Below are 72,089 nucleotides of genomic sequence, written 5' to 3' on the forward strand. Positions count from 1 at the left end.
ACCAGTGACTACCTCTGTGATCTTGAAAAAGTTAATCAATCTCATATGTGATAATAACATCCACTTTATGGGGCCTTTCCGAGGGTTAAATGAGCTAAGATACTTAACACAGCAACCGCTGCTTGATTCATTTTTAAAAATGATTATTTCAAAATCAGAATTATGATTAAATATGAAATAAAATAATGTATGTAAGCATTCAGTAGAATTCCTGGAACTCAATAAACACTAAAAAATTTTTAAGGATCTAGCCAAAGAAATAATCAACCCAGACATTGAATACATTAATGGAAAACAAGGGTTACATCAGCTGAAACAAGCCTGTAATTAGGACAGGAAATAGCAGAGTTTAAGCTCCTTCACCAAGAGAACTGAATTTGACTTTTGCGGCACAACCAAAATTTCAAACTGAGTTAGATCAGCTTTGGAAAGAAAATCAACCAGTCACCATGCCATGAGGACCCTTCAAATGCTCTGAACAGTGCTTTTAGCTAACATTTGTTAAATGCTTAATGTACATCAGGTTGTGGTTCTAAGCTCTTGGCGTGTATTAACTCAGCTAAGGCTCACAAGGGCCCTTTGAGGCTGGTACTGTTATTAGCCCATTTTACGGATGAGGACGCCCAGAAGCACAAAGTTCAGTTACTTGTCTGAGACCACGCTTAGCGGCAGAGCTAGAACGGACAGGAGCCTGCGTTTAACCAGGACCTTTACTTCCTCTCCTGTATCTTCTCTATGATAGATTCCAGCCAAAGAAAGCCCTCTTTCTAAAGATAAAAGATGCAAATACCATAAGCTGGCATTCTAAGAAACTAAAGAGTGGAAAAGGAGAAGAGAACTTAGCCTGGGAAGCCATTGTGTAAAAGTTGGTTGGAAACACCTTGATAAGCAGCAGACGTGTCAGTGTGGCCAATAGGAATGCTCCATACTGAATGGTGGCCCCAAAAAATGTCCAATAGGAGTGCTGCATACTAAATGGGCCAAATCAAACCAATCCAATGATCTCTTGTAGAACTTTATTTGGAAATCCTCAGTGCCTAAAAAGAAGGCTGCTTATTTGAGCTCAAATCTCTGTTGCTAACGATGCTGGGTTACTGTTTTTTTACAGGTAATAGTTCTCTAATGTATTGAACAAATATTTACGGGAGCACTGCTATATGCCAGGCGTGGGCCAGGCACTGGGGAGAGAATAGTGAGCCGGACTGTTCTGGTTGCTACCCTCATGGAGTTTGTAGTCTAGTGGGAGAAACAGAATTTGAAAACTTTTTCAACTATGTAATTAAATTTTTGACAAGTGCATTTGAAAGAGAAGTCCAGGTTACTATAAAAGTGTAAATATGTAGATATGATATTGGAAATATTTAACAACCAATATAGCCTACCAACAATTATGACTGATGTAGGGCTTAAATGACTCATACGCCTGTTCAAGGTAGGTTCCTTTTGGGTAGGACTAATCTGGGCAGCAGGGGACGCAGAGAGGTCTCTTGAGGAAGTGAGTTGATTTTTTTAAATTAAACCTTATATTTTGAGATAACTGAGAGTCACATATGGTTGTAAGAAATAAGACAGGAAAAGCCTGTGTTCACTTCACCTTGTTTCCCCCAGTGGTCCCATCTTGCAAAGCTATAGTACAGATCACCACCAGGTAGTTTAAATATTTTTTAATATAAATTTTAACCTGAGTTTTGAATAAGTTCTCCATGCTCATGAGACGGAAGTTAAAATTTACAAAAGGGGAGACGGGGAGTGGGGGAAAAGTGAGCCTTCTTTCTTCTGTGTCTTTCAGACACCCGCTTCTCTCTGGAGTCAGATATTGTTACAATGTCTTACATGTCCTTTCTCAAGTATTTGATAAATTAAAAACATTATAATCTTGCATGTTATAATACACGTAACAAATACAAATACATACACATGTATGCACTTTTCCGCCGTACAGGTGACAGCATACTATATCCACAGTTATGAGCCCTGCTTGTTTTGTTTAATATCGTGGAGAGCTCTTTCACTAAGAAGTGAACCTTCAAGGTGAGTGTGAGGAATCTGAAACGTGCTGTAAAGGCATTGCTGGCAAAGGGTACTCCCTGAGTCAAGGAAACAGGAAGGACACGGATGCTTTCAGAAAGAGGAAGGACACCACTGTGGGTGAAGGGAAGAGAAGGGGGAAGATGTTGGCCAGATGGAACTCTGGTTCTCAGACCTCTATCTGAAGGACTTTTTTTTTTTTTTTTTTTTGGTACACGGGCCTCTCACTGTTGTGGCCTCCCCCGTTGCGGAGCACAGGCTCCGGACGCGCAGGCTCAGCGCCCATGGCTCACGGGCGCAGCCGCTCCGCGGCGTGTGGGATCTTCCCGGACCGGGGCACGAACCCGTGTCCCCTGCATCGGCAGGCGGACTCTCAACCACTGCGCCACCAGGGAAGACCTATCTGAAGGACTTTGAAGTAACGTGTACATTCTCCATGTGGTCCATCTTCTGAGGCCCAAAGTCACCCTATGGCTGATGAAGACACTTCCCATCTCCTATGACAAACTTCCATCACTGTAGGTCATCTCCTCACTGCATGGACCTGCCTGACTTGCTGGTTTCCCTCAAATCCTACATTCTTTCTCCAGTCCCTCTTCGGAACTTTCCCCAGCCCCTGTAGGTCTTTTCAGACAGCCAAGGACAAGGCAAAAAAGGAGTGGTGGCAGACAGCAAGTCTTGACTTTTTTTTGCTCCAATTTGCAAGAGACAGCAAGATGGAAAAACGTGCCTCTGATTATGACCCCTCTGTGCTTCCTAAAAGCTTCTTTCAGAACTTTTAAGCCTCCTCAAGTTTCAAGTCCTCTCTTTTTCTTTCCCCTGTTCTTTTTCCCTCTATTTAAACTAATCTAAAAAAGCCATAAAAAGCCTCTGACACTATAAACTCCCCTGTAAACCTTGGTTTTATAGGTTTAGTTGCCCCATTTTACAATGCTGCGTGCCTGGGTCCTGAAACACTTCAGTTTTGCAGGACAAGTTCAAATTCATGGCAAGAGTCTGGGCCACCCCGTGATGGGGTTTTGAACTCTGGGAGCCCACGAGGCACCTGGTTCTGGCCCTGGCTGTACAGTTTCTTTGCAGGCAGCTCCAAGTTGCCCAAGTGACCCAAAAGGAGGCTTGTTCCTAAGTGAGAAAGTTGCCACATCCTTAGAGAACGCCAAGTCCTCTGAAGTCCCCTGAAGCCCAGACTTGGTTCTTGTTGGAGAGAACGCTTATAAAAGCACCTTCAATAAAGAGAATATTTACTATAGCCATGCAAACAATCACTGTTTATCGAGTGCTAGGAACTGTGCAAATGTCTTCTATGCGGGTAATCCTCACTACAGCTCTGTGAGTTGGGACCACTATTCCCACATGTATTACAAGAGAAGACACCTAGGCTCAGAGATGGCCGTTACTTGCCTGAGCACACACAGCAGGTCTGGAACTACAGTGAGAAGAGGGAGGCACTTATCTTAGACACAAAATTTATGGGACACCAAAAACCCCAGTAATCAAATAAGAGTTTAATGTGATCTGTAACAAAATGAAGCTGACCAACTATGTCCTGCAGGCTGCCCACCTGATTTTGTAAATAAAGTTTTAGTGGAACCAGGGCCAGGATTAGGGTGAGTCAAGTGAGGCTGAGTTGTACACAAGCAGGGTTGGATCCCGTCTTTATTTAAACTTTTGAAATTTTCTCCATCGTGGATACTCGGCATTCAGTTTGATTTTTGAAATGCTGCATTAAAATATTATTTATCTTGATGATGGTGTTTTCCGGCACCCCCTTAAATTTCCTTTCCAAGGCGAGTGCCTCGCTCGCCTTACCCTAGTCCCGGCCCTGTGACACAGTGAGGAACACTGACCCCATGGTGGCAGTCTGTTCGTCCAGCTGACTTCCAAGGTGATTAGGTGTCGCGGCCAGGAGGCCCAGTTTCTCCCAGGTGTTCTCACTGCTGCTTTGTGCAGTGGCAGCGAGTTGGGGCGAGTCTTCCCTGCAGACTTCACCTGCTCAGGCCGGAGAGGGGCAGGCTCCGGGGTCAGAGCGCCTCAGGAACAGCCGGTGGCCCCAGCGCAATTACCTTGATGCTCCCTTGTGGCACTCTGTGCTCAGCAATGCCTTCAGTCTTGAAGGGGAAAGCTGGAAGGCCTTCAAGGCAAACTTTCTCATCTCATACACGGGCGAGGGCCACATTTTAGTTCTGTTTGCTTTTTTCCCCTCTGTTATTAGTTATGTTCCATGTAGGAGCCAGGAGCCCTGGATTTCAGTTCTAGAATGGCTGTTGATTTCTCCTGGCTTCATCTGTCAGCTTCCTTCCTCCAGCCATGTGGGTCCTTCTGTGGCTCCTCACACATCGTGCCCCTGGATCTTTGCACAAGCCGTTCCCTTGACCCCGAATGCCTCCACCCTGCCCCCCATCACCTGGCTCCCTCTCCTTCACATTTCTCTTCATGCGTCTCCCCCTCAGGAAGGCCTTCCTGCAAGGCCCCTCACTGTACCCCAGACGGGACCCCCCTAGCCCCTGTAGCCTCTCCTTTGCTGCCCTGTGCACTCTGATATAAATAGACTTCATTATTTATAATGGTTGGTTTAATTTCTGCATTTCCTACCAGGCAGCCAGTTCCAAGTGGCAGGTCCAGGGTCAGACTTGTCCACCGCCTTATTACCAGTGCCCGTCATGGACCTGGAGCCCAGCAGGAACTCAATATATGTTTGTTAACTGAACAAGTGACTCTATGGCCTATGATACTGCTCTCAATCTCCCTGACCTACAGGATCCGACAAGTAGAGTGAGCGCCGTTTCATTTCAAAGGGCCTCTGACATTCTACTGTGAGTCTGTGATACCATCTGGGGCCTAGTTAGGGAGGACACAGTACCTTGGAGTTTGTCCAAGGCCTGGGGCTCCCATGGCTCCTGTGAGATGAGATGCATTCTTACTGACCACTGAGCCAGGGAAATGGAGACCGGTCTGGTCTTTTCATCTCAGCTAAGAGATCGGAATCTCCGACAATACCAGAGATTATCCACCCTCCTTGATTAGTCTGTCTGAGACTTGGGGGCCAAGGGAGCAGCTTGAATATTATGCAAATCCATGGAGGTTTCTCTAGGAGTCACTTTCCAACTCAGAGCCTCATTCTGCTTTGGGAGAGAGGATGATGTCATTATTAGGAATTAAAGGCGTCAAACGATAATCACTGACATCCATTAAGGGTTGGAAATAAACTGGGTTTACTTCACATTTAACAACATTTCAATATGGAGTCGCCCAGCCTGGGAAACTTCTGTGTAGGCTGAAGGCTCACAAAGATTATTAGCAGAGTTAGTTTGTGAGGAGTGGCGCGTGGTACTCTGACGACACCGGGTGAGAGGTTTTGATGATGGGCCTGGGTCCCCCACTGCTGTCTTCCTGCCCTGTCTGAATTTCAGTGGATAAGAACAAACATACACTTACTCCCAAACACTCTGGTTCTTGGTGTATGAGGAGGGCAGGTGACGACTGGGGGCCCAAGTCTCCCTCAGGTCTTCTTAGAGACTTTGGTTCAGACTTTCACCTTCTTCCGGCCTTCCACGTGGCGTCATTTGTGAAGGGCTTTGGAAGGTCGATGGGAGAAATTCTATAATAATTCTCTGTAAGTTCAACAAAGATGCTGATTCTTATTTTTCCTTTAGAGATAAGGTATCATTCTAACCATACTACAGGACTTGTTCTCAGGCCAGAATGCTGACCTGGGGATGCCATTTTAATACCATTTGGGAGTCCCCCTTGCCTCCTCTACATGAGAAAGCCAACACGGCCCTCATGGCCCCCCGGTGGCTCAGTGGGTGCTGGAAGTAGGCAGCCTTGGGTTGAGTTCTGGTTGTGCTGCTTGCCGTGGGTTACTTAGGTGTCAGAGTCGGTTTCTTCAACTATCCGCCGAGCGTGATGATGACAATTACACCTACAGCGCGATGTCTGCTGTGAGAGTTAGGGGAGATGCTCGATGTCAGGGCCTGGCCCCCAGTTCACGCTGATTCACACATATCGGCCATTATAATTGCTATTTTCCCCCGTCTGGTTCTGGTTCTCATTCTCTGCTACTATGTCCTTCCCTTCCCTTCCTGCCCCAGACACCCATACCCCACCCCATGTGCCTTTCTCCCCCGTGACTCCATTCCAAGTCCAAGAGCTGAAGTTTCCTCGGACGGTGCCTCTCTCCATCCCGTAAACCATTTCTTACTTCTCAAAGCCCAGTTCTGAGATTGCTGTGAGGAATAAGCAACATGACACTTGTTCAAGCACCTGGCATGTATTAGGAGCTTAATAAATGGTTTGCTCAAACCGTTGACTGTGAATTAAATGCCTTAAAAGAAATCTGTAGCTATGAAAGGTTGCATTTCCTATGTCTTCCCACAGCAAAATCTCTATTTTGGAAATTCTGCAATTAAAGATTTGTTTCTTTGGCAGAAGCAAATACGGGATTAAAAGCAAATGCTGGTTTATGCTGGGTCACTAATGTTGCAAAGTGCGTTAAGCTGTATTTCGTCATTTGCACCCTTGTGTGAGTTCGTTTCTCCATTCCTACTTACAAGGAGCCGAGGCTCAACTTTTAAACTGTAGGATGTAGGGTAGGGGGAGATAGAGCAAGAGAGAATTGAAAAGTTGGTGAGGTAAGAGGGAGAGAAATCAGGAGACCATAAAAATGTGCTGCAAGAGGATGTAGGAAAGCCCCAAGGACAAACTTTTCCCATTTCACAGAATGGCTAAAACTTAACTCATTCCCCATCTCATACAGGCCCCCAAGACCAAGGGAGAAAATATGACCTACTTACTGTGATGAGCTCAGCCTGTCACACAGTGACTGTCATGTATATAATTGGCACTCAACTCAATATTTGTTGAATTCGACATTTGGCCTATTCTGCCACTAGCTTATGTTGGAGTTTTCCACTTTAAACTTCAGGTCTTCTACTGTATGCTACCACTGTACCAGGCCTACCAAATCAGCTCTCCCTACCTATTGCATCTCAGGTCTAGAATCTCTTGGCTTGAAAGTGAACCATGCTTCTCAACATATGTTTTCTGCAATGTCTTCAAAAACTTCTGCTTGCTCTTGTAACTATCTTTCTGGTTCTACAAATAATTTCATGAGTCTGGGCTCCTTCGTTATTTGATATTTGATTCGACTTATTCCACGAGTTTATTGTTTACGGGGACTTTGCATCTCATTTTTCTCCTTTCAAGAGCAAGAATAGAGGGAGTGATGGGAGGCCCTGTTTAAACAATTGCTGTGAGAATTTTTTTTTTCCACTGCTCAGATCTCAGGAGGGTCCATGTTCCCACTCACCAACCCCTTCCCTTTTTTGGGGGGTACTTTGTGTGAGTTCTTTTCCTGCAAAGCCCCGACCAGGCGAGGGATTGGCAGGATGAGGTAGAATTTGGGCCAGGCTGTGGGTGGAGAACCGAGTTGCTACCACTTTGGGATTTGTTCATTCATTCACTTCATTCAGTAAACATTTATGAAGCATCCACTCCTGGCCAGGACCTGGACAGGGTTCTGGGTACAATGAGTGGGGGACTGGGCACAATCCCTGTCCTCCCAGAGCTCACTGTCTGTGGGGAAAGTCAGACAGTTAAACGAGCGACGACAGTGCATCATGACGAATGGGACGACTCAGGATCGTAGAGATCACCTGATATACTGAGTGCCCACTGGGTGCCAGGAATCGTACGCAGTACTTTTGTATGCATGTATGTACGCATTTTATTGGAGCGTAGTTGATTTACAGTGCACAGTATGTTTTCCAGTCTCTCTGACTTAAGTGTTCTCATCTGTCAAATGGGGATACCCATAGGGCTTATTTCATAAAACTGTTCTGAGGAGTGAAAGAGTTTTCACTGTAAAGCACTTAGAACAGTGCTTGGCACATTAACCCGCTAGCTCACCTAATTTGTTCATGGCACACCTCCATTTGACAGACGAAGAAACTGAGGCTCAGAGCACTGAAATGGTTGGCCTTGAGTCCTGAAAGCGTCTGAGAACACAGGAGCCATCTGGGAGATTGCAAAGACCCGCCTTTACATGATACAAGCCTGAGAGAATTCGTTGGGCTCACAAATTGGATCTTAGATCCTAAGATCTAATTTCCTCAGATCAGACTTGTGGAAAACTACTACAGAACACACTCTTCAGGAACTGTGGAAAAAGTCGAATCTAGTCCAAGGGGGAAAAAGTAACTATACACAAGCTAATTTCAACTCCAGCTATGGGTCCCCCCACGCCCTCCTCCCACCTTCTCCTTGAGCTCTCTTAACTCTGAAAAACCAGAAAAGCCATTTACTAAGAATAGATTTTCTTCTATGATTTCTGGATACAAGGTAGGTAGGAAATAGGGGAGAAATAAGTGATTCAGAGTCCCCAAACGCAATCATTTTTGGCCTGTGGTTTGGAGAGGATTTAACAGCTGTGAGTGAGACCTTAGACTCGAGCCAAACCTGAATCCTGCTTGCAGTTTGGCGAGACCACAAGTGCAATTTATCTGAAAACACGGGAAGAATCCTCTTCCTACTGCCAACTGGGACCCCAGCAATGGAAATGTTGAGAACTGGCCTGATCTTAGACTGCACTTCCAATCGTGCTTACCTTGCCATGAAAAGCGAACAAACAGGAAAATAAAAAGTCCGAGGCCTTCAATTCTCTGATGACCCTTTCAGCTCTCAAACCAAACAAAATAACGAAACGAAACAAACTCAATTCTCTTACAATATAAACGCTCTGATTCCAAATAATGAAATAGGGGGCGAAAATAAATAACCAGCTTCGGCAAGGGGCTGTTATTAGGCAAAATATTACATCCATATGGCAGAATATTGAGCTACCACTGAACTGATCGCTAAAAAATGCTTCTGGTATAATGTTAAGTTTTAAATAAAAAATGACAGAAACTTGGGTGGGGTAAACCGCATAAAGAAAATAAATACAGATGGGGGAAAATGACCAGAAGGAATTATTCTAGAGCATTTGCCTCTGGGTGGGATGATTTCTTTATTTATCACCCATTTGATGAACTTTACTGCCCGGCTCTTCTCCTGGCAAAAATATTCTGGGAGTAAATCACTACAATCAGAGAATCATTCCAGTTCTTAGCAGTATATCAGTAATGACAGCTGACCTCTGGGAGTGGCCCAGGTAAGACAGAACTTCCTGTGATGGTTCCCCTTTTATCTCTACCGCAGAATGACATAACTCATGCAAATTAGCAAAATTGAGTTATGTTATCATAGTAGTAGTTCCCAAAGTACATTTTACAGCACATGAATTCTGGGAGATGTCCCCCCAGAAGAGCAATCCATTTGGGAATTTGTCAGTCCCTGGACTGCCTGCAGTTTCCCACTCTTGAAGGCTCACCAGGCACCGTGGTGATTAAAGGCTCTGAGAAATCCTACGTTAAAGCTTATTTACTTTGTTGAGACCAAATTTTCACAGATTCTTTGATCACACATTCTTTTATCGCCTATAGTTCCTATGATCCTTTCGTGGGACTGGAGTTCCAGGGAATGACAATAGGAAATAAACCGTGTTAGATTGCAACAATGACCACGGTCTTTCCCCTTTCCCAGTATCCATGCTTTTTGCAGTGTGACTGTAGCATTTCCCATCAAGCACTGGGGAGTACTTCCCTATCTTTGAATCTAGGCTGGCCTGGTGATTTGCTCTGAACAGTAAAGTATAACAGGAAGGACAAGGCAGCAATTTTGGGCCTAGGCTTCAAGAGGTCCTGCATGCCTTCATTTTCTCTTAGAATGGTACCACCACCATGACAGTGAGCCTGAGCTATCCTGCTGGAGGATAAGAGACCACTCGAAGGACTGGCAAGAAAGTCCCAACAGAGGTTCCCCTGGATCAGTCATCACCCAGCCAACCCGGCAGCTGACTACAAACACGTTTGTGAATCCCGCAGAGATCGGGAGAACTACCCAGGTGGACTCAGCTCAAAAGCTGACGGGAATAATCATGAAGTAAATGAACACCGGTTTTGGTAGCCGCTAAGTTTGGGAGTAGCTTGTCATGCCGCAAAAGCTGACCTATACATATTCTATAATAGGGATCACCTTGCGTTAAGAAAATTATGTTTTTCAAAAGTGAAGAATCTGCAACTTTTAGGACTTCGTTATTTGTAACAGATACTGATTCTGATACTACGCATGTGTGTGTCAACCAGTCTGGGATGGAGAATCTACTCTTAAAGACACATCCGTGGGGTTTGGGCCATATCTATGCTTTGTCCAGGAGAAAAAAAGTCCTGCTTCCTATGTATGCCTGCCCACAGGGCTCCCTTCGTAATCCGCATCTCATTCAACAGGCTTCTGTTTTACATGCAGCTTCGTGAGTTCCTGCAAGCCAGTCCTCTGTCTCCTCAGACAGCAAATTCACTTTGTTTCATCCACAGCTTCACGGAATGGAGAAAAGGAGTAAAAGAAGATAAAAGTGAGGATTTGCCAAGAGGCTGGTGCTCGGGGTGGGAAAGGAGGCCGTCCTGAGCTGTGGGAAGCCAGAGGGAACAAGGCGGAGGCGGCCAGTTGCAGAGAGATCTGGGAGGAGAGCATGTGAACAGGCAAAGAAACTCCCGAATGAACTGGTTATTGACGGAGTCAGCCTCGCACGCAGCTCTGCCATCTTGTCAAAAGGCTTTTATTTGTCCTTTTTTGTGAGAGTCCTGGGAAGCGATCATTAAAGGAACAGACCCGAGGCAGTCCGTGCTGATCTGGGCAGCATGTGCGCCTGTGCCTGCCCCTGCCTGGCCTCCCTCTGGCCCCCACCCCCCTTTTACAAGGGCCAACTGGGTTGCAAGGTTAAAGCCAGAGGGGACAAATTGGTGTTGCAGGGTTTTTTACAAAGTGCAAAGGATCAAAGTCATTAGCAAAGGGCGAGAGAGCAGGCCTGTTCGAGAGGGAAGCCAGCCACCCAGCGCCTTCCACGGAGCATGGCTTGTCTTTCCCAGGTCTGCCGTGGAAGCCTCCACACGGCACAGAGGAATGACACATTGCAGCCCTGCGGGGTTTTGGAAGGGACTCCTTCGGAACCAGGCAGGAAGTGAACCCAGTTCCAAGCCAGGAGAGTTTTGGGGGGATCTCCAGGTAGCCTGAAAGGAAGATGTGAGCCTTGAGTCAAAAGTTCATGAGGAGTCTGTCTGAGACATTTCATTGCTTCCTTCCTGTTTCAGATGGAAACTCACATGGCCAGAGCCAGATTGGCGATGTGAGCACTTCCAAAGCTTATCAACTGTGATGTGGCAGGGCGAGACTTATGGAGCGAGGGATTGTCCACAGAATTATTTTAAGTGGCCCATAGACAGGATTATAAATTACATAGACTCACTCGACAAACAGCTCCCTCCCTCCTTCCCTCTCTGATTCTACCAAGAAGAAAGTCTCTGTTTGGTGCCAGTGTGCTGTGATAAGCAGAATAATGGCCCCCAAAGATGTCCATGCCTGTGAATACGTTACCTTGCCTGGCAACAGGGACTTTGCAAGTATGATTAGGGTTAAATCCTTGAGATGGGGAGATTATTCTGGACGATCCAGGTGGGACCAATGTCATCCCATGAGTCCTTACAATCCAAGAACTTGCCTTTGCTGCAGAGAAGCAGAAAGACCGCAGCGTGACAAGGATCCAAAGGTCCTGAGAAGTTGGAGGACGTGTGCAAGGACCAGACGGAGGCTGCCTGGAGGTAACAGTGGTCCCCAGCTGACAACCGGCAAAGAAATGTAGGCTTCAGTCTTGCAACCACGTGGAACTGAAGGAGCGAGGAAACGCTTCTCACCAGAGGCTCCGGAAAGGAACGCGGCCCTGCCCAACCTGAGGCTTCTGACTGCAGATCTGTAATATAAACATTGTTTTAATGAACATGTATTCCATTTTTTACAAATAAAGTGGAAAAGAGTGTGGGTGCGACTGTAAGTGCAAAAGACCCTCCTACTCAAAACTTCGGGAAGGTTCTAACACCCAGCTAGGATTTGGTACCATTGTAGGGTGTTCGTTGTTTTTATCTCTAGGCTTCATTTCTATTTGTGGTAAGTGGTAATGGCTTTCTATTTACGGTACTGATTTCAGTTTTCCTCCTTTGGGGTGAATTTATTTAAGAAAAACAAATTGAGTTTAAAAATATTAGTAAGTAATAATGTGGATTTTGTGAATTGACTAATATTGAAATATCTAAAAATTGGGAAATACCGGTCCAGAGTTTTCTGAATAGCCCTTTGCGGGTTCAGGAAACTGACAGGTAACTCTGCATGTGATTTGCATGTATTTGCATTCATTATATTGACCCACACAAGGGCCAGTGAGAGGCAGGGCAAGATGGCCTCAGGATTCTTTCAATGGCTATGCTCAATTATTAAGTATTTCTCAGCTGGCCTTTGGTATTAGGACTGGAAGGAAAAAAAGTGTTCAGAGCAGCCAGCTAGGTAAGGCTTTGTAGTGTGGATTAACAATCAGACTTTGGAACCCGTCAGTATTGGCTTTGGATCTTGGCTCTGCCCCTTCAAGCTGTGTGACTTGTGTCAAATACCGTAACCTCTCTGAGCCTCAGTCTCCTGTAAGAAAGAAGCCTGTAAGAAGCCTGTAAAGAAGCCTGTAAGAAAGAACCAATGAGAAAACTCTCATTGAGATGAAGTGAGGATTTAACAAGGTACTATTTGGAAAGAGCCCAGTTGATAACACGTAGTAAACGGTGTCATCCGTTATCATTACTCTTAGCTGCCTGCCAGTGGCCTATTCGCTTACTGCTCGTGATCTCTGCCTCTGGCGCTGGAGGACTTCCCCGAGGGGTCTTCTGGGCATGGCTGGGGCAGACAGGCTCCAGGCACGCTAGGCCTGAGCTGGTCTCTGTCACCCTGACATGCAGAGAAAAGCAGAAGGAAGGAATCCTGCAGAGCTGTATGAAGCTGGGTGGCCAAGCCTGCCTGCAGACATTCTTTCCCCTCCACACAGGGGCTCTGGCCCTTTTCAAGGTTGGAAGTTGAAGAGAGAACATGCCCTGGCTGGGAACAGAGAGATGCAAGGCTTCTCAGCTCTGACCAGGGAGGTGGTTTGGAGGGGCAGTTTTGCCTGGGACTGACTGGCGGGGGGCAGGGAGAAGAGGGCACAGAAATAAAGGGCCTCTTTCTAGCTCTGCTACTCGGGTTGTGCTTTAAAAACAGTGTGGCTTTGGGGATCAAACAGGCTTGTTTGGAATCCTGCCTCTGCTAGCTGTGTGGCTTTGGGCAAGTTACTTCCCCTCTCTGATCATAACTTTAGTTAATGTTTATTAAACCCTGACTTGGCGGCAGGCTGTAATCTAAGCGCTTCACAAATATTGAATAATTTAATCTTCACAATAAGCTAGTGAGGTAGGTATGATTAGTATCTCCATTTTCCAGATGAAAAGGCACATGAAGTTTCTGCACCTGGACCCAAGTCACACACAGCTTATACATGGCAGAGCCAGGATTCAATCCAGGGCAGTCTGGATCTAGAGTCTGTACTTTGCTAGTCTTATGGTGATTTACTATTTTCAAGACTCTCTTATTTGTTATAGCCTGCTTAAATCTTTAAAGGCTATGTTTTCTGAACCTGAGTTTTCAGATTCCAAATATAGTCATCAGACTCTGAGGTCACACAAGTGGGCTTACTACGTGATAGACTTTGGTATCCTGTCTTAACAGCCAGAGAGCTCTTCTTTCTTCCCTCATTTTTTCCTTTCTTTCTTCTCTCCCTCCCTTCCTCTCTTCTTCTGTTCATCCAACCAGCACACACTTATTCTCTTCCTACTGCATACCAGATACCGTGCATATGTTATGTTCCTATGTTACTCCTTCTTGCCCTGTCCCATGCCCTGGTCGTTGACATGCTCTCAGTCACCCACTCGCCCCCATCCTTGTGCTCAGGAGGCCAAGCCCTTCCTAGATCAGAACTCCAAGCAGACAAAAGTGCTGGCAGAGTTTCTCCCGTCATTTGTGACCCTGCCAGCAAGCCATGGCCCCGCTGAGAGCTGCGTTCTCAGCCGAATTAGTGGCAGAAGCCGCCGCTGTTGAAAGGAGGCCTTGCTGAGACCCACACTGTTCCCGGACAGCCGCCAGACTCTTGGGGGTCTTTAGGTAAAAGGGCAGACCCCACCCAGGCAAGGCTCCTGGGCTTACATTCTGTCTCAGAAGAAATCCAGTAGACGTGGAGCCAAGGAGGAGGCTGCAGGATGGGGAGCTAAGTCTCAGACAGGGGCAGGGGGTGGTGGAGCCGTTCCCAGAGCAGGTTTTACCAATAAACCTCCAAGAGGGAGGAGGACCTGGTGTCTGGGGCCTGCTAAACAGAGGGCGGTGGCTGTAAGCCCAGGATGGCCTATAGATTGATCAGGGTCCTCAGGACACAATGGTGATGATGTCCAGGCTCTTCTTCTCAAAAGAAAAACCATCAATGAGTTTGAGGGCAATTTGGAGGGTGTGACGGTTGAATTGCAGCTCAATCACTTAACTCAATGGGGGTCTTAGGGCTTGTTACTTCATTCCTCTGCGCCTCAGCTTTTGCATCTGTAAAATGGGCATGCTGACGGCCTTCCATTCACTGCTGTCTTTGAAGAGGATTCTATGCTCCATTTTTTAGTGAATGTGCACTTAAATTTCTTTTATAAACAAAAATACATTAACGTTATTCCAACGAATTCATGAAATTTCAGCAGTAATGCTTACAACCATTATCTACAATTTATTTGATGTCTACTCAGAATGTCTTCAACATTCATAACGGGGAATGCTGCTCTCAGTCCTTATCTTCCTGGGATCTGGTTTCCCCACACCACCTAATCCTCACATATGCTGACATTTTTCAGGTCTTAATTTCTCTCTTTCTCACTTTTTTTTCCTAAATCATTTTCTTCTCCCATGATAACCCGCATGCTACCTCTTGGTGCCTGTGCTCCTGATTTTAAGCTGCTCTGCTTCCCTGGTTCTTCTCCCTCCCACTGCCTTCCTGTCTTAGCAAACGTTGTTCTTTCCACCCAGAATGCCTCCCTTTTCTAATAGCTGCCCACGTAAATTCACAATCTTGTTTGGCCTTCAAGGTCCTGATGAAATGATTCTTCTTTTGAGAAGCTTCCTTTGCTTCTGTCCCCTGTGTGGTTCTGTGATATCTCTGAGCACCTACTGGTAATAATCATGGCAATGACCACCCCCAGGAAGAGCACTGGCATATGCCTACTGCATAATGAGTGTCTTTAGGTGCTAATTATTATTATATGTATTGGCTGCACCAATTCCCTGTATCCATGCTCTTTGCCCTGTCACTTGTCCTTTTCTCTAACTCTGGACTCAGCCGTGTAGCTTGCTTTGGCCAACGGGATGGTAGCAAACTTGATGGAGTGGAGGACTGAAAAGTCACTCAGGCATTTCTTTGCATGCACTCTCTAGGACCCCTGTGATTGACACAAAAACATGCCTGGGTTAGCCTGCTGGAGGATAAGACAGGTCTTTGTCTTCTCTCTAAGAAGAAGGTCTAGTTATTACAGCCAGGGCCATCCAAGATCAGCCAACAACGAGCCAACTCTAAGATATGTGGGTAAGCCCCAACCGAGACCAGAAGAACCATATAGCATGCCCAGTCAAGACCAGCAGAAATACCCAGCTGACTCCAGGACTCATGAGTCATAATAAATGGTTAAATCTTGGGATGGTTTGTTACACAGCAATAGCTAACCGATAAAATCACCATCAATGTTGTTATTGCTGAATGCTTTGTATGTGTCAGAAAACCCCACTAAACCCTTTACAAACATCGTATGATTTGGTCCTCACCTAAACTGGGACATGATTTCCATTTTAAAGATCAGGAAACTAAGGCTCGGGGAGTTTGCCACTTTTCCAAACCATTGGGATTGGAAAGTGGCTCAGTACCTTTTCGAGGAATCTGGTCCTGGCTTCTCTACTTTTATCATCACTGGTGATCTGACCTTTTACTTTTAAAAGTTTCTTTTACTTTTTGTGCTTCAGTTTCCTAATCCATAAAATAAAGATGGTAACAGTCACTACGGTTATAGAGTTCTTATATGGAGATGGATATAATGTTTGCAAATTGCTAAGACCAGTGCTTGGCTCATAGTAAGCACTTCATAAAATATTAGATATTCCATTTCTCTTTCTCTTGCTTTCTTTTTTTTTTTTTTTTTGCTTTCGATAACCTGGCACAGGTAGACCTCAGAAAAGTGTCCAGCCATTGCAACAAAGCCTTATTGCAATAAAGCAAGTCACATGAATTTTCCCAGTGCACATAAAATTATGTTTATACTATACAGTAGTCTATTAAGTGTTCAATAGCGTTATATTTATTTAAAAAAGTACACACCTTAATTAAAAAATAGTTTCTTGCTAAAAAATGCTAACCATTATGTGAGCCTTCAATGAGTCATAATCTTTTTGCAATAATCACATCAAAGATCTCTGGTCCCAGATCACCATAACAAATGCAAAAGTAATGAAAAAGTTTGAAATTCTGGGAGAATTATCAAACTGTGACATAGAGACATGAAGTGAGCATGTATTGGAAAAGTGACACCGATAGACCTGCTCCGTGAAGGGTTGCCAAAAACCTTCAATGTGTAAAAAACACAATATCTGCAAAGCACGATAAAGTGACGCACCATAAAATGAGGTCTGCCTGTATTTCTATAGTTGTCATCTCCTATGTAGGCAAAGGCCCCTTGGAGGCTGGGTTCATGTCTAGCTATTCTAGGTGACCCACCACAGTGCCTTGCCCAGAGCAGTTGCTTAGCAAGTATATATTGAAAGTCTATTTTGACTCATTTCACTAGAAAATGAGAATGAACTTAGTGTCCTCAGCAGAGGAGGAGACCAAGAGGACATGGAGAAGGAGGGTGGGCTACAGCTATAGTGTGAAGACTTTAAGTTAGACTCAGAAAAGAACTTCCGGGAAGGTAGAGAAACAGCTTTTTTTTTTTTTTTTTTTTTTTGCCAAAGGAAATGTCCTGCTTTTCCCTAGCAACTTTATACACTCTCAACTAGGCATAATTTTAAGTCTATTTGGAGACTAGGGGGTGGTACTGAGAATAGTGACCCCACGATGCCCTTGCCCACTCCAGGGATCCTTCTGAGGCTCGAGGCGAAGGCAGACAGCTCTCCTGCCTGTTCCTTTCCACTATTTTTCTTTGCAGCTGTCTCTGCATTTCAGATTCCATGGCTCTGCCAGGGACTCTATTTTGGGATTTGTGGGAACAGGCTGGTTTCAGCAAAGAGGAAGCTGTAGAAATCTCAGTAAGCTCATTCCCCTGGGCCTCCCAGCCTGCTCTGAGGGCAGCAGGGATTCAAAGACACTGCTCCGGGGTCCAGCGTCCCAGGCGTGTGCAGACTGGAGAACAGGATGCCTTTCTCCAGCAAACTCCGGCAGCTGGGGGCAACCCTCGTCTCTGCTGAAATCGGCTCGCTTCCAGGCTAACTGCCCTGAGGGCCAAGGTGCGCCTCCTGGGGTCACCTTCCCCCCGCAAGCCTGCAGACACCGAGCTGGGCTTCCGTGAAACTGACACCGAGTTCCCACCGCATCCCCGGTCTCTTTCCACAGGGAGAGAAGTAGCAGGTGGCAGCTTGAGGGAGACCGGCTCTGACCCTCAGAGGAGTATGGGGGCCAGCGGTCATGTGTCTGTCTGTCCACACGTAGCTGGGCGTGTGGGTTTGTGGGTCTGTGTGTCCATGTGAATATGTGAAAATCTGTGTACGCAGTGGTGCGTGGCTGTGTGTTCATGTGGGTGTGCTGTGAAGGTGCATATGTGTGTTTTCATGGAGATGGGCATGAATCTATTGATTTGTAGGTGTGTGTGGATGGATGTGTCCATTTTCATCACGTTCTGGAGGCCGTTATCTTTAAACTTTCAATTCACTTGATTTACATAAGTAATATGAGTAGTATTGCATTGTATGGGCAAACCATGGATCATTTAACCTATCAGGCACTGGCCAATGTTTGGATCCTTTTTGTCCATTGCAAACAAAACTGTAATGTGGGGCTTCCCTGGTGGTGCAGTGGTTGAGAGTCTGCCTGCCGATGCAGGGGACGCGGGTTCGTGCCCCGGTCCGGGAGGATCCCACATGCCGCGGAGCAGCTGGGCCCGTGGACCATGGCCGCTGAGCCTGCGCGTCCGGAGCCTGTGCTCCGCAACGGGAGAGGCCACAACAGTGAGAGGCCCGTGTACCACAAAAACAAAAAACAAAAAAACTGTAACGTGCATCCTTTTAAGCAAAGTTGTATGCACCTTTCTTTGCGTGAAGGAAGTGAAGGAGTACATAGGTCAAAGGGTGTTCACATTTTGTTAACTTTTGCCCAGTCTGTGTTGGCACACAGTAGGTGCTCAATAAATGATCGTTGAATGAACTAACTGGCGATGGAGCATCAGTCCAGCTCTGGAACGACGGACACCCTCACACTCACAATCTACCACCTCCTTCTAGCTGTCAAAATCTCAAATGAAGCTGTGGGGCTTAAGAAAGAAAACAGAATGGAATACCCCCACCGAGGACCAGTTTCTACCGATATGGAGGAAACAGTCTCTGAGAGTGTGCTCCCTCCGCAGGCACCTGCCCCGCGGCTGGCTCCATCAGTGCAAGAAGAAGAGGAAGAGGGACTCCAGGTGTGACGTCCAGGTCCTGCTGCCACATCCATCAAAGGCTTCCTAATGTACTAATAGCCATAATGTGTGAACATTGATTTCTGGGGTGACGCCAAAGCCGAGATGATTTACGTTCAATTTCCCATTGGTGATGCACCATTGATCTCCATGGGCACTGAAATATTTATTAGAAAATATTTATTAGGAAGAGCAGGATTGGAAGGGCCCTGGCCAGGGGAAGTGAGCAAGTGACCCATGGGTGAGAGATTCAGGAATCGAAGGAGAAATTCCCAGGAAGAAGATAAGGGTGGCCCGGGGACCTCCAGGAGCCGGGAAACCACACTGGGCTCCAGGCCAGAGGTGGGGGGGGGCATCAGAGGGCACCTCCTTGGAGATGCTTCCTGGACCCCCCCACCTGAAACAGCCCGTCACTCTGTGTCGCATCACGCTGCTGGCTCCCTACTTTTTATTGAGTTTTGACTGATATACAGTAAAATCTGCCACGTTTAAGTGCACCGCTGAGATGTGAGATGGCCCCTCACGTGCCCCTACATGACACACCTTTATGTGCTTTGGCACTCGGGTCCACATTCCCACACAACACAGCTTTGGGTACACATGCACGCCCTCATAGCAGACGCATTACCTACCAAGCACACACTCGTACACAAACCTACTTCCACAGGTAATGGAGCACGACAGAATAAACACAGTTAGTCTACCCGTATATTTATCCAAACAAACATTCCCACACATTTGTGCAATTGTCCACATTCTCAGGCATACAAACTCACACACATATTTTCAACATAGACATACATAGATACACACATATCCGCATATATAAAAATATTCCCACGCATCCTCTCTTGTACAATATTTATATGTAAACATCTGTATACCCCAGTTAGACACGCAGACATACACTAGGTACCCATACCCATGCACATTCACACACATCTACACTCAGACACGCATGTACATTGATTCCATGCAGACATGCATATATGTCGTGTGCAGGATAACGTATGTGCATAGGCCCTGTGTACAGAGTCAAATATAGAATACACATTTCTGCCAACATGGACCCTGACACACAGAAACTCGCACACATGTGCACTCCATAAGACATATGTACACACATATCTAAACATGCCTTACACATGTGCATCGCCAGGCATATCTAGACATGTGAAGCCATATGTCACATGCGTATACCCATATGAAATGTACACATATTTGATCCAAACATGCACATTCTAGACCCTGAAGTCTAGAATTCTTCAATTTGGTTTGCCCCACTCAGCACCTTTCTGGACTTAATCTTCTCCCAATACATGGTCCCTGTGAAACTCTCATTTCCTGCTTGGAGTATCCTAGCAAAATGTCCCATCGTGACACACCTCATTTTTTGAAGACACTTGATACTCTTTGGAGACACACAGAGGGCCCTGGCGTATTCGCTGGAGATCCTAAGGGGTCTGAACCAGGTGGAATCTGGACGTTGCTGACATCCATTCAGCAACCTCCAATGAGACAGATACATGTTTATTTATTTGCAAGCCAAATCACAACTCCCTTCGGGACTATTTGTCCCCAGTCAGAAATTCTCTCGCCCCCTCTGCCCTCACACTGCACATTATTTATACCTGTGACTTTAAAGCCCAGCTCCTTTGCCCTATTTTAGAGTCTTTGGGAGACTTTGAGCTCCCAGAGGGCAGGAAAAATGTCTAAATTGTTTTGTTTTTCCCATGGCTGGGCTACCTAGTACCCAGTACTTGTAGGTATTCAGTAAAAGCAAATTGAAAGGACTACTGTTTTGATGCTGTAATGAATGAGCCTAGATTGGTGACAGCATGTCAATCAACATATAAACAAGCAGGCTGATCCACCAGCATCTTCCAGGAGATTGCAAATTACCATAGTTCACGGACTCTAAGATACAACGGACCATAGATGTACCATTATTTCATATCCTGCTAAGGAAAGAGAAACAACACTGTCACTCAACTTCGACACATGCTTCCTTAATCACTTAGCATTCTTATTTTATACTCATGGAAGGAGCCCTTTTAGACTGATTTCAACATGTATTTTCATCACATATCACTCTGGTGCATACTTTTTTTTTTTTCTGGTGCATACTTAAAAAGGGAAATCTAAGCAAAATAAATGGGTTAAGGATTTCCTAAAACTTCTCCAACTCTGAGTCTTTCAGACCACACTAAATCAGAATTGTTGACCTCCTGATTTTTCATAGGATTATATCCTTGATGGGCACATTCAGGGCATGGATGTTGCAGCATGTCTTAAAGTTCTTCTCTATTATTTCTAGTATTTTCTTCCAAGGTTCTGACACCCATTCTGCAAGTTTGGATGCTCGTACTTTCTTAATCTTCCCAGAAGCTGCCAAAGGAACATTCTCAGGCCACAACCGGGGCCCACACTGGATCCGAATTGCCTGTTTCCCTGCAGGTTTCCATCTATAGACAGGATGGGGACTTTCTCATCCGCTGTCTTTGGCATATCACAGCTACTCGAACTAGAAAACGTGCCACGGACAAAATAAGGGCAGAGGTGGAGTGTTTTTGAACTCTCCCACATATTCTGAGAGGTTCCCCGAGCTGGTGGGCACCTTCTCTTACCCGCAAGACTGTGGAGGCCCCAGGAATGAAGCTGGCGTCATCTCAGACTCGTCTGGGCCAGTGCTTGGCTCAGAGAAGCAGGTGGAGAGGAAAACATAGATACTCTGGAGTAGCATTCGGACACCCAGATTCTGCTTAGCTTCAGATCCTAGCTCCTCTGCTTTGCCAGCATGTGTCTGTGTGGGGACAGTTTACGCATCTCAATTTCTTTGTCTGTCGGAGGGATAGACACATGTTCACTTCACTGGCATGTCATGGAGGTCAGCCATGCATTTTTTTTTTTTTTGGTACACGGGACTCTCACTGTTGTGGCCTCTCCCGTTGCGGAGCACAGGCTCCGGACGCGCAGGCTCAGTGGCCATGGCTCACGGGCCCAGCCGATCCGTGGCAATGTGGGATCTTCCCGGACCGGGGCACGAACCCGTGTCCCCTGCATCGGTAGGCGGACTCTCAACCACTGCGCCACCAGGGAAGTCCCAGCCAAGCTTTTATTTCCTTTTTTCATTTGACAAATGTCACTCCATCACCTACAATAAGCCAGGTACAAGGGATACAGGGATGAACCAAAAGACGGAGTGTGTCCCAACATAGGATATAGCAACAAGGACGAGATCTCAGACCTTAGTGGGCGTCAGAGACCCCTGGAGAGATTAGGTAAAATGATGATGCTGGGGCCCCACCCTTCAGAGAGTCTGAAGTAATTGGCAGGCAGTAAGACCCACTCAGGGGCATTTTTTAAAGGTTCGTGTGATCCTGCGATACGTCAGGGTTTAGGACTCATGATGAGTAGCTAGTGCATGCAAAATGTTTTAAAAAATACAGTGTCATTCTTATCTTTTACTTCACCAACATTCATCCTTTTATTCCCCCCAAATTCCTTCACCCATAACAAGTTAGTGAAAAACAGATTCAGCACAAGGCCATGTTAATTAGAAGATCTGGGATTTGAAACCAGGCTTGTCTGGCTTTCTCGTCTCTTTGCCTTCCTTTCCCCCTTTGCCCAATGAAATATCGCAAGCAAATAAAAAGATGGAGAAAAACATAAGGACACCATGGATCCAACATCCAGATTTTTCAAGTTCATCACTCATTCATTCAACAAATATTTCTTAAGCACCTTCTAGGTAGCTGGCTTGGTGCTAAGCATTGTGGATAGAGTAGTCGACCAAACAGACATTGCTGGCTTCACGGAACTTCCGTTTTACCATATATATATTTTTTAATTTATTTATTTTTGGCCGTGTTGGGTCTTCGTTTCTGTGCAAGGGCTTTCTCTAGTTGCAGTGAGCAGGGGCCACTCTTCATCGCGGTGCGCGGGCCTCTCACTGTCGCGGCCTCTCTTGTTGCGGAGCACAGGCTCCAGACGCGCAGGCTCAGTAGTTGTGGCTCACGGACCCCGTTGCTCCGCGGCATGTGGGATCTTCCCAGACCAGGGCTCAAACCCGTGTCCCCTGCATTGGCAGGCAGATTCTCAACCACTGTGCCACCAGGGAAGCCCCCGTTTTACCATATCTGCTTTACATATTTTTCTTCCTAAGGACGATATCTTTACTCACAAAATACATATACGTTCCCCATGCAGCTCTTGCTTCTCGCCTTTCTCTCCCTCCCAGTCAGGACATAGACACCACCCTGATTTTTGCCGTTACTCACCCACATATTTACCTCACATTTATTCATCAACAGTGTATAGCATTGCTTTGTATGTTTTAGAGCTTTTCATACATGGTGTCATTTATATATATATATACGTATATATATCTTTCTATATATTTTATATTTATAAACCTTTCATCAACAACATTTATATTATTTTGTTCTCCACGTGTCCATTAGATGCACATAGCCTTGTTGTTTCCCTGTTGTATGATATTTGACTATACGATGCCATGGTGATGCATTTAATCCTTCTCTTCATGATGGACACCCAGGTTGTTTATACGTTTTCCCTAATATAAACAACACTGCAATGGACATCTTCATCTGTGTCCACCAGTGCATGTTCGTGAGAGTCTTGTGTGTGTATACTTAGGAGTATGATTGCTAAGTCATACAATATTCATACTGGAGCTTTGCACGGTAATTCTAAATTGCTCTCCAAGTTGAGCTGAAACGAACTCACTCTCCCAGTAGCTGAGACTGAGGCTCTCTGTTATTCAACCACGTTTGTTTTTCAACCCCTGCCAAGCAGATGAGTATGGAAAAAAATCTCTCCTTTTGGTTGTAATTGACACCTACTTGACTATTAGTGAGGATGGACATTGTCACTTATATTTATTGGCTATTTGGATTTCCTTTTGCTGTGAAATGCCTGTTCTTCTCCTTGTTCCATGTTTAAAAATCCGTTTATTTATCATTATGTCTGAGCTCTTCACCACTACACCCAGCCAGCTTGTCCAACTGGGAAAAACAAATGCATCTGATAAAGGGAGTCAAAGACATCACCCTTCTTCCTCCAAGGGCTGAAGAAAGCAGCCCTTATTGACTGGCTTCTATCACTCATCTGATTAAAGGTACCACTTGCTTCCAAATGCTTAGAGCCGGGGCTGGGAGCCATTCATAAAACTCATATTGAACGATCAGCTTGCACAAAGTTTGCCTTAATGTTTTTGCCTGGTATTGATCTGTGGGGGAACTATAAACATCGACACCAGAATCACCTTTGAAAGACGGCTCTCGCTCAGCTGAACTGGGATCAATGCAAATCGACCAGGGCAACAAGGGAGGGGATGAAACAGCCCCTTCTCCATTAGCTGGTCCCTGCTTGACCAGCAAAACTCTTCTGGGTCTTTCTTGGCCGTGCTTAGGGACTCAAAGGCAGATGCAATGGTATTTAGGGTAAGTGCTGAGGTAGAGGAGAAACTCTTCATCCTGGGACGCGGGACTCCTACATTCATAGTTATCAGCACCTGAGAAACTTGATTTTTTAATTTTTTTCTTTTATTTTAAATTTTTTTTGTGGTACGCGGGCCCCTCACTGTTGTGGCCTCTGTTGTGGCCACTGTTGTGGCCACTGTTGTGGGGAGAGGGGGGCCTGGGCATCAACATTTTGTAAAGGTCCTCAGTTGATTCTGATTCAAAGAGAAGGTTGGGAACCATTGCTTTAGGAGGCAGAGGCAATGTTTGGACAAATGAGTATGTGGGGAAATGTCAGGCTTCCCTGAATGTTCTTTGGGTGAGAAGGTTTTTGTCTTGTTTCGTTTTTAATTTCTATTGGAGTCCGGTTGATTTACAATGTTGTGTTAGTTTCTACTATACAACAAAGTGAATCAGTTACACATATACATATATCCACTCTTTTTTCGATTTTTTACCCATATAGGTCATTACAGAGTATTGAGTAGAGTTCCCTGTGCTGGACAGTAGGTCCTTGTTAGTTACCTATTTTATCTAAGTAGCGTGTATATGTCAGTCCCAATCTCCCAGTTTCGCCGTCCTCCCCTTTCCCGCCGGTAAGCATAAGTTTGTTTTCCACACCTGTGGCTCTATTTCTATTGTATTAGTCACTTAGTGCATACCAGCCCCTTCCCAACCCGCCAGCTAGTTCACTTAATCTTTACAACATCTGAGCATTGATATTCATTCCCGTTGCTTAGATGAGGCCATCAGAGACTCAGAGAAGTTGAATTACAGCTCCAAGTCACACAGCAGAGGCTCATCCCATCCAGCGCACTCCTCAACATGTCGCTAGACGTGTGTGGCCACAGAGGCTTTAAGAACATCACGGAGCAAAAATGTTTCTGGGCCACTGGCCAAGTATAGCATGAATATGTTGCTCTGGAAATATGGGGTGTCTTGAGGCCAGGAGGGAGCTTCCTGGGTGCTAATGGAGTCCACATGAGCTGAAAAAACCCACAGTAAGAGAGGCATTTATTATCTATCTCTCACACCAGTAAATTTATGACTGTTCCCAGTTCTAAGACTTCAAAGCACAGCACAAAACCAGCAGTGACCACTTCCCCTCACCCCTTCTCCTTTTTAGCTATCTATCTATCACCTATCTATCACTTTTCTATCATCTATCTATCTATCTATCTATCCATCCATCTATCCATCTATCTCCTTTTCTCTTATATCCATGAAGTTTGCTTTCTTCAAATACCTTTGTTTGGCAGAAGCAAGTTCATTGGCAGGAGAGAAAACTCCCCTCAGGCAGCGCCTGTCGCTTATTGGAGAGAGTCAGGAGCTGAAAGTTCCTCCTCCCTCATATCGTAAGTAACCTTACCCTGCCTGACCCACAAATCATTTCAGATTTTTGGAATAAAGGGTAATTTCTGTGTTCTCCCCCATGGGCATAGCTGAGGGTGTATGTATGTGCATATGTGCATTTCATTTAATTTTTGTTTGAGCCTTGTGAAAAGCACCTTCTGCTCCACCCTCTACTTCTTCTTTTTTTTTTTTTTTTGCGGTACGCGGGCCTCTCACTGTCGGGGCCTCTCCCGTTGCGGAGCACAGGCTCCGGACGCGCAGGCTCAGCGGCCATGGCTCATGGCCCCAGCCGCTCCGCGGCATGTGGGATCTTCGCGGACCGGGGCACGAACCCGCGTCCCCTGCATCGGCAGTCGGACTCTCCACCACTGCGCCACCGGGGAAGCCCTCCACCCTCTACTTCTAAGCTCTTTTTTAAAGGGATTACCGCTCACTGCCCCCGGTCTCAGGGGCTCAGAAAGGCACTCACTCTAGGCCTGAGATTTGCTGTGGTTCCAGGGTGTTGAGAGACACCCAGCTCAGTGCAGGCTCAGAGGAACGTTTTTCCATTGTTTTGTTTTGGGGACAGAAATTTTGACACCCTTAATATCCTTTGTTCTACCCGTCACCACCCCCCAGCTCTGGTCTGGGTTACTTTTCCTCAAGTTGCTCCTAATAGCCTCCTAGCTCATTCCCCTTCTCTCACTCTAGTCCCTCCTCCCTCTAATCCATCTTCCATGCCAGCCACCCCTGGAATGACCTTTCTGAGCCTCTGATCTGATCATCATCGAATACTCATCATTATTTCTGGTTCCTGCCTTGGAACCTTCCAGCGTCTCCTTGTCTTTGGTTTCCTCCTCTAAGCAGGAGAGAGGGGTTTGGATACAGCTAGCTTATCTGAGAGATGCTCACAGGAAAGCGAAGTGAAGGAGTAGAACAGTGGGCTGGAGAAGGGAGCAAAGGGAATAGAGTGTGTGTTAAAATGCCTGTTACTCCTGGCACCTGGGGCCCAGTTCCCTGGGGAGCTTAGGGGCTCTGCATAGAACATGCCTCATACTGCAGAATTTTCCCACTGGAGGAGACAACGACTAGAGCATTTATCTACCGGTAAATTGATCCCATCCTCTGTTTAGAGTTACCTCCAAGGGTGCTCACTTCTCTGCTTTCCTGGGCTGTACCCATGCATGGCAGGGCAAGCATTTTGCAGCTTTGGAAGATGCAAAGCAGAGACAAGGCGATGCCTGGTGGACGTGAGGTGCTGACATCAGACCCTGGGGATGTGGGCTAGTGCGTGACTAGCATCTGTCCCACCTCCCGTCCCTCTCAGGATAAAGCCCAAACTCCTTAGCATGACTCAGAACAACTCCTGGAGGGGACCCTGTCTACGTTTCAAGCCTCCGTTCTTTCTCTGTCCCTGTGTCCCATCTAGCACCTTCCACTCCAGCTGCATGGACCTCTTTTCACACTCCCGGATGGATCCAGATATTTCAAGCCTCCACACCTTCGCCCGTGCTGCCCCCTCTGTCTGGAATGTCCTTCCGAATCATGTCCATCTTGAGGACAGCTCCCCTTGTGTCTGGACTCAGCTTGAGTCTCATTTTCTCAGGGAAGCCCTTTCTGACCTGTGGGTAGAAGGGTCTGCCTCTCCTCCCAGGCTTCCTCTTCTAGACACCTTCTACGCTTGTATCATAGGAGTTATTCATTTTAACTATACGTGTGTGTTTATTTGTCTGTCTCCTCCACCAGAGTCAGATCCTTAGGGATGAGATTCATGCCATATGCATCGTTACTCAGTTGGTGCTCAATAAATGTTGAATAAAAGGATGGATGGAAAGGGGCCATCTTGTATAAAAGGCTCCTTGGGTGGGGGCTTGTCTTTCCCAGCTTGGACACCAATCCTTTGCCCATAGTCTCAGCACACCGCTCACCTGGGTGAGAAATAACAATGGGGTATAGTGGCAGGTGCACAGAGTTTGTGGTCAGAAGACCTGGGTTCCAGAATTTTCTGGAATGAGAACTCACCACTTGTGACCTGGAAAATGTCCTTCCCTTGGCATCTCTCTGAGCGGGTCAGCCTAGACTTCACTTGATTATTATCCCTCCATGCCTTTGCTTCTGCTCGCACAGAAGAAACAGTGGCTGCATGTTTGCTGGGTGTCTCCTTGGTCCCACGTGTGCTCTGTGCTCTGGGAAGCGGACCTGCATGGCCTGCACGGATGGGCTCTGTGCCCTGTGTGTTCTGGGTGGGCTCAGCCAATGGAGAGCACGGGCAAGAAATCAGAAGGAGGGAGACAACAAGGTTGGGGTGTTTGGTGCCTCAGCTCCCTCCCGGCAGAGTTGCTGTGGGTTGGCTGTGTCAGTTGTTTGAGGACCACAGCTCCTATCAACAGCCCCTTCCCAGATCCACACTGTCTCTGTGTTCTGATAGCCTCACCCTCCTCTCATTTCTTCTGGCCCAAGAGTGGTAACAGCTCCCCACTTTGCTAGCCTCACAGTACTGCACCGTCCCTTGGGACCTCCTATCCCGTTCCCACATCTCTGTAGATAGCTCTTTATTTACCTGTCCTTGAATTACCCAGTTTGGGGGTACCGTCTCTTTCCTACCAGGATCCCAAATGATGGTCCAGGTGGTGACTATCTGTTATGTAGAACTGACCCACAAGATGAAGATCGCTTGCTATCACAAGGACTACCCTGGCCCTTTCTAGCTGAAATATTCTAGGAAGCTAAGCTATATCATAGGGGCATGAAAAGGAATATGAAGGTGATGCAGCAGAGAGTGGTATAGTATGTCGGTTAAGAGCATGGGTGCAGAGTCAGACAAATCCACATTCAAGCCCAGCTGCGCTATGCAAAGCTGTAATTTGCACACCTGTATCATGTGGATAAGCATCGTATCTCCCTCGCAATGTCGTGGAGAGGATGAAGCGTGTGTATGAAGCATTCGGCACTGAGCTGACGCACGTCACTGCAGGATACGTGCAATGACTGCCCTGATCACAATGCCCACTTGCCACATCATGGCTGTTGATCTCTTTGTGTGGGTTTGCCCACCCTCCTCAGTTACGAACGCCATGAAAGTAGGGTTTCTGCCTTTTCTATTTCTGGATCCTTCCCACTGCCTAGTTCAAGGCTGGGCAAACAGGAGACCCTCACGATAAGTGGAAGGAAACCAGTATGTATTGACCTCCTATCCTAGAATCAGGTATTCTCAGATTGAAGACAAATAAATGGAGACTTGAATGGTTAGTGACTTTGACTGAGGTCACACGGCTTTAACTTGGAACTGATTTGAGCTGAGCGACGCCAACACCTACACGTGCTTTTTTACACGGAACCACTTGCTGATGGTTTGACCCAGAAGAGAAAATACCAACCAGATGTTAATGACAACATGTTACCAGCTGCAAAGAGGATACGGGACAAGGCAGGCGATAAAGGTGCAGGAGTTTCAGGGAGAAGAAAGAGGCCCCTGTGGTCAGGACAAAGGCACCAACGATAAGTATCTTTATCAGGTTATTCGGATGTAAGCAACAGAAACCTATTCTGCTAAAACACACAGAAATGGTGTTATTGGAAGAGTATCAAGTAGCTAACAAAATAAAAGAGCCAGCTATCAGAAGGGACAGGGAACTTGTCAAGCGTGGGATCTGAGTACCAGGAGGTAATAGACAGTCCCTCCCCCTGCGTAGTGAATGAACACCAGTAATCTTTGGTGTGTGAGTCACCCTACTTATGATTCAGATTCCAGGGAGAAAATGTCTGATTAGCTCACCTTGGGTCACATGGTCTCTTGGCCAGGGGCAGGCAGGAACTGAGTGACTGTCCCATTGAGACTACATGTAATGCAGTGGGAGGGAATGATTCCCAAAAGGGGAACTCAGAATGCTGAGGCCAGAATGGAAAACAAATAGATACCAAGTTGTCCCAAACAGGGGATACCCACTGCAGGGATGGTATCAGATGCTTTTCACAATCGATGACATTTACTGGAACTTTCCATGTGTTAGGCAGGGCTGCTGTGTACAGTGGTGCAGGCTGGATCCTGTTCAAGAGTGCTAAGTCCTAGCCCAACCTCTGCTAGCCAAATAGCTGTATCTACCCAGAGGAAGGGATATCTTTCTTTATGTGCAGAAACACACTAGGCACTTTGTATAAATCATCAGATTTCATCCTCCTAACAACCTTGAAAGGTAGATGTGGTAGATGAAAGATGCTTTGCTTCTTCTCCCATTGAGGAGCTAGTCAAATCCTTGGGAAATGGTCCACATGCTATATGCATCATTGAGAGATAAAGCCTGTGTCCCCTCCTCTTAATATTAATTTTTTTGTTTGTTTTCGGTACATGGGCCTCTCACTGCTGTGGCCTCTCCCATTGCGGAGCACAGGCTTCGGACGCGCAGGCTCAGCAGCCATGACTCACGGACCCAGCCTCTCCGCGGCATGTGGGATCTCCCCGGACCGGGGCACAAACCTGCGTCCCCTGCATTGGCAGGCGGACTCTCAACCACTGCGCCACCAGGGAAGCCCTGTCCCCTCCTCTTTAATCTGGAATGGCCTCAGTGACTCGCCAGCCAATAAAATATGGTGGAAGTAACATCCTAGGACTTCCAAGGCTGGGTCATAAGAATCCTTGTTACTTTTTTCCTGGGTTTCTTGGAGCCCCGAGCCACCATATGCGAAGTCCAGCTACCGTATCCTATTGATCAGTTGCAGAGTTCGGGTTCAAGAGAAGGAATGGAGATGTGGCCTCTTAATGGGACAAGTATCAAAGAGTTTACTGTCACCTTCAATCTACCAAAATGTTGGTTGAATACATTAAACAAATATTTATTTGTTGAGCATCAACTCTGTGCCAGACACTAATCTAGGCACTGGGAATAAAGTGATGGACAAAACAGAAGAGATTTCTGTCTCCAAGGAGCCTGCATTCCAGTGAGAGTTCGCGTTTAGCTTGAATACGTGGTTGATGACCTGGAAAAGAGAATTGAGAATGTCAGGCTTCTAACTTCCAACCTGATGCCTGCATCCCCTAAAATAATCTCACTGTGACACAAGGTTGGATTCATCCTTTCCGAGTCAATTCCCTAATCATTCATCATCTGCGTTCATCCTCAAGGCAACATTTGATGAATTCTGGAAGAATTAACAAAGAAACAGCAAGAGGCAGCTTTTGTGTCTCCTGCTTTCCACGAGACGCTGAGCACATTGTAGGGCTAAGAAACCAGACCCTGCCTGAAGCTCTCACGGTTCACTCAGGCCCCTCATCCACTCTGGGTCCAGGAACTTGACCTGTGGGACAGACAAAGAAGGAGAGTCTCAGGGAGAACGAGGAAGCTGAAGTTGCATCATCGTGACTCAGACCAGCCAGTGTCCACACTGGAACTGAGCTGCAAGCTTCAGAGCGGGTGTGAGGAAGACTGGGCCCGAGGGCTGGGTCTGAGTAGCACAGAGGAATTTCACTCATGGTGGAGCCAACCTGGGTTCTGTTCTGGGATAGCACACGTAGGTGGCAGGGTAAACCCCTGAGTCATGGAGCCGATCTGAGCTCTTTCAACCTGGGTACCTGGCAGATGAGCAAAATCCCAACTCCAGCACCATCAAAGAGGTTAGATGGCAAAGTCAACTGTTTCAACAGGGAGCAAAGGGCTGAATCACCCAGGCCATGCCTTCCTCTGGCCTGACTCAGGCGTAAAGGATTAAGAGTTCTATTTTGGGGAGCTCCTAAGTGCTCCCTTGGAGCACTTCCAGCAGAGGTGTGTGGGTTCCCATCAACTTCCTTACACACCTCTCCGACTAGAATCCATTTATTTTTCATTTCCGTTATTGGGCAACCAACCAATGACGACTTATTGAGCTCCGACTCGGATGCATTTTATATGTCACCTGGATTTCTTTTTTTCTCAGAAGGTGCTCTGGAGAATACTAATTTTCAAGCATGCTCCTCAGGCAGCCGGGGGTGGGGATTTCTTTGCAGATTTTCCATCATCAAACACAAGATACACTTGGGAAAGACTTGGTTACATTTTTCTTCTACTGTAGCGCATTTAGTCTTTAGTGTGCTGATGCACTTCGCAAATCTCCAACAGTTATTTAGATTATTAACCTTTCCCAACTCATTCTGGCCATAGGACTCCCTTTGGTAAAGCAAAGGAATTGTTTTTAGACAAAACGGCTTTGAGAAATGTTGTCCTTAAATTACCACTTTAGAACAGTTCTTTCATAGCATGAGTGTAGGAATTAACCAGCGAGCTTGTTAAAAATGCAAATTCCCACTCCAGATGTTCAAATTGAATATGTCTTGGGTGAACTATTTATGTAATAAATATCTCAGGTGATTCTGATGTGGATGATTCATGGTACCCACTTTGGGAAACACTGCTTTAAGAGCAGGTCCGAGTTGGAAAGCATGTCAGCTTAACCCCTTGTTTTATAGATTGGGAAACTGAAGCTCTGAGAAGCAACTTGTCACACAGTGAGTTTTGTCTAGAGTTAGCGATTGTCCTGAACATCCAGCTGAGAAAAAAACACAAAACCTGCCCATCACCTGATGAAACTTGCAGTGCTTCCTATGATCAGAGATATCTATAAATAATAACAATATTAAGTGCTAAGGGGTGGTTATTCACGGATGGATAAGTAGTGAGTGGATAAATAAATTAATGAAAATATGTCCCGTATTCTAGTCCCTTATACTTCTTTTGATACAATCCAAGAGCATCAGATTTATTTTGCTCAGTTCCTCTTATGATAAAGAAAGCTGATGTCCAGAGAACTTAAGTAATTTGCTCAAGGTCACACAACAAGTTAATGGTAGAGTCATAGCTATAAGTCAGTTTTTTCTGATTCCAGATACCAATCCTGATTCCAGGATTGCCGTTCCACAGCCAACCTCGGATTCTAGAGTCAGAAGTGGATTTGTTTCTCAGCTCTTCTACTGACTAACTGTTCAACATTGACCAAGTCACATGACCTCTCTGAGCCTCAGGTATAAAATGAAGATAGTAGTAACTTGCTTCCCCACTTTGCTGGAAGGATTTAATGAGATAAATTATGTATACTTTTGGCATGGTGCTCAGCATGTGGTAAGCACCTTATAAATATTAAGTACTACCAATAATAATATTCATAACCACGAGCAGTATCTAAAAGAGAAAACCAGTGCATGTTGAGGAGGAAAATGAATTCCTTTTGTTGAATAACAAGGCAACAGTCATGAGCTCATAAGGTTTGTCTTTCCTTGTGTGTCGGGTGGAGCCTATATCTCAGAGTGTCAGAATCCCAGGGTTGGAATGGGCTTTGGAATGTACCTAATCCAATATCCAACCCTCAGTATAGACTCCCTGTGAGAAAGCCCAGTGGCCCTATCTACTCCCAGTTTATTACCTCCACGGACTGTGAACTCACCAGCTCCTGAGAAAGCCCAGTCCTTTCTAGAAAAATGGCAGCAGTCTTTACTGCCATGTCTCCCAAAGTGTTGTCCAAGTACCATTACTTCCAGAAGATGCTCCTCAAGAAAAGCATTTAAGCAATGTCACAAGCCCTAACAACCTCCTTCCTTAGAGATTTTCTTCAAAAGCTCTGAGAGTCCTGCAATTGGGGAAAAAAAAGCACTTCCTGTTTGTTAAACCTAAGGCTTTCTCCAAACTCATTTGACCAAAACAAACAAATAACAACAACAGTCAAAACAAACAAACAAAAAGCCCTATTGACAATCTTGTTGATCTTTTGTTTTTTCCTGTGGTATCACTTTGGGGACTTCTTCAATGGTATACATTTTTCTCTTCTAGTAGTTCATGAATTATTATTTTTTTGCAGTCATGCCAATATGACATTCAAGATTCGCTTGAGTTCAAATAGTACTGTTGTCCCTTTAGAAAAATATTTTCCAACACACAGTGCTGGTCCGTAAGCACAGGTACGTTTGTACTGATTGTTTATAGCTGACATCTGTTCCAACTGGCCTGTGTCTGTACCATATACTGTTGGTTAAATATTTTGTGTGTTGCTTCTGCTAACAACTCCTCATTCCTTAAGACTGCCCTCTCTCGAAACCCATCACACTTCTTCTCTCGGTACCATAAATCAGCTTCCCAAAGCTTCAGCCCATCTCTTCTCTAGGGATCTCTCTACTCAGCTCAGACCCTGTCCCAGCTCTCAGCTTGCTTCCCACACTAGTCAGTGACTTCAGTGCCTCTCCTCTGTCCCCAGAAAATGTGCCTGAAAAGAGGGGGTTGGTGATAGGTCACAAGCCGCTGCACAGTGCCAGGTGTTCCAAAATTGCTATTTGACCTTGAGATTCAAGCATGTAGGAGCACACACACACACACACACACACACCTCCCAGACTCCCTCAAAGCAGATATCCAAACATCACCCCTTCCTCATTTCAGTGGGGGTCTCCCATCTCTCCAGGAGACGAATCCACTGAGAAAACTTCCAGAGCCCTCTCTTGGGGAGGGGAGGAAGGTTAAAAGTGTACATGGAGCATTCTTTCTGGCTCCGCTCAGAAGCCGTCAGGGCAAAGGGAGAGGGGTTTCTGGTTTCAATGGGAGCCTGAGCAAAGCTGCTTCTTTTAGTTGCAGCCCCTCTTAGGGAAATGAGAGTTGTTTTTTTTTTTTTTTTCTCCTCTTGCAAGCAGAGCCATAAATCATGAACGTTCCTTCGGTTCTGGGAGTGGGGGTGGGATTAAGGTTGTTTGGGTGGATTTGTTTGAATGTGTGTCTTTTGGTCTTCATCACCCTCCCCCTTCATAAACATCAGCTTGTAAGTTTTCATCCTTTAGAGGATACACCGAAGGCATCGCGTTAAATATTTAGAACAGGAAACCACCTTACACGTCTGGATGGGAAAAGTCATCTCAGGAGATGTGCTCGGGGGGGGGGGGGGGGGGGGCGGGGCTCCTGTCTCTCTCCTGACCTCACAAATGAGAAGGCACCCTTCCTTTTGATACCCAGGTGTCACCTCAAACTCTTCCTGAGAAAAGAGGGAGGCTTGGCACGCCGGCCGGGGATGGCTTGGCTGGGAAAGTGTTTCTCTTTGGAGCAAGGTTTTGTAGGCCAAGCATAATCAATAAAATACATTTTTAATAGCCTTTTTCTTGTGAGTAAGGTGGTTATGTGGCTCAGTGAAGGGAGAAAAACATGGTCGGAGGAAGAAGTCAGCCAGACCATCTGCCAGAGGACAGGCATCCATTTGTGCTGAAATTCAACCCCGCTCATGTGCCCTCCTGTGTGAAACCTTCTATGGCTCCCTACTGCCCAAGGAAGAAATGTCAAGTTGCCGCCTAGGGAATAGGAGACCTTTCAGAACTTGGCTCAAGTCTAATATTTTTCTCCTGCTTGTCCTTTCTTTCATCCACAGCTCTGATCTCATCAAAACCCTCATTTCTCCTTTTATTATCCATGTATTTTCACATCTCAGTCTTGCTGCTCTCTGTGCCCAGAATGATATTTGCTTCAGCTCTCCTTTATATCCTTGGAAGGGTCCAGCCTGACTTATTAGTTAAGAATATTTTAATAGTAAGTAGCGGTAACCAGTAAAGAAGACACATTGGCTCATGTAACTGAGAAGTCAAGAAACACATGGACTTCAAGTAAGGCTTGATTCAACAGCTTAAACAATGGCATGGAGGGCCCAGTTTCCCTCCACTCTATGTGTCAGACACCACGTGACAACCCCTTGCTAATCTTAGATCGCCCTTAAAGGGAATAGAATAGTTCTAGTAATTCTAGCTCTCATGTAGTCACCCTGTAGCATCCAGAAGAGACTCCCTTTAGGTAGCTCCTACACAAGTCCTGGGAGTCACTTTCAGTGGTCCAAATTAAATCCTGTGTCCATCCCTACACCAATGGCTGGGACCGGGAGAATCAAATCTGTTTGCCTTTGTACCTGTCCATTTCCTCTGCATGGAATACTCCTCCTTGCAAAACTCCTATTTAGCCCTCAAAACCTGGGCCAAATGTCCCATAACTCTGTTAGGCTTCCTACTCCATTTCGACCTCTCTTTAGTGAGTTAGCGAATTTTTTGCCACATTTCCAATGCACTCCGTTTATTTTTCTTTGTGCACAAAATATATTGCCTTATTGTCATATTTAGAAGGATGTGAGTTCTTCTAGGATACTGACCACGTTGGACGCATATCAATAGCCTGTATGTTGACTCATGTACCACTAGACGTGCAGAAGGTCTAGAAATATCTGTCAAATGAATGCATATGCAATGCGCGTGGACATCTGTCATCACACGTGGGTTCTGAGTCATCAATCAAGACAGAGGTCCTTGAAATCCCAGAATCAGTTTTGTCTTGCAGCTTGATCACGTCTTAAGCAAAGAGATGCCATCGCTGAGCACCACCCCACTTTTGCAAAAAAACCCCCCAAATCAAAAAACCCACGCACCTTTCAGGGATCATCTCCAGGACATACCCAGTCCTGAGAGAGTTATTCCAGGCTGGTTCTAAAATTAGGCCAGACTCTTAGCAGGGAGCAGGTGGGCATGTAAATTGGGTAACTTAAGGAGATTTTAATGCAGGAGGCTTTCTAAAGGTGCAACTGAGCGTAGGGAAACCAACAAGGGGTAGTGAAGCACTCCACTATTAGCAATAACAGGAAGTGACTCCAACCTCAAGGAAAGCCAGAGGGAGAGACCTGAATGGAGGCTGCCGTCTCACAGAAGCAGGGCCTTTGGAAAAGGGAGACGGACAAACCCCAGCACCCTGGCAGGGAGGAAACCGGGAATAAATACCTGACCTCATTCTTCTCGTGCCCGTGCTCAAACTCAACCCGACACCAGAAAGCAAGGGAGCTGCTGATGTGGTCCATATGGGTCAGCCTCCTGAAGCAAAGAACAGAGTGGAGAACGGAGGAGAAACACATGGAAGCTATCCATAGTGTGAGGTAAGGGAGGTCCAGGCAAATGGAGCAGTGAGTAGCAGGGGCCAGCTGGGTTTTCTACATTCTGCTAAAGTGGCCTCATTTCTTCTTTTTGGATCAGGGAAGATGGCAGACCGTCTACCTCGAATTTAACGAGACAGGTGATGGGTTTTCACAGCGTGTTTTGGAGAAAGATGGATCAAGGTGGGCTACCTTTCTGAACCGATCCATGGACTTCCTTGTAGGTTGGAGGGTGATAACCCAATGGCAATGGCTGAAGAACTGGAAACAGTCGGGAGGATGACTGTGAATCTGGACCACAGGGCTTCCCCAGCGGCTTTGCCTGCCCACCATGTCATCAGTGAATCGGTTAAAACCAGAATACACCTGTTTATTGTATCTCCTGGTGACCAAGGTTGGAAGAACTAGCCAGCAGTTTGGAAGACAGACCAGGATGGCAAATAGTTGAAACGATGAACTGAATTAAGTGGCATAAGTTTTGTTCCTCACAATGTCAAGTGCAAAAGCCCAAGGTCAGGGGTGGTTTTAAGGGATGAGTACAAGTTGCCCAGGTAAAGGGGACAAAGGTCCAGTTGGAGGACAATAGAGGTGTGAAGTAAGCTACAAATAGGGCTTGGAGGAATCTACAAGCGTGGTGGGGCTGCTAATGGGTGTATCAAGAGGCAGGATGTGAGAAGAGGTGATACAGAAGAGACATAAAGAACTCTGCCTGTTCAGGACTTGGAAAGGAGCATAAAATTCACCCTGTAGGTGACTGGGATTCACACAAGAGTTTTTGGTGAGCAAGTGAATAGACAAATTATTTATTTTTTCCTTCATGCGTGTATGTGTGTACTTATTTAGTTAGTTTTCGTGTGATCAGTCTAGTGGTTCAGTTTTTATTTATTTATTTTGGCCCTGCCGCTCGCCATCCGGGATCTTAGTTCCCTGACCAGGGATCGAACCCACACCCCTGCAGTGGAAGCGCAAGTCTTAACCGCTGGACCGCCAGGGAAGTCCCGCGTGGTTCAGTTTTATCTCCTCAAAATTTTATCGTGAGAATTTTCAAACATACAGAAAATTTGAAGTCATTATACAAAGGACATCTGTATACCCGCCACCTAGATGCTACCACGGACATTTTGCTACATTTGCTTTATCACGCCTCTGTCCATGCTTCCATACTTCCTGTCCTCCACCCGTCTCCACCTTATTTTTTGATGCACTTCGATATAAGGCATTGGTAGACTGTTCCTCTAAGCCCATCAGCTTGCGTAGCCGTAACTACAGCTCATATGTGTGTAATACAGATTGGATTTTCCATACGAAATCATGGCATATCACAGCTAGTTAGCAAATCCAAACGTGGGATCTGATCCCAGACCCAGTGCCCATAGCCACCATCACACGGCGTCTGGATGGAACCTCCCGAGTGTTTTAAGTAAAGGACTGAGCTCAAAGGTGATGGATGGATTATAAGGTGGAGACTAAATAAAAGATGAGGCAACCACACGGGCACCTGGGCAGGGCCAAGGTGGCAGGAAACCCAGACCATGGAGAACTGATGCTCAAACATGAGCGATCCAGGTTTTCCATCAACCCACTGGCCCAAGGCTTGGGCTTTCTGAATAATCTTTGAAGACAGTTGAGGTTTTAGATGGACCCTGTCCCTTCCAGTCTTCCTTAGGTCCTTGACTCAGTCCAGGGCACTCGATTTGGGAGAGAATGATATGGGCTGTGAGTCATAGGTCAGCGCCAACAAACTTCCTGAACATGCTGAAGAAAATGAGATAAACTCCCAGGAATGTTAATCCCAGAAATATTAGAAAACCGCAGTGGAAGATGTGAGGACAAGAGTTTAATCCTTGGGGTTGAAGTTCTTATGCTTTCGTGTTTGGCTGCATGACCAAACCTAACCAGTATCCCCAGGTTACTCATTTGTGTGTGTTTGGAAAATGCTCATTTCCTTTTATGTTGGCCCAGATTTCTCACTGCCTGAGGGGCTTTCCTTGGGATTCCCAGGAGTTAGACAGGGCTTCTATCAAAGGTCTCCAAACAATGAATGAGCCCACTTCATCTGCTGTCATCTGCTACCAATACACGATTAAGTGGAAATTAGTAGGATTCTAGTCAATGAAGAAAGATCCGCTAACTGGGAAAAAAGCTATTAGCTAATTCTTGAATTAGTATTCTCTTTGCCTATCAATTATGAATGCTAAGTTTTTTGGGGGGGGTGGTGTTATATTTTCTCATTCAGGATTAAGCCATCTTACCCGGTGACAAATAGAGCTGTGTTTGAATTTCCACAGGCATTTTTGCATTATGTGCGGAGTATAACTCGATAAAGACCCAACAAAACATTAAGACACAAACCTTTGCAATCAACAGGTAAATTCTCACTGAGTGTGAGGGATCAAAAGGAAGAAGGTCAAGGATAAATTTCATTTGTTTTCTTCCTAGACTGGCCTTAATAGTAGAATATAATTTGGCTGATGGAGTTTGTGTTTTTTTCATTAAATTACACGGGCATTTAAAAGATCTCTAAAACAATAGAAGTATTCCAGGGAGTTAATTACACGTGGAGTTCTTCAACCATCCTCACTCTGTTATGCAGAACCCCATACATTCTCTCTGGTATGGAGAAAAAATATGAAGGTGGACATTTTAATCACTATAGGAGTTAGGAGTTGGGGCTTTGAAACTTTCCTGGAACACTATGTCTGGAAGGCTCTCAGAACACCTTGCTTCACACTCTCATTTTGAGATGTGTCTGGAACACAAACACATTGAAGTTGTTAGATTTGATTGTCACCAAGAAGCAGCCCATATGATCCAGGCAGAAAGAAAACATCGAAGAGGTATCCGTGGCCATCCATCGTTTGTTCATTCCTTTATTCTAGAGGCATATTTTGAGATCCCACTGAGTGCCATGGACCCTGCAAATCAGAGCTTCTCCTGGAAGTGAGTGAGGGCTCCCCCATGCTTATGAAGCCAGGGCCATCCGATACCAAAATAGTTTGGGGTCCTGAAGAAACACAGGCTGTTTACTGTGAAAACTTCACATGAGCTGTGAGGCATCCTCGAATTGAATCAGGCTATAACTGTTTCCGGCACCTGCCTGTTTTTAAGCATTTGGTTTGATCTACAAATCCAATTTGATGAGTCATTAATAGATGTTTAATAGATGTTCCCAAAACACAAATGTCCCACAGCCAAATCAGTCTGGGATCCCTGTACACTGTGTCTCCCTTCTGGACACGTTTAACGCACATTAGCTTGTGAGAGCCCCTAAGAGTTCTCAAATGTATGTGGACACACACACACACACACACCCCACACTGCAAACACACATCTTTTTATTTTTTCCTGTTTTCCTTTCAGAGAACAGTTAGGTATGATGCTTAACTGAATATACCAGCAACCAGTGAACTTATCAAGCAAAAACAAACACAGCAATTCAGGAATTTCCAAACACAGATTCTGTTGCATCAGTTGACATTTCATGGGGTGTCTGCCTTCAGAACTTAGTGAAGACATGGCTGTCTAACATCACGGATGTGGGTTCCCAGTTAGGGGATGTTTGGCTTTTGTCTAGCTCATGTCTAATTCTTTTGGATTCCTCTGAAGAGGAGGTCAAAAATCTAGGACAATAACATTCAAGATAAGTAGCAGGAGGAGGTCCATCATCATGAGGGTGATGACAGCTAACATTTATTGAGTACTTACTATATACCAGGCACTAAAGGTTTCACATGTGTTGAACCACTTATTTTTTAAAAACAATCTGGTGAGTTGGATGGGTATTATTGTTAGCTCTGCTTTAGAGATGGGGAAACTGAGTCATGAGGAGATTAAAGCCACTCGCCCAGGTTCCCCAGTGAGTGAGCAGACAGGCTGGAGTTAAAACCAGACAGTCTGGCCCCAGAGTGTATGCTCTTTTTCTTTTAATTTCTTTTATTTTATTTTATTTTATTTTATTTATTTTTGGCTGTGTTGGGTCTTCGTTGCTGCACACGAGTTTTCTCTAGTTGCAGCGAGCGGGGGCTACTCTTCATTGCAGTGCGCAGGCTTCTCATTGTGGTGGCTTCTCTTGTTGCAGAGCACGGGCTGTAGGCGCGCGGGCTTCAGTAGTTGTGGCTCACGGGCTCTAGAGTGCAGGCTCGGTAGTCGTGGTGCAGGGGCTTAGTTGCTCCACAGCATGTGGATCTTCCCGGACCAGGGCTCGAACCCGTGTCCCCTGCATTGGCAGGCAGATTCTTAACCACTTCACCACTGGGGAAGCCCAGAGTGTATGCTCTTAATTCCTTTGTATTCTGCCTCATTTTAATAGCAATCATTAATAGTGTTGAGGCCCTGAACTAAGCACTTTAGAAGCATTTTCTCATGTATACCCCTAGTGTGATAAGAATATCATTACCCCTATTTTACAAAAAGTGGCATTGAGTTTGGGCGAGGTTTCGCCACTTGTCCAAAGTTGTGTAGCTAAGTGAGTGGTGGAGCCAGTATTCAGACTCAAGTCCAGCGCACTCTGGAGTCCACATTCTTCACTGAACTGTGAAAAGAAAAGAGAAGAAAATGGTGGACGTCCTCAGGAAGGCAAGTTCTGAGTCATTACAGGAACACCTTTCAAATAGTCAAGGCTGTCCAACCACGGAAGGCCTGCATGCTGAGGAGAGAGCTGTCCGTGGCTTGGCACTGCTCAGGCAGAGGGGGGGCGGTCGTCTGCCAGGGTTACTGCACTGGAGTCCCTATCCCAGGCAGGAGGACCACTTGGATTCCTTCAGCCTAAGATCCTACAACTACGGGAGCATCTTCGTTGGCATGAAGGATGCGAGGGCTTCTGGTCACCAGAGACTGGGAGTATAGTAAGAGATGGCGCACACTTTTTGGATTTATGGGCACTATTTTGGAATCATAAATGGTTACCTAACTTATTTACTTATTCATGCGTGTAATAACTAATATCTATTGAGTACCTACTGTGTGTCAAGCCTTGTGCTAGGCACTGGTGAAGATCTATAGCGTTTACAATCTGTGATGAAGTCTGAGTTTTATTTTATTTTATTTTGCCCACACCGCACAGCTTGCGGGATCTCAGTTCCCCGACCAGGGGTTGAACCTGGGCCACGGCAGTGAAAGCACTGGATCCTAACCACTGGACCACCAGGGAACTTCCAGGAGTCTGGATTTTAGAACAAAACAAATAAACAGCCATGGGCAAATGACATGAAAGCTACAAAGGAAGAAACCAGAATCCAATGATGGAGAAGAGCAGGGTGTGGAGGAAGGTGCCCTGCTCGAGACAGGGTGGTCACGGAAAGACTCTTCAAGGAAGCGGCATGTAAATCTCAATCTTGAATTATGAGACGGGAACAGACATAAGAAGATCTGGAGGAAGAGCGACCCCAGAGGAGCGAAGAGCTTGTGCAAGAAGACTGGTGCAGGAAAAGCTTGCTCAAGCACTAACCAAAGACCAGTGAGGTTGGAATCATGAAAGGACATTCTTTTTTTTTTTTTTTTGCGGTACGCAGGCCTCTCACTGCCGTGGCCTCTCCCGTGGCGGAGCACAGGCTCCGGACGCGCAGGCTCAGCGGCCATGGCTCACGGGCCCAGCCGCTCCGCGGCATGTGGGATCTTCCCGGACCGGGGCATGAACCCGTGTCCCCTGCATCGGCAGGCGGACCCTCAACCACTGCGCCACCAGGGAAGCCCGAAAGGACATTCTTGTGTAAGATGGTAAAGAGGTAGTTTGTACACCGGACAAAATAGTTTATGCCAATTGCAATGGGGAGCCATCCAAGGGTTTTAGAGAATGAGGGTAATGTTATCTGATTTAGGGTTGTTTTTTTTTAACTTTTTATTTTATATTGGAGTACAGTTGATTAACAATGTTGTGTTCGTTTCAGATGTACAGCAACGTGATTCAGTTATACATATACATGTATCTATTCTTTTTCAAATTCTTTTCTCATCTAGGTTGTTACAGAATATTGAGCAGAGTTCCCTGTGCTACACAGTAGGTCCTTGTTGATTTAGGTTTTTAGAATAGACCTGCGGCTGCTGAGTGGAGAATGGATTAGAAGGGGGCAATGAGACATGGTGGTGGGGACTTAGAGCAAAGGAATGGTGGCAGAAAGATAAAGACATGGGAATAGGTGACATATATATCTATTATATATTGGAGGTAGAGCCAGGAGGCCTTGGTGATGGGTTGGGGTAATCTGGGATAGATTGTTGGGGAAGAAAAAAAGCAAGAGATAGAGGGCAACCTCCAGGCTTCTTGCTGGATGATAGAATTGCGCACTAGGGCGTAAGAAAACTCTCTGGTGAATATATTGGCCTGTAATTGCCAGTCCTTTTGCCTTGATTGCCAAATTGTTGGCCCAGAGAGTACTGAGAGGAATAGCATTTATATATTTGTAGTAGCTGAATCTGAAGGGACACAGGCCAACGACGGTACGCCAAGCGCTCGGGAATAGCAAAAAGGCTCACAACCATCGGGGGTCCACAATTATCCCCATAGATGAGGCAACTTAACACACACACATGCTCCGAAAACGGCAGGGCTCTGTCAATTACCGATGGTAAACCACACGCTGGCTCTTGACCAATCCCAGGCTCCCACAAAAGCCAACAATTAAAAGGTGTATCCTCAGCGGATGACCAGCCACTCCGGAGACCCCGGTCTCCCCGGGGGTTGTCTAACAGCTTTCAAGGTTACAGCCCCAGCTCTAGCTCTCGAAAACCTGGCCCGGGCCCTAGGAAGTGCTTCAGTAATGGACGATCACGAGTGAACAGCCAGCGATTTGCTGGAAATTACGAGTGATAAATAATTGAGAGGGAGGGAGCCTGAGCAGCGGTACCCTAGCCTCCTGCTGATTCTCCTTAATGCATTTCCTTGATGCAACTCCCTGCAGTGTAGGGTGCAGACAGCAACGCGTCCTTCAGAAGATGCTGACTGGCAAGCCTGGAGAGTTATAAATATATGGGCCTCTCCACATTTCACTCGAGGTAACAACAGGTAGCAGCTCAGCAAGGACGTGGCGTGGCTGCCCGTGTTCAACCACTTGGACCCCGCTTGCTGTGGTGTGATACACGGTCGTCCCCAGAAGGCAACCAGCGTCTGAGATTCTGAGATTGGCTGTAGGTTGAAAACCTCAGTGAGTTTAGGGAGAGATGAGAGGGATTGAGTCATCCATGAAAAGGAATTGAGGGAAGTTTTGAGATTAGTCCAGTTGCCCAGATCACGAAGAGTCCAAGCTATGGTTTTTTGTTTTTGTTTTTGTTTTTGATCAACCCTCAATCCTACCTCTTCCTCCTTGACCCCTATCAGTCCATCATGCTGTTATCCACATGGTTCCCACCACTTCTTAAAATCTCTGCTGCTCTGATCTGGAACAAGCCACAGTCATCTCTCTGTGTTAGTGCAATAGCCTCAAACAGTGCTTTTCCCTCCAGTGTAGTTTTAATAGAACAGCCGGAGAGGTTCTGTTGATGGGTAAATCCCACCCTGTCTCTTGTCTGCACCAAGCCCTCCAATGGCTTCTGTCAGAGTCAGAGTGGAAGTCAAAGTCCTTCCTGATCTGGGCACCCCTGTTAGCACTCTGGCATCAGTTCCTGGTACCCTCTGCATCAGCCCCTCCCTTCCCACCACACCAGGCTCCCCGCGGTCCCTTGTCCACACCAGACACACTCCTCTGGGTCACTGTGCTTCTTCCTGAACGGCTCTTCCTCCAGATATCGACATGGCTTTCTATATCACTTTAGTCAGGTTTTCATTTAAATATCACTTTCTCCAAGAGGACTTTTCTGGCTACTGTATTTAACACTGAATTCTTGTCTGCCCACAGACATGCAGTACCTAGGTAGCTAGCTCCCTTTCTGATTTTGTTTTTCCATCAGCACTTATCACCATCTGTATTAAGTTTCTGTTGCTGCCATATTATAACTAATTACCATAAGCTTAGCAGCTTAAACAACACAAATTTATTACCTTACAGTTCTGTAGTTCAGAAGTCTGGCATAGGTCTCCGTGGGGTGAAATCAAGATGTTGGAAAGGCTGCATTCCTTCTGGAGGCTCTGGGCTCTAATCCGTTCTCTTGCCTTTCCCAGGTTCTAGAGGCCGCCTATATTCCTTGGCTTGTGGCCCCTTCTCAGAGCAATCTTGCATCTCTCTGACCATTCTCTTGGAGTCGCATTTCCTTCCAAACTCTCTTTCCCTGCCTCCCTCTTCTACTTTTGGACCTTTGTGGATACGTTGGGCCCACCCAGAGAATCTAGCCAGAATCCTCTCCCTATTTTGAGATCAGCTGCTGAGCAAAGGTAATTCCATCTGAAACCTTAACTTGTCTTTACCGTGTAGCCTAAAATATTCACAGATTCCAGATATTAGGATGTGGACACCTTTGGGAGCTATTCTTTGGCCTACTACACCAAAGAACAGCTCCACTACTGCTCCTACTGTCAAATTTGATTATTTATTATGATGCGTGTCTGTCTCTGCCAGCTAGAATGTAAGCTGCAGGAGGGCAGGGCATTTGTGTCAAATCGGTTCGCTGCTTTATCCCCACCGAGCATCTCAACGTGCCCCACACATAGCAATCACTCAAAAAAAATTTTTTTTGAATGAATGCATAAACACACGGTGCTCCCAGATCATTCTCCACCCTTCTCCACCCACCTTTGGGTCCTGGGAGGCTGAGCTGTACACAGTGTCTGCATGCTGTTCCCCGTCTGGAATTTTCTCTTGCCTGTCCTGTAAGTTTTTCATCCTCAGTCATCCTTAACACGTGACACTTTTGCATCCCTTCTGTGAAGTTTTCCGATTCTCCTAGGAAAAATGAGGAAGACTCTCTCCACTGCCTTCTGATAGTACCTTTTGTATCCTTGAACTGTGTCTATCTCCTCCTCTAGAATACCCTACGAAGATTGCAACATCTTTTTTTTTTTTTAATTGGGTATAGTTGTTTTACAATGTTGTGTTAGTTTCTACTGTACAGCGAAGTGGAGTTCCCTGTGCTATAGAGCAGGTTCTCATTAGTTATCTATTTTATACATATTGGTGTATATATGTCTATCTCAATCTCCCAGTTCATCCCCCGCCCCAACTTTCCCCCCTTGGTGTCCATACGTTTGTTCTCTACATCTGTGTCTCTATTTCTGCCTTGCAAACTGCTTCCTCTGTACCATTTTTCTAGATTCCACATATAGGCGTTAATATACGATATTCATTTTTCTCTTTCTGACTTACTTCACTGTGTATGACAGTCTCTAGGTCCATCCGTGTCTTTTGTTTTCTCATCTTTGTATTCTTATATCTTGCATATGGTATTTGATAATTTTTTTTATCAGATACATTTATTTATTTTAGTGGAAAGGTCCAGGTTGAGTAGAAAGGGACTGTTGATTTTAGAATTCAATAGTGGCTGGGGCAGGAGGCTTTGGAGGCAGAGCGTATGTTGCACTTTGGAAAGTAACAGTAATAAAATTGCTTCGAGTGCTCGCTACTTGCCAGGAACTGTGTCGAGTATTTTACGTGCATTATCTTATTCGATTCTTACAACAAAGCTATTCTGATGTCAAAGTCCATACTCTTAACTGTGGTGCTAAAATTCCTAGGACAGCTGGGATCAGAAATAAGTCATGGTGTGGCAGCCAGAGGGAGAGGATGTGAGTTCTAATGTGTACATTTATACAGTAATTTCTAAATACAGAGGGAGGCGGAGGGAGAAGGGGACGGGGCAGGGGGGTGGGGGACAAATTTAAATGCCAACGCGAAACAGAAGAAAGAAAAGACAGAGAAGTGAGAAACTTGAAAGTCAAGAAGTAATGGGTGTTCCCAGCTCAAGGTGACAATTCAGACATTCCTTTGGTGGTAATTATGTCAAATACAGCCTAATCTGGGCATTGATTTCCAGGCCTAAACTTTATCGAGGCTAACAGAGTAAGATGAGACTGATTCTTGGGTATTATGAACTTGACTTTAAAGTCGGGGAGTGATGGGGGTACTTCAGACCCACTGCAGGTTCAGTGGAGGAAATCTTTTAAGGAGGGGCGGCTACTGTGAATCCTAAAATGACCTAGGAATATCTGGCTTATGTCCACGTAAACCCTTTTTGCAGGGCTTTTTAACCCCGAGGGGTGAGGGAGCTGCTAGGAAGTGGGGACCTTGTCCTGACCCCCCACTGGAAGCCGAGCAGACCACTCTTATATGTTCTCTGTGTTGATTGTTTATATTATCATCCTTTACAGAGGACAGATTCAGCTGCTATAGGATAAAGGGTTTGAAACCACATCTTCATTTATAAGAGGTAGGGATTGAGGGTCAGAGAGGAGAGTGTGTAAGACGTCTTCGGTCTGCCCCTCCCGATCCACGGTCCGCCCTTCTGCACGCAGCTTTCTGCCCTGAGAAACGTCCTTGTGGAAACCGCGTCAGTGATCCCCTGTGCCTTCTGGTTTCTGTCTTGATTTGGCCGGTGGAGGCACTAGCCAATCACAGAGAGTTGGATGGAGGAAGGAGCGATCAGGTGGTGTATTTGGTCCCCCTGCTCCCATTTTGCGGGCTCATTGCAGACCTTTGACCCCTCCACCAAGGGTCACAGATCCCATGGGGTGACGCTCTCGGTACAACCATCTGACTCCAGGCTGTATGCCTGCTCCCTTATTGTAACCCTTCAGGTCTGAGCATGGTAATGTGTCCTCCTTGCTAGCCCCCTGCTGGGGTTCCGCCCTGCCCATTGCTGTGTTCTCTACACCCTGTCCACACCTTTGCAAACAGGCTTTTTATGAAATGCTCCCTGAATTATCCTGGCTTGAGTGTGCTCTTTGCATTTTGCCGGGACCCTGACAGATGTCATGTGGCTTTTGCCCAAGATCACAGGAGGGAATCAGGCTAGAATTCCGGTCCCTTTGCCTTCATAGGCAAGTGGCCCTTTGGTCAAGCGGGCCCTAGTGGACACTGCCTTTCTTTCCTGGGGAAGCAGTTTGGGGGGTCTCTGACATCAGCCAGGTTAGAGAGAGAGGTGAGAGAATCCCACGGATCATGCCAGGATGACACCGTGTCCACTTTGAGCCATCTCAGAAGAGAAGAATGAGAAATTCAAGGGCTGATAGGATCCTCTACCTGCCCCAGGGCCTGGAAAGACCTCAGGTCCCCAAAAGTCAACGGACAAAGTATCACCTAATGTTTATAGAGTGACTGCTGTGCATTGTACAGACATGAACTGGTCAGACCTCCGTAACAATCCTGCACTGCTGTGCATTGTACAGACATGAACTGGTCAGACCTTCGTAACACTCCTGCAAGGAGCTTAATCACTTCAGATAGAAGGCAACATTGATTAAAACACATCCTGTACCAGAAACTTATAAATGAGCATTTCAACATCCAATAAAATAGGTATTATTTCTGTTTTGCTCATGAGGAACTGCTTCCTCCTCATTAATTTTATTATAGTTATCTGTATTATTACCATCACCGGTATCATTTTTATATCTAGACCATGCATGACAGACTCAGAGAACCCCCCAGGAAGGACAGGTGTCTCCAGGATGCCAGCTCCAAACAGGGGCAAGTCAAACCTGACTCATTAAGTAGCCTCCTGTCTGATGTGGCTTCTGGCCCACAGCCGATACTCAGTCATCAAGGCTCCATTGGATAAATGAATGGAAGGAGGAGGGAAGGGAGAGAGGGAGGATGGAATGAATTTGTGTGATCATGGCTTTTGGGATGCCAAGGCAGCTCCAGCATTCGTAGTGTAGCTTTCCAGATTCAGGTTCCTCATCTGTAAAAGGAGAATGACATCATTAAAGTGCCTGACTCCATGCCCGGCACATAGTAGGTCCTGCATAAAAATAACAGTTCCCCGTTCTCCTCTAGTGTCGGTTAAGAAAGCAAGGGCTGTCTGACCAGGAGGAACAAGTTTACTGCCTCCGGATGCTTCCCCCAGTGTCACTGCCTGCGAGCGCCATGAATGCAGCCCCAGGAGGTGAGGGGTGGGAAGGGGGGCACGGGGTGAAGTTTGAGGAGATTCATGACCTTGACTGTCCTCCGCAGCCTGATTTATGGGGCTGTGCCGTCTCCTGGATGAGATGTAGACGCTGTGAATGAAAGAGCTGTAGAAAATCTTAATCCCCAAATGGCAGAAAGAGATACTCTCAGGTCCGGGATGTATTTGATCAAATACATCAGGTGAGGCGTGATGTTTCCGCAAGGAATCCGGTCAGCTCTCAGGCCTCTGCTGGCCTTTCTGAAGTAGGAATGAAATATTTTCCCACTTATCCAACAAAATCTTTTGCTGATTTTGCTAAAAAAAAAAAAAAAAGAATCTGGACTCAGAATATTACAGTCCTGTCACTGAATCAACACTGGCATAGAAGGGTAAGAGGCAAGGGGAAAGGGATAGTGGAGGAAGAACCCCCCTTGGAAAAAAAACACCCAGTCTCTTTTGGGGTGGTGAAAAGGGACTTGGGTAGAGCCTTGATGCACACAGCTTGTTAGAGATCAGTATTCTGGGAGGTCAGGCTGTGAAAATGGAAGAGAAGTTGCTATTTGCTCCTTGTCTTATGTGAGGGTGGTGGTTGAGCCATCTGACGGTTCTTGGGAACAACGGAAGCAGCTCTGTTGGCAGAACTGACTCTGTCCCATGGCTGTCAGAGCTGTTCAACATCCAGGAAGTATAATGGGATTCCCATAAGCAAGAGGTGGTGGCTGGGATTCGAGGTTCTGTCTGATGGAGCAGTGGCTGGGGGACAAAATCTGACTCCCTGATTCTCAGACCTGCCTCTGTTTACCTCACCTCTTGGACCAGCTTCTCTGAAAGCTTCTGCCTCTGGAGAAAGAATTCCTTGAAGTCCTCCCCTTGGTCTTCTGTGGACACTTCTTTAACAGAAGGCAGGATGGCAGTGTAGAGTCTAGACGCAGGAAGGATGGCGACATCTTCTCAACATCTAGACTGTGGGTTCTTTCGCTGCACCAGCGTTCTGAACTCCAGCGCGTAGCAGGTCGAGCTGTGATGGTTTCCTACATGTCCCAAGCCTTCCAGGCTTGACTCATACGGCTGTAGGAGGCCCCACCATTTTCTTCTTGGTAAACATGAGTTCATCCTAAGAGCCAGTTGAAATGGCAGCTCCACTGTGAAGCCGAGTGCGTCTCTATTTCCCCCCCATGGCGTTTTACACACTCCTTTACGTTAGTTGTATGTAGGCCATTTTGTGTTGTCTCCATTCCCACTAACCCAGGGGTGTTATGGGCTGAATTTTGTCTCCCCCCTCCAGATTCCTATGTTGAAATCCTAACCCCAGTCCTTCAGAATGTGATGGTGTTTGGAGACAGGCTCTTGAAAGAGGTAATTAAGGTACAATGCGGTCATTAGGGTGGGCCTTATTCCAATCTGACTGGTGACCTCATAGGAGGAGGAAACTAGGACACAGACACACACAGAGGGAAGATCATGGGAAAACTCAGAAAGAAGACAGCCATCTACAAATCAAGGTGAGAGGCTTCAGAAGAAACCAATCCTGCCGACACATGGATCTCAGCCTTCCAGCCTCCAGAACTGTGAAAAAGTAACCTCCTGTGCTTTGGGCTACCCGAGAGCGGACTCATTCAAAAGCTTCAGCAAACTTTTTTTGTCAAGGTCCAGGTAGTAACTATTTCAGCTTTGCCAGCCACACGGTATCCGTTAAACTCCTCAACTCTGCCACTGTCGTGTGAAGGCAGCCAGAGACCAGCCATTCAGAGTGGGCGAATGAAACTTCCTTACAAAACAGGCAGCTGGTTGGCTCAGGTCCCCAGGCAGCAACTTGCTGACCCTTGTGTGAGATGGAAGCTCCCAGGCCAGGGTTAATATCCACTTTATTTTCTTTCTATTCCTAAGGATGTAGCATAGGGCTGGGCACACACTAGGTGTTCAACTGATATTTTTTTCACTATTTTTAAAAACTTTTTATATCGAAAAATTGCAGAAGTTGCAAATGCAGGACGAAGAGTTCTGTGTACCCTTTACTGTGTCAGCTTCACCCATGACATGTCATAGGTCAAGTCAATGTATAGCAACTTATCTATAGCTATTAAAGCCAGGAAGCTTTGCTTCTGCCTCTTTCCAGCTGTGTATCCCTGGGCATGTCATTTAACTCCTCTGATCTCAATTGCCTCAGCAGTAAGAGTGTGCTAATCATAGAACCTATCCATTGGGCAGCAAGAATTGAAATAGATAATACACACCAAGAAGTTAGCACCGCATTCGGGACAGCTTGGTAACAGCTCAATGAGTGCTCATGAGGATGAGAAGTATTATTGTTTCACTTGTATTATTTCCCTGATGTTTCAGGGAAACAACCGAACACTCCACTCTGAGTTGTAGGTATCAGTCCTTCAGGTGACCTTTGGAGAGATCAGCTTGAGACTTTTCCTAGGGAACGCCTGGCTATGGGGGCATCTCCAGGACTCTCTGATGAGCAGGGGAAATGAGATGTGTCCAAGGAGCTACTTTTTTTTTTTTTTTTTTACATCTTTATTGGAGTATAATTGCTTTACAATGGTGTGTTAGTTTCTGCTTTATAACAAAGTGAATCAGTTATACATATACATATATTCCCATATCTCCTCCTTCTTACGTCTCCCTCCCTCCCACCCTCCCTATCCCACCCCTCCAGGCGGTCACAAACCACCGAGCTGATCTCCCTGTGCTATGCGACTGCTTCCCACTAGCTATCTATTTTACATTTGGTAGTGTGTATATGTCCATGCCACTCTCTCACTTTGTCACAGCTTACCCTTCCCCCTCCCCATGTCCTCAAGTCCATTCTCTAGTAGGTCTGTGTCTTTATTCCCGTCTTACCCCTAGGTTCTTCATGACATTTTTTTTTTCTTAGATTCCATATATATGTGTTAGCATACGGTATTTGCCTTTCTCTTTCTGACTTACTTCACTCTGTATGACAGACTCTAGGTCCATCCACCTCACCACAAATAGATCAATTTCGTTTCTTTTTATGGCTGAGTAATATTCCATTGTATATATGTGCCACATCTTCTTCATCCATTCATCCGATGATGGACACTTAGGTTGTTTACCAAGGAGCCACTTCTGAACAGACCTATTGAGACTTCATGCATGCATTGAGGGCTAAGGGAAGGCCCAACCCAGTGGCATTTCTTTCCCGCATACAATCAACTATTTACCATTTCTCACTCCTAGACCTGGCCACCTCCACCTAGAAAGGCCTTGAGGAGGGAGGCCAGGGATAAAATTTGCAGAAGGGAGAATGCCCCAAACCATGAGCTGGGAGAGAAAAGTGAGAAGTGGCTAATTCCACAAAGCTGGAGAAAGTTACAGCCGGACCACCAGCAGAGCTCAAACGAGTAGCTTGAACAAGGCTTTTCAAAAGACAGTGATGATGATGACGATGAAGATTATAATAGCGGTAGCCATAAATAGCTCACATTTAAGTGGTACTTTTTCAAAAGTCAGATATTGCTCTGAGAACTTTACATTTATATCAATTCACTTATAGGAATGAACGCTCTGTAGTTTGCCAAGGTAGATGTTATTCTTTATTAATTTTACAAATGAGGGAACATCAGCAAAGAGAGGTTAAGTGACTTGCCCAAAGTCACACAGCCAATACAAGGCAGGGCTAGGATTCGAACCCAGGTCACCTGGCTCTGTGGTCTGTGTTTAATCACCAAAGACATCCCGTGGCTCCTCCTCATAAAGTAACCCTGGATATGGAAAGCTTTTCCACAATTGTTCCTCTAGCCCAGGAGTCAGCAAACTTTCTCTAAGGGGCCAGGTTTACTTTCTGTAAATCTGACTTTGTGGGCAAAGGCCAAGTTGAGGGTATGATGTAGGTACGCAGAAAGAAAAAATTCCCACAATGAATTTATTGACAAATTTTAATTAATAATACTGAGAGCATTTTTTGGAATATAGGCCTGCTAACAAGAAGAATGGGCTTCTTTTAGGGGTGGGGGAGACGGGGTTAAAATTTGGTATAAATAGGGTATGAGTGTTTCCCCCCCGTCATGGTAGAACCGTGGTCTTATTCTACACAGCTTTCCCTGGCTTCTCTGAAACATGGATCTTCTCTCTTGGGAACTGACCAGACACATGGCTAGTGGGGTCTTTCTTTGGCCCTTCTGTACCTCCCTCCTAGCGTGGGAGGACTTCTTATATGGGAGAGCAGTTAGCAGCCAGGCATTGAGCTAAGATGTCCTGGGTTTGAATTCCAGGTAAGCTAGTCATTAGCGGTGTGATTTTTTTTTTTTTTTTTCTTTTGTGGTACGCGGGCCTCTCACTGTTGTGGCCTCTCCCGTTGCGGAGCACAGGCTCCGGACGCGCAGGCTCAGCGGCCATGGCTCACGGGCCCAGCCGCTCCGCGGCATGTGGGATCCTCCCGGACCGGGGCACGAACCCGTGTCCCCTGCATCGGCAGGCGGACTCTCAACCACTGCGCCACCAGGGAAGCCCTAGCGGTGTGATTTTTGACCACTTACTTAACCTATCTAGACCAGAGTTTGTTAACTAGCGCTGATTTTGTCCTCCAGGGGAGGCCTGCTTAGAGACATCAGAGTTTGGAGCAGAGAAAGGTTTTTTCTAGGGCCATGCAAGGAGACGGGTGGCTCATGCCCTAAAAAGCCCTGAGCTCCCCAAAGGGTTTCAGCAAAGCATTTTTAAAGGCCAGGTGAGGGAGTGGGGTCGCAGGGTACGTGACCAGCTTGTGCACGGTTCTCTGACTGGCTGATGATGGGGGAACAGGGTGGTGTCACAGGGGTTAACTTTATCAGTCCTTAGGCTCCAGGAGGCCTGGGGCTATGTGCTCATGGTCATCAAGTAGTTAACATCTTCCATTTGGTGGGGAGTTTTCACAACTGCAAAACAGCTCAGGGACTGTGCATCAGATACTGTTATCCAGGTACTTCAGAGAGGAGATAGGGAGAGGCCTGCCCAGGAAGGCCCAGTAGAGTCCTGCCCGGTTACACTGCCGGCATCTAGCGGGTGGAGGCCAGGGCTTCTGCTCAACGTGCCCCAGTGCACAGAACAGCCCCCCACACAGAGCCAAGAATTACAGCCCAAGATGTCATCAGTGCCGGGTTTGGGAAACCCTGTTCTAGAAGCTTCAGGTTCCTCACCTATAAACTGAGTTCCACAGTAAGACTAAATGAGCTCTAATGTATGCAGAGATACACAACAGGGCATGCCAGATTGTCAAGCACATAAGATAAATATTCTTATTATTCCGATTTCTATTCAAAGATTGAAAAACCAAAAACCATTCTGAGGGGTGGGATTGGGCAGCCCCTGCTCTAGTGTGAGGTTGGAACGGGGGTTCTCAGAAGAAAAAGCGTCTTTTGTGATTGTCTGTCTTCCAGCTCATCCTCCCTGCCAGCCACCCCTCCCCTCCCCCTGCCCTCTTAGCCAAGCTCGGAGACTGGATGCAAAAGCCATCATTAAAAAATGAACATGAGTTGTTTTTTCCCCTTTTTGATCAAATAATCCAGTTTGCTGTCTCAGACAAATCATTATTCATGTGGAACCTGCCTGCAGCGCCCCTGGGGAGGAAGGCCAAATTGATTTAACATCTAATTCAGTTTGTCCCTTCTGCTAACCCCACTGGTATGCTAACTTCACCCTTGGAGGATGGAGAGGAAGGGGTTGGGAGGCAGCAGCGGGGCAGAGAGAGACACGAGGGAATTAGCCAAGGCGTAGATTTAAGACCAGCTCTCTGCAAAAGCAAGATGGAGACGCAGCATGTCCTTAGAGCACCCGCCTTCCTGTCCTGGGCTTTCTCATCCTTGGAGATAGTTTTCCTCCTTCTCTGAGCTTATTAGAATAATAGCAACGCCATCAAAATGACAGTAGCCTAGTCTGTGCTGAGCGGAATCCCTGAGGACATCCTGGGCGAGAGACAGCCTGACGCCCATTTTCCAGCTGGGGAAGGGGAAGTTCAGAGAGGTTGAAGGACATGCCTAGAAAGTTCTAGAACCAGGACACAAAGTCATTTTGGTCTGCTCTCCAAAGCCACAACTACCACATCAGCAGACTCCCGGATGTAGGAAGGTGTTTAGAGGGGTTCTGTAGCTTTTTCCCATAAAGGTCACCTGAGTAATCGTCCTGACACATTTGTGTTGCCTATATGTGCTGGTTGAAGGGTCAGCTGACCCAGCTGATCACCCCAACTCTGAATGTTCCGCTCGTCACTACTAAGCCTGTCCATCCACTACTAAGCCTCTTTCTGGGCTTCCGGGTGGAGGTGAGGGATGTAAAAACAGCCTCCGGATGGGAAGGTGGTCTCCTGGGATCTCAGGCAGGGTTCTCTGGAAGCCTCTTTCTGGGCTTCCGGGTGGAGGTGAGGGACGTGAAAACAGCCTCCGGATGGGAAGGTGGTCTCCTGGGATCTCAGGCAGGGTTCTTGGGCCCCCTATCGAGGTCAGGGGTGTAACTGGGTTGACACGTTGCCGGCTGTGTCCCTCCTTTATGTAGTGGCACATGTAGGACGTTATCCTGAGCAGGTTAGTGGCAGATTCAGGGTTCAACTCCAGGTCTCTCTGGCTCCAAGCTGGAGTGTTCTTTCTATTGGGTGGCATGGTACCCCTTCTCCAGCATTTTATGCTGTCTTCTGCCCACCCCACCCCAGCAAAAACCTCCTCTTAGGAAGTGGTGTTGTATCCTAGGGGAGCTTCCGAGAGAGAAGTGGGGAGGAGAGGGGCGTGCCGCAGGCAGGGGTGGGGGGGCGCCTGCATCCTAGATCAAGTATAAAGTGGAAGGGAGAGGGGAGAGAGAGGAAGTGAGGGGATTGAGACAGAGACAGAGAGACAGAAGGAAAGAGTGAGAAAGAGAGAGAGGGAGGGAGAGAGAGAAAGAAGGAGAGAGAGAGAGAGAGAGGAGGGGAGGGAAGGACAGGGGAGGGAAGGGGAGAGAAGAAGCTTTTGCATAAGGACTTTGAGATAAGGGCCAATGCAGCCCGGCTAGGAGTCCAGGCATCAGACTAAGTCCGGGAATGGTTTGCTCCTGGCTCTGCCCGGTCCAGCACAGCTCTGATGCTGCGGGTCCAAGGCTGGTACAGCCTCATTTGGCACTTCGGGGAGCTGGCAGCTTTGGGGGGATCAAGAAAGACTACTGGCATAGCATTGGCGTTTTTATGGTGGACTCCGACCTTCTGACAGTGTGAGACCTGCCCTCCAGGCCTTGCAGGCAGCCCTCACTGGCAGGTTGTCACAATGGAAAAACAGATTATTCTTCATGAGCGTGTGTGAGGTACTCTCTAGGGATTCTGGAATAGCTGAGAGATGCTAAACTTGGGGACGCCAAGCTGTGCAGGTAGGAACTCACAGATGGTGGCCTTTGAGAATCAGTGTTAGTGGAAATAATTTCACTGGACACTTGTTACATATCAAGCCCCCAACTGGGTACGTTGTATACTTGTGCACTTCATCCTCACCGGGTGGGTGGTATCGTCAGCCCTGTTTTATGGCAGGAGATATGGGAGTTCAGTGTATGTCATCACTTAGTGGCAGAGCTGGGATCTGAAGCCTTGCAGTCTAGCTGCCCTGGGATCAGGGGCTCTGATCCCAGCCCTCATCTTCCTGGTTGTGTGCACGGCCTTACGGGGCTGGAGGACCTGGGCAACACATCTGTCCTTCAGGCCCTAAAGCCCTGGAAGGAATTACATCAAGGTAGCATTGACATCCTGGAGGGTCCAAGTTCTCTGCATGAACGCACATTGTAGGGTGTGTGTGCGTTTCTGTACGTGTGGTCATGTGTGGTTCTGCATCTGTGTGTATGCATGAGCGTGTTTCTATAGGCTTTTGTGTTTGTGTTTCTATGTATGTTTTTATGTGTGTATGTGTGCGTTTTGTGTTTCTGCGTTTGTATGTGTATTCGTGTGTTTGTGTTGGTGTGTATATGGGCGTTTGTGTGTATATGTTGTTTGCATGTGTATATGTTTGCATGTGTATATGTGTTTCTGTGTGTGTCCGTTTCTGTATGCTTCTATGTTTGTGTTTCTTTGAGTGTTTGTGTGTTTGTATTGGTGGGTTGGTGTACGTTTATGTAGCTGTTTGTGTGTATATGTGTTTTGTGTTTGCTTTTGTTTTCTTGGGTTTTGTTTTTATTTTTTAACTTTTTATTCTGTATTGGAGTATAGTTGATTAACAATGTCGTGTTAGTTTCAGATGTACAACAAAGTGATTCAGTTATACATATACATGTATCTCTTCTGTTTGTGTTTCTGTGTGTATTTGTGTGTTTGTACATGTGTGTGTTTCTGATTGTGCTTCTGCATGGGGTGTGTGTGTGTGTGTGTGTGTGTGTCTTCGGCACTTTGAGGCTGGAGGACAGAGGAGACGGTTAGCACTGGAAGAGACTGCCGGTGGAGCCGGGACAGCATCTCCAAAGGCAGAAGTGACTGACGGAGGGAGACCCTGCGCAGCATCCGTCCTCGCTGGGAGGGGCAGCTTGGCCCTGACTCCTGGCCCTCTGGGTGTGGGCGTGGACAGCCCCGGCTCCTTTCTCGCCCCCCCACCTCGCAGCAGCCCCTCCCTGTGGCCTCGTCCCCTCAGGGCCCGCGTCCATCGCGCTGGGGGACGCTGGCCGCCTACGCCTTCTCCTGGCCCTGCCTGCTGCGTCTCCTCCACCCAGAGTTGCCAGTCACCTCCGTGCAGGGCTGCACCCACCGCCCCAGGGAGAAGCGCTCGCCCCACAGTCTGTGCGGGTGGGGTCTCCAGGCCTGCCACACACACGACAGTCACCCAGCAGCACATGTCACTCCCTCCAAGTCTCCCGCCCCTGCCCCAGTTCCAGGCCTTCATCTTCCTATGGGTATAATTCCGCCAGGAGAATCACACTGCAGGCCCAGAGGTCTAGCAACACGGGGGGCGAGGAGGGGGCTGGGATGCAGCATGTGGAACGTGTCCCTTGGGCTCTGGGTGAGAGCCCCCAACACCGGCCCGCGTCTTGTAGCGAAGATTGCCAACTCTGCCTGGGCCGTGACCAGTCGATGCAGGCAGCAGGTGGGCCCCTGACCCCTGACACGCCAGGAGCACAGGATCCGAGGAGGGGACAGAGCGGAGCTGACAGAGCTAACTCTCCGAGCTGGGGGCATTCTGCCAAGAAACGGGAACCGCTCGCAGCGAGCTATTTCTCCATCTGCCTCTGCATCCAAGGGAATGGAAGGTCCCCGGCTATGTCCAGACGAGAAATGAGGCTGCCCTCTTGGCGTGTGATGTGACCGGCCGCACAGCCGCTGACCCAAGCTGGAGGGAGTGGCCTCTGGATGAAAATAGGCAGGAATATACCAGTGCCAGCTGCGTGCCGGCCGGGGCTGTAGCTAGAGTCAGTCACAGCGTATCTGCACTGCTTGGATGTGGGCTCGTCCCAAAGCAGACCCCGAGGCAAGGAGCCGGGGCCAAGTCGTTTATTTGGGAGGTGAGTCCAGGAGGCAGTGATGGGGGAGTGGGAAAAAGGCAGGGAAGGAGAAGACCGACAGAAGGTGCATCACGGGGCAGGTGACCTCAGGAGACCCCTGGGAGACTGCAGAGTGCGGCCAGCCGGGGGCGAGGGGCTGTGGCATTTACCCACCAATTCCCACCCATCCTGGGCACTTCTGAGTGTGGGGGACTGAGCAGGTGTCCGTGAAATGCAGAGAGAGACAGACACTTGAGATAAGACACCACCGCACAAGGGGTATTGGCCCCTGAAGCTGCAGGTGGCCTTGTCGCGGACACCTGCTTACGGCGTCTGCTACATGGAAAACAGTGCCACCGTTAGCCAGTCCTCCTCTATTTGCTGTCCTATTTTCTAGCCTCCGAAACACCCAATGTGTCCTCTTCTTCTCTCTTGCTCTTCCCTGTGACTGCAGCGTGTGACCTGCAGCTTGGTGGGAATTTCCCATGCTTCCCCTCACCCCTGCAGGCTTCTCTAGAGTAGGATTTCTCAACCCTACTCCTGTTGGCATTTGGGGTTGGAAGATTCTCTGTGGCGAGGGCCGTCCTGGGCACTGTAGGATGTTGAGTGGCATCCCTGACCCCTACCCACTAGATGCCAGGAGAGTCCACCCTCCGCTGTGACAACCATAAAGGTTCTCAGACATTTTCCAGTGTCCCCTGCAGAGCGAAATAGTTGACAACTATCGCCTTGCTTGGTTTTCTTCAAAGCACATATGACTGCCTGCACGTATCACGTGTATTCGTCCATCCACTTGTTTTCTGTCTGCAGCCCCTTCCACTCAGCAGGTCGCCCCATGAGAGCTGGTCCTTCTCTATCTCATTGCACAATGTCTCTTTGCTCCCCGAATTGCACTCTGTCCAGAGGAGGCCCTGGATAAAGAGCTGTTGCATGAAGTCCAATCATCCTGATCGGTCAGGTGCATCTTTGATCGATTTGATTTTGGGGTTATTAGGTTGAAGTGAAATTCCACTTTGCGTTGACCACTATGGAATCGAGTCACCCAAGTCCAGTCCTCTGCCTTTGCGGGTAGAATCTTTCCAACCAAATAGGACTTTGATGATACCAGAGAAGGCTGCAGGGTCTCAGGACCACTTCTGGGAACATCGATCAGTTCTGACTGCAGGGGGCTGGGAGTAGGGGTGTAGATGATGCATGAGTTAGTTGAGCTTAGACTCTGAACGCTGTTGCTTTTTTTTTTTTGCGGTACGTGGGCCTCTCACTGCTGTGGCCTCTCCCGTTGCGGAGCACAGGCTCCGGACGCGCAGGCTCAGCGGCCATGGCTCACGGGCCCCCAGCCGCTCCGCGGCATGTGGGATCTTCCCGGACTGGGGCACGAACCCGCGTCCCCTGCATCGGCAGGCGGACTCTCAACCACTGCGCCACCAGGGAAGCCCTCGAATGTTCTTTAAAAGCATGGGAGTATGGCCTTTTGCAGCCGTGCACGTAGGTGTTTGCAAAAATATGAGAGTGTATAAAATAGCTAATGCTGATTGAGCACTTACTATGCATCGGGCTTGGATTTCAGCGTCTTATCATATTGTTGGTAACAACCCTGTGCTCCACATTTTACATGTGAGGAAGATAAGGCTCAGAGTTTAAATGACTTGCCCGAGGTCAGACAGTTCAAGTGTCAGAGCAAACATTCAAAACCCACTGTCTTTCTCTAATGCCCTGCATTTTCAGCATTGCTGGTGTTCAGTACCTGCACTGAATATGCTCGATTTGAAGTCTGCAGTGCATGTATTTGGGCTCATGTTCTTATACTGCACAGTCTTCTTCCAATAATAATTATATTGTCTTAATCTGTTCAGATTGCTATAATCAAGTTAGAAAGGCTGGGTGGTTTATAAACAGTAGACAGTTATTTCTCAGAGTTTGGAGGCTGGAAGTCTGAGATCAGGGTGCCAGCATGGTCCAGTTCTGGTGAGAACCCTCTTGCAGGTTTCAGATGGCTGTGTTTTCAATGTATCACATGACAGAAAGAGAGCAAGAGAGCTCTCTGGGGTCCCTTTTATAAGGGCAGTAATCTCATTCATGGGGGCTTCACGCTTATGACCTAAATACCTTCCAAATGCCCCACCTTGTAATACCATCACATTGTGGGGGGTGGTGGTGGTTAGGATTTCAACATATGGATTTTGGAGGGACAAAAACATTCAGTCCAGTGCATATAATTATAGCTAACACTTGCTTGGAAATATGCCATCAGCTTCAAATGTATTATTTCGTTGAATTCTCACATGAACTTTACGTGAGTGGTCAGGTTATTTCTCTCTAGTTACAGTTGAAGAACCAAAGTTTAGAGATCATAAGTAACTTCCCCACAGATTGAACGAATGAATGAATGAATTCAAGAGATGTCTCAGTGGCAGATATGATGATCTATTGATTCACTTACAACAGGGGTCAACAAACATTTTCTGCAAAGAGCAGATAACGAGCAAATATTTTAGGCTTTGTGGATCAAGGAGCAAAATTGAGACTGTTACGCTGGGACTGATACAACCATTTCAAAAGTAATTGTTTAAAAATGTGAAAACCATTCTTCACTTCCTCGCTGTACAAAAACAGGCAGCAGATTGGATGTGGCCCATGGTCCCCTAGTCCGCCACCCTCTGACCTAATGTGGAGGTAGTTAAAGAAAGCCTTGTTGACTAGAAGGTACTCAGTTTGGGACTTAGATCGAGAGGTGGATTTTGGATAAAAGTTGGGAAGAACGAGGGCTCAGCATCCTTTCATATACTGGAGCCTGTTCTGCTCCTTCAGCGCTGTCCATTACTAGCTCTCCCTGCCGCCCAGAGCTCTAACATTCTGACCTAGAACTGAACAGGCAGCCAGGTAGGGACCATGACCGAGGTGGCTTGAGTCCTAGTGTCTCACGTGCTGTGTGTGTTGGGGGCAGTGCGAGGAAGCCTGGGAGGCATCGCCCCCCCATCAATTCTTGAGAGGCAACGTGCTGGCAAACCCCGTTGCAAACTGAATCCGTTGGCAACTTTCTTTGCCTTTTGATGCTTTGTTTTTTCCCCCTACATCCGTTCTTTGAAAACTGATGCTCTGGGATTAAAACAAGGCAGGAGGCATTTACAAAGAAAGGCAACGGCAGAAACCCAGACGGTGCATGTTTTATTTGTTGTCTAAGGATGATGACCACATTCATGAAGAGGCCCTTTGGATACCAGAGGCTCCAGAGATATGGAGTGTGTCAAATCAGGGCTGTGCTGCTTATCTGAATTTATCTGAATCCCGTGGCAGCACCAACGGCAGAGAGAGGCCAAATGCAGCTTCCCTGATTTGCCACCTTTGCAGACTCCAGAGCCAGCAACATATGGGAGGGCAGATTTCCTGGTTTATTTTGACTGTAGATGGGGTCGCTGGGCAGACAGAACCATTTCATCTTCAGCGGCCCCGTGGTGCGGTGAACATTTAGAAGAACAGTACTCTTTCTGCTTTTTCTCAAGACATCCTGGGATAACAAAAAGTGGCTGCAAAGTGTCGTAAGACCTGGTTCACAGGCATCAATCTGATCCCTAACTTCAGCGTGACTTTGGGGCAGTGGCCAGACCTCCCTACTTCTCACCCTCCTCATCTGTAAACTGGGAACAAACACCATTTCATATCAAGTGCTGGTTTTCAGTTGGCAAACTGCTGTTACACCTTTATTGGTTTTTATCGGCACAAACCCTCCACTGGGTTTTGGATGGAGATGAGATGAAACTCAAGGTCGGAGTGGTGTAAAGCTTACTGAAATGCATGCAACTAAGGGTTGGCAGAAATGGGGAGATAATTCTGGGTTTTCCGACACCAGCTCCAACATCCTTTCCGCTGCAAGGAGAATAAGACCTATGGTTGGCTTGCCTGCCAAGGCTGTGTTGAGTTTCAACAGCATGTGCAAGCAGGTTGAGATGTGCAGAGTTAGACGACATGTCCAAGGTTGTGGCACCAGACAGACAGCATAGAGTTGTACACAGGTAGACGAGGGGCTGGGAAGGGACTTTGCAGCCTCCCTGCCTCGGTTCAAATTTAAGCTCCCCTGATGACTAGCTGAGTGAGCTTGGACAAGTGAATTAACCTCCCTGGGCGTGAGCTTCGGCGTCTCTAAAAGGAGACGATGATAGCAACCTACCTTCCAGAGCCGTGGTCAGCATTAAATGAATCCATTCGTGTAAAGCCAGGCACAAGGCATTGTGTCAGGACCATCATCACTGCTGCTGTGTTTAAATCAAGTGGAGACTTCTTCAGTGACTGAAGAAAGCATTCACCCTGCAGAAGCCAGGACTGCCTGTCACCGCTCTAGGAAAGAATGCAGAGAAGTATTTAGGTTGCAAAATCTCCCAAATGCTCAACTCCTCCCTTCCTAGGCCCTCTTCCTTCCCCATGAAGCCCCAAAGGCTTGACACCTTCTACAGACACAAAAATCGCACCACCAAAATCCAACACACAAAAATGTCTAACAGTCATACTGTTAGATACTGACAAGCAACTGACCTGGAGGGAAGGCCCAACTCACACCCAACAGACACTGAGCGTTTTCAGAGTCACTTATCATTGCAGGAAAAAGATCTTTTTTTTTTTTTCTTTTTAATAAGACTCCATTGCATCCTGTTGAAGGATGATTTTCTTCCCGTTGACTCATACTGCAAAAGCACTTGGCATCTTAGGCCCTCCAGTTCTCTACAAGGAACAAGAAAGTAGAAAAGAGAATGAGAAAACATGTTCCAGGCTTCCATCACCCAGCACACATAAGTTGAAAGTCTCGCCAGTGTCCAGTGGAAGAGGAGGAAGCAGAAGTGCCTGCCTTGTCTAAAACTGGCAGCATTCCCAACTCAACAACCCCACCGCCTGCACCTCTTACCCTGTACTACATCCTTACATCATTCTGTACCGTATGGACCTGGGTTTAGATAACTGCCTTGGGCTTTTGATTACTCCAAGTCATTTCCCGTATTACGTTTTCACTTAATGATGTCTTGGGGAAATAAATGATTGAATAGGCCTAAAAAGGCTGAGAGAGGCTTGTGGGGGGAAGAATGGAAAGGAGTCTGGGTAAACGAATCCAGAAATTGTCATGCTAAGTACATAAGGGGAAAAGTAGAAGCAACCTAAATGTCCAACAACAGGGGATCCGTGTAAGGGATCATTTTAGTCACTGTGATCCAAGGTATGCTCTGAATGGTTTCACTGGAAGTATTGTGCAGTAAGATCATAAGTTGGTAAATAAATAAGTCATAAAATTTTATGTTTAAATATGTATGGGAAATACCTAAGCATATGTCTTACTTTGGCTGCACATATCATTTAATATGCTAATGTGTCAGCCACTCGTTGGCCTGCTGGCTTTCAGATCCATCCCCCATCCTTCTCTTCCTCTGTTCTATATTGCTGGGAGCTAGCTGATCCCTACAAACTACATTTCCCAGTCTCCCTTGCTACATTTCCCAGTTTCCCTTGGTTTCTAGCTAGTTTCAGCCAATGGGGGCCACTGGTAAAATATTGGAGGATGGGAAAAAGGGAGGAGCCAGGGTATTTCTCCCCTGATCCACCATGTTTTAGGAGACATCTCTGGGAAGCAGTGGCTTTGTCTTCTCCATGATTCCACCTCCCACAGACAGTCTCTCCCTCCATGGTCCCAGTCCCCTCGAGGTAGCCCCTGCTCTGGTTCTGGATCCTGACTCTTGATAGCTAAGCCATGAGACTTGCTGCTGACAGGGAAAGGTGATGCAGAAGAAGAGAAAAAATTGACTCCATCAGTCCCAGGGGATTGTGACAGAGAAAAGGGAAGATGCAAAAGGAAGCACTGAGAATCGGAGTATTTGGAGGGGGGAAGGAAGACCGAGGGAAGACGAATGTCTGGCCCTGTTGCAAGTTGGGTTCCCTGGGACCAAGACGCTGAGATGGAGTTTAGCATAAGGATATTTGTGAAAGACTTCCTTTAGAATCCACACTTGTGCAAGGGAGGGATGGGAGCAGGAATGGACAGAGAGAAAAGTTGAGCCGTGATACGGTCCCAGCATAGGTCTCAGCTGACCCCATGAGAAGCTCTGCAGCTGGGATGGCTCTTCAGAGCTGTCCCAAATTGGGGTGAGGATCCTGGGCCTTGGTACTCCAAGTTGATCAGTCATTGGAAGTAGGTGACCCTGGAGGGAGGTATGACCTTGGGCAATTCGTTTTTTTCAATCCTTTGACTACTGGAGGAATGAATCCTGCATTCCTGAAGGGAATCTGGGCAGTGCCTCACTCTCCATCAAAGTCACTATTCCCATTGGGGATTCTAGGAAGAGATGCTTCTGGAGCTACCCGGGACCAACTGGGGACAAAGCTATATCCAAGTAGACTCCATAGCCAGCAGAAGTGGGCTAATGTAGACCTAGAGATTGAGCTTAGCCAAGCTAGTCCTGGTTCCAGTGTGGAGAGACTGGGACCAAAGTACTCAAGGGCGAAGATCATGGATGAATCGTGAGCCCGTAGAGTGGGAATGAACTGCCTGTTGGAGAGAGAGGGGTGGGGAAATGGGCAAATGTAGAGACTCAGGAAGTCTGGTGTGAGGCCGTATCTAGGGACCAGAGCTGATCAAGCCCCAGATCACGCTAGGACTGGCAGCAGGCTTCAGCTCTAAATGTAAGCAGGGCAAGCATCAGTCAAGCAGTTCTAGGCCAACCTAGGACTTTGACTTTCTTTTCCTCCAGGAAGTCATACAAAATTCACCCTTTTGCTCACTCAGCTAGCCGCCATCTTGGAATGGAAACAAGAAGGGGGAAGATGGAGTATTTCTCTTTCCGAGGAACTGAATGCTGCCTAGAGGAATTAGTATGGGGAAAGGCATGCTAGTAATAGACAAAATAAAAATGCTGAATTTTAGTGTCAGCTAAATTTGTGGCTCTTCAAAAAGACAGAGCTTTGTTGAGTAGACCAAATTCTGTGTGAATGAACCAGGATTAGGGATTGACTGCTAGCGAAAGAAAAACCCTGCTTAACAGTGGCTTTAAAAAGAAAGAGTGGGGGGCTTCCCTGGTGGCGCAGTGATTGAGAGTCCGCCTGCCGATGCAGGGGATGCGGGTTCGTGCCCCGGTCCGGGAAGATCCCACATGCCGTGGAGCAGCTGGGCCCGTGAGCCATGGCCGCTGAGCCTGCGCGTCCGGAGCCTGTGCTCCACAACGGGAGAGGCCACAACAGTGAGAGGCCCACGTACCGCAAAAAAAAAAAAAAAAAAAGAGTGGGATCCAAAAGAACAGGTACGAGCACTCTGATGTCAGGATCTCATTCACAGGTCTATCTCATGATTCAAGATGGCAGCATCTATGTTCCAGGTAGCATGATGGAGGGAAGGACAAAGAAAGGGCCAAGGCTGCACGTCAGCTGTCTTTTAAGGATAGGTATTGGAAGCTGCTACAGGGCACTTTCCTTATAACATAATGGCCAAAACGTAATCATATGAGCACGTCTAGCTGCAGAGGAAGCTAGAAAATATGACATTTATCCTAGGAAGTTGTGTACTTAAGTACAGCTCATAATATAGTGCTATTCAAGAAGATGAAAATGGATATTAGGAAACAGCTAGCAGTCCCTGCCCCAGTATATAGAACGTATCACATGCACTATCTAACTTAATCCCCCCAATAGCCCTAAAACGTGGATTATTCCCATTATACAGATAAGCAAGGAGGACCCAGAAGCACCGAAGCTGATACAGTTATTATTAATAGCACCAGTTTTTAGCCTCCTTTCTCAAAGTCTCTACTAGCTACGGGTAATGTGTTTGGCTTGTTGGGGATTAATTTTTCCATTTCTTTGGAGTTTCAAAAGCAATAGGTAGACAAGAGAGCCAGCCCCTCCTGGCTGACCTTGCTGTCCCTCCAAAGCAGTCCTGGCTCTGTAAGAACTCTGAGCTCTGTTTGTTTTGCAATTACCATGGGTTAAGGGCCCTCTGGCATTTTCGCAGGGGGAGGGCGTGGGCACAAGTCCCCACCCCTTCCCCGGGTTCTTTGATTGTCACTTCCTCTACCTTTAAAAGAAAATTGCATAATGGCCATCACTTAGGCACCTTCCCGAAGTACTTAAACTACATTAATGCAAAAGGGCCATGTGAGGAAATAGCCCCAGATGTCCCATGCCAAGTTACAAAGCATAAAAGAGGATTCAGAGATCCCTTTCCTGAGATCCCTTCAATGAACGGTGCCACATGGGCATACGAATTGTGGTTATTAGCCTTTCTCCAAAACCCGGGGCCAACTCAAACAGTATCAAAGTCATTAATGAGATTTGGCCCCATTAGGTTCGTGTAAACAGTTGTAACAAGTCCTCAAAGCCTCTGTTAAAAAAATATATGCGTGTGTGTGCAAACGTTATGTGTATTATTTCATGAGAATTTGAGCCATTGAAAGTGACTAACCACACTCACTTTTACATCTGACCCCCCCCCCCCGCCCCCCATGGAGCTGCTCCGGGGCCAGGAATGGTCCGAAAAGAGAGGTTTTGGTCTAAACTAGAGGGGGTGATGACAAAGTCATCCTTGTTGAGTGACAAGTCAACATCTGCTGCTTTTGTAGGACTAGCATTCACTCAGTTTTCTTCGGTAACGACCCCTCATTTTGCACTGGGGAACTACCCAGCCCTGTTCTCAATCTGTGTGGTTTGGGCAAGGTAGACTCCTTTCCCTTGAGTTTGACTAATGGACATTGCCCGTTTCCCTGGTTACGGTGCTTGATTCAAGGAAGGACGTATGACCCAAGTCAGTTCAGTAAGATTTAGTCCCAGAACTTTCGCTACAGCTACAGGGAAAGAGGGTTCTGCTGGTGTCTCATGGTATCTTCCTTAGTACTGATTGTGGCCATGCTTGCGGACACCTCCTACTTCAAGGACTGGAGACCTTCCCCTGAGGGTTTTCTCTGATGCTGTCAGCCCTTGCATGGGATAAGCCGAGGTGCAGTGCAGGTAACGCCCCTGGGAGCAGCCCTCAGCCAATCATAAGTAGGGGTTGGAGAACCAGTACCCCAGCTCCCTTGACCCTGGAATGGGACACACGTTCTGTTCTATGCTCAGTGGCGTGTGGACTGAATCACCTCACAGAGGTCCACATGCTTTTGACCATCAATTGTCCATAGTGATAAACTGCTCATTATTGCACCTTCCTTTCCTTCCCTCTCCCTTCCCCATCCTCCTACCAGAGTCTTCTGGGGCCGCTTCCCAAACAAACCACTTACCCTTGAATCCTTGTCTCAGAGTCTGCTTCTGAGAGAACCCAGCCTAAGAGAGAGACCAACCCATGTTGCCATGATAGGACAAGGACCTGCCTCAGAATTCAGTCAACACAGAAGACGTAGTGCAGAGAAAGAGAGAGAATGAGAAACATATCAATGTCTCAAATATACATGAGACATACTTATGCTAAAAAGTTCCACTATATACTAAATACTAAAATAATACACTAAGAAAACAATTGTTAGTATGTCTGTAGTATATTAGTATGTATATTAGTATTATATTTGAGACATAGGTATGCTATGTCTCATAATGGACATCTGGATCCAGCCATGCCTGAAGGTTACATTACCCTCAGATTTGCCCTAAGACAAAGCACGTAAGAGCAGGGTTCCAACGTCTTCTTTGTGACTCTTCTCATATTTCTTTTCTGTGCTTTCCTGTATGGCCCCAAATATCCATCCCCACTGTTCTTGCATCAGCTCATATGGTCCAATGACAGGAATGCATTCCAAGGGCTGTTGGACCTTTGCCTTAAGCGAGAGAGGGTTACAGCCACCAGGGTGGCAGCCAGTTCAAATCCTTCGCCGCAATTTCATGCAGATAACCTTGTGGCAGCTTCCTTTTCACTGCTGTGCTCTTGTCTGCCAGCCAATCTCAGGCCTGGGTATCCCCCAGGAGATGTTAACTCAATCTCCCTTATCTGCTTGACTAACTGTCACCTTGACACATCACTGAGCTGGTGATGAAGACCTTAATTAGTACATGTCTCCAGGCCTCGCGTTTTGTCACCTCTTCTTCCATTTGCCCTCTCTGCACCTCTCTCTTGTCCCTTCTTTTTACCATCTCCGAAGAGAAAACCCTACCTGCTACTTAAGGACGATGCTGTTTCTTTGACTCTCCATCCCTCAGTCTGTCGACTTCTTTCCAAGTCCCATGTTCAGAGCCATCTGTACTCAGCATGGCAGAACATCTTTCAGTACTATCCCACTGCATTCTCCCATCCAGCCTCTGGCCACCAGGATGCCCCGTTTGCAGACAAGGATACAGACTCAGAAAAGTTACACTTACCGATTTTAGCCCCGGAGCAGGCCTGGGTCAAGTCCCTCCTCTGTTGCTTGCTAGCTGTGTGAGTTACTTAACCTTTCTGTTTTGGAGGCTACTTATTTCCCACAATGGAAACAATAGTTTACTTCAGCCAACCAATGCATCAAAATGTATTCATGGAACACTGTCAAGAATCTTAAGAGTCCTAGGACTCTTAGGGTCAAGTCAGATGAAGTCTCCTCCTATAAGTGATTCAAACACACCTGGAGAGAGAAATCTGAGGCTTTATAACAACTGAGAAAGGTCCCAAGCTAGGGCATGGCCAATGGCTTGATGGCGTGCTAACTGTTCAAGAGCTCTCCCAGCTCGAGAAAAAGGAGCTGCTCATAAAGACATTCCGCTCTTCATTCCCCCTAAGAATCTTCCTATTGGAAACGACTGAGGAGCTTTTTCCATTTGGAAAACATTGGTGCATCTTCCAGGAGAAGTTGAAGCCTGAACGCCCACAGATGGCAGCCCCACCATTTCTTTGCACAGAGGAGATGAGGGTGGATTTGTCCCCAAAGCAATTGAACGGAGAGGATTTTTTTTTGTGGGCATAGGCTGGGGCACACTGGGAATTGGTCATTAAACCCTCTTTGAGTTAAGGAGCCATCCTTATGCTGCATCCTTTCCTCAAGGGACTGAACGGTCAGGGGTTGCACCCAACAATCTACCTCCTGCCCTTCTCCTCCCACTCAGCCACCACCATCTTGGACTCCACTGCTTCCAGAAGTTAGAAGTCCTCCTCCACGACGTTGGCTGCATGTAATAATTTCTCCAGTTTAACCATAAAACCAGATGCCAAATACATAATATGGACAAAATGAGGAAAGAACAAGGGACAGACCATTTGGCTGTTGTGTGACTCTGGGGAGCTGGGAACCCATGCTGTGTTGCACTCAACTTCCATTAATTATCCTTCGTGGGTTGTGTATTCTTTTTAAAGCTACCCCCGGCTGAGAATGGAAAACGAAGACCTTTTCTTCGTTTCCCACGTTGAGACAATGGTATTATTAGCCCCATGTGGACTGTGTAACTCTGGGCAATCGAGATTTGTGACTCTCCATCCCTCAGTTTGTCATACCTATTTTAAAGATCTATTGTAAAGATCATTGAGAAGATGTGTTAGGAGCTTAGCCCATGGCTGGCACACAGCAGGGCTCAGTAAGAGTTGGGCGCTATGTGTTTCGTACACATTAACTGTCAGAGTAGCAAACGCGACATCAATAACCAGCGCAAGGCTGCCACATTTCGGGCCAAGGCACGTGCAGCCCTGGAAATGAATGTGTACAGTTGCTCAAAGACCAGCCTTTCACGAGTAATGCGTTTTCGGGTGAAAGAACGAAGCCTCAGAAAGTTTGCTAAGCTAAAAGGGGTTAGATTACCTTTGCACGATGCTTTCTTTTCTTTTCTTTTCTTTTTTTGCACGATGCTTTCTTAACTGGAGTCACACAGATCCAGGTTTGAACCACAGCTCAGCCGTTTAGGACCTGGGTAGCCTCCAATAAATTCTGTTCTCTGCATTCCAGGTTTTACATCGCTAAAATTGAGATAACGATACATCCTATTTTGCCGTGCTCTATCTTAATCCTAATCTTTATCCTTGATGCTTTATAGAACCAAGCGGAACAGTGGCTGACACAGTCATTATTAGTAATATAAAATCCATATCGTAACAACATAATTATTAGCATCAATAATGAGAGCAATGCCCACTTGGATATTTAGGTAGGTGGAAGATTCAAGAATAAGAGATGTGTGACTAAAAGATTACTACCAGCTCTATGCATGCGTCCATTCAAAAAATAATTATTTATTCTCCTACTGTGTGGCGGACACTGCTCTAGGAACTGGGGGACACAGCAGTAAATATGATAGAAAATGTCCCTGGCCCCGTGGAACTTCATGAGGGGCAGAATTGGGGAATGAGACAATAAATGGAAAAACTGTTAAGCATATAAATATTGAACATGTCACGTAAAGATCAGCTCTAAGAAGAAAAACTGTGGAGGTTAAGGAAAAAGGGTAATGGAGAGATAGATGGAGGTGTGACTTAAGTGGTCAGGAGAGGTCCTTCTGCTGAGATGACGTTTGAGCAGAGACCTGTAGGAAGTAACAGAGTATCTGTGTGGATAACTGGGGGGAAGAGCATCCCTGGCAGAGGGAAGAGTGAGTGCAAAGGCCCTGAGGCTGGGGGTGGGGAGGCAGGACAGAAAGCTAGTGGAGCTGAGGATGTCCAGGGAAAGGCCCTCCCATAGCACAGTACATGTTGCAGAAACTGGTCCACAAATCATCCTTTTTCAAGCTTGGTCTCAGAACCCAGCTTGGTAGCACTAACCGTCTGAGACATTGTGCTGAGGGGACACAGTATTACACAACTCAGGGATTCCAGCTAGTGGGCCTTCCAGTTCCTCTGGAAGTCACGCCCTTGGCATTTGCTAGAAATGGTTCTGGCGAGACGGAAGGCGCCAGACCCCCAGCCGCAGCCCCTGCCACATGGCCTGGCTGCGAGGCATATTAGGCAGAGCTTTGGAATGGTTTCCTCCCCATGGTTTCCCTGGGACTAAATGCCAATGATTCCCAGGGCTCACTCCCTGCGTGGCATCATTTGTGACGTCCGGGCCCCAATTAGCAGCCCTCTGCTGCCCAGATGGTTGGGGGACACAGGAAGACAGTAGGGTCAGCAGCTTGGGTGGCTTTCCTGGAGTACGGCCCTTCCCTCTGCACAGCAGGCAAAGGCCACGGCTGGCCTCAGAGTAACTGCTTTCAGTGTGAGCGCTGCCAACTCACCACCTTCCAGAAGCCGAGAATTCCCTAAGAAGACCAAAGGTCTGAGATGTGCAGAAAAGGATAATTGGATGGAATGTGTCCCTGCCTCATGTTAATTCTCATCTGTTGGGCACTCCAAAGGGCTTGGGTCCCAGAGTCCTAGGAATGTGCTCATTTGTATCCATTGTGCAGCTGGGCAGCTGCGTCCCTAAGTTATGTCCGGTTAGGGACCCTTGCGGATGCCTTCACACAGTGATGGAGCCAAAATGCTGACCCCCGTCCTGAGTTCTTGACATGCAGGGTTTCCTTGAATGTTCACAAGAGACCTATGAACAGGGAGGGGGACTATTGTCATGATGCCTCCTTTCTGCAGAGAATGACACAGAAGCCGAGAGAGGTTAAGTAATAACCTGTAAGTCACATAGCTCTTACAGACGGAGTCAGGACTTACACTTAAGTGGTCTGAATCCAGAGTCCATCACCCTTATAGACACCAACACTGCTCCCCAATCTCTCTTTGTCCCAGGGGTCAGTAAACTTCTTGTGTAAAGAGCCGACTAATAATTATTTTGGCTTTGCCAGACATGCAGTCTCTGTCACAGCTACTCAGCTCTGATCTTGTAGTGCGAAAGCAGCCGTAGACAATACGTAGCTGGATGTGCGTGGCTGCTTTCCAATACAGCTTTACTTACAAATGCAGGCTGAAGGCTGGGTTTGGCCCATGGGCCATAGTTGGCCCACTACTGTTGTAGGTGGTCATCCACTGGGCCTTGCGTGGAGCTCATCATGGCACCCTTCACTGGTTATAGGGCTGACTCAGTGTCTCAACCATATCATCTAGGACCCAGATTCATTTCACATTTTGCTCAACCATCCTTAGTCATATTGGCTTTCCATTAGCATACTTGTTGCCTCATGGTCACAAGATGGCTGCAGGAGCTTCATGTATAATATCCCCAAACTGCAGGGAGCAAGGTCAGGAGCTATACAACCGTTTCATGAGTTCCCCCCCCCCACTCCAGCCCCCAACTGGAGAAGGAAGCCTCCTATCTGCACCAGGCTGCCCCTTTCATTTCATTGGTCAGCACTGAGTTCCAGGGTTGCCCCAAGAGGCATCACTGGAAAGTAGGGAGCATGAACGCTGTATGCTCACCCTGAGTCAGGGAGGGTCCCACTTTCCCTCCAAATCTAGGGACCACCAGCCATTACAGAATGACGTTGTGTATGGTTTGGGGGTAGGTGACAA

The sequence above is a fragment of the Leucopleurus acutus genome, assembly GCF_964270905.1.
Source record: "Leucopleurus acutus genome assembly, chromosome: 13".
NCBI classification, from domain to species: Eukaryota; Metazoa; Chordata; class Mammalia; order Artiodactyla; family Delphinidae; genus Leucopleurus; species Leucopleurus acutus.